A 72089-nucleotide genomic window follows, 5' to 3' on the forward strand; every position below is an offset into this window, starting at 1 on the left:
TAGCAATAAGTTCCACAATTTCATTAGGTGTCATGTGAAAAAGGTGTTTATATTTGTTCTTTTCAAATTGCTGCTAGTTCCACTGTGTGCTCCTTGTTCCTTTATTGTAATGGTGAATAAACATTGTTTATTCACTTCAGTTACGCCGTTTATGTGCTCATAGATCTCGGTACAGTTGCCTACTTAATTTTTTCCTAAAATATTTACAGATCTCCGTGCAGTAAGTTTTTGCTTCTGGCAAAGGAGGTAAACAGAATTTTCCTTCACTGTGTGTGTGGACATGGATTTGTCGCCAGGAAAAGCCACATGCTGTGAAACCCTGAGCCCCACATTCTCTCAAAAGTGGGAGAAACAACGAGGTTCAGGGCTTTTGCCGTTGTTTCCATTTGTAATATGCAGTCCAGAAGCAGCTGCTTTTGAAGATTACACACAAAGGAATCAGGCAAGTGGACCCTGGGAATGACAGAATCATCTCAATTTGCAGGGCATGGTTTATCTGTAGAACCACCCAGTTTCATGATGTACCTTAACTGCTAGTCTAAATTACTGCTAATCTAAAAAGTTAACATAAAGTAGCAATAGCACATTAGCAGCACAATAACAACACAGTCAAGTTCTATAATGCGTTATACCTTTAACCAAAACTTTTTCCAAGAGCAAAAAATGACTTCAGATATTTATTGAACTGAAACATTAAAATAAATATAGCAGAGGATTCTTAAAATCTGTGTAAAGGTTGTAACTTTCAGTCTCCATCCAATCCTGAAAGATACTATTTTTTCCCCTATTTTCTTTTACCTATCAGATAGAAATACAGTTGACTGGTTCTACGAAATCTCTCTCTCTCTCTTTTAAAATTTATTTTATTGTCCTGTTCCACTGACTTCCTCTGCGACATTGAGTACCCCACATAACAGTATGTCCTTTCATCTTGTTTTTTCCCAGATAGCTAACACTTCAAAGGAATCCAGTTTGGAAACACTTTACTACCTACATATGAAGTACAATTTAAGTCTAAAAATATACAATGTGTTTTCTTCTGAAATGTAGAAGATATGAGGTTTCTTTTGTTTTGGCCCAATAGAATAGTGTTAATTAGTTTTTGGCTAGTAGGGTAGCGTCCTAAAACACTATGGCTAGATGACAAAAGATGAAACTTGGGACTAGAATCCACCCGTCTCAAATTTAGATGTCTAGTTTGTCTAGAATTGGTCCTCTGGGCAGGCATAGCTTTGTGCTCCTTGCTGGACTTTCTGTGTATTTCACGTTCAAATCTCACTCCAGAAAAAGCAGAAACAGGACTGGTGAGAGGGACCATAAATTTAGGCCTGCTGCTATCAACCTGCTAACAGCCTGCTCCAAGCAGCAGGATGGAGCAATAGTCCCTCCTGCTCACAGCCCGCCTGGCCCGCCTGGCCCTGAGCTCCTGGCTGCTTCGTGGCTCAGCTGGAGGAGGAGCGTGGGACGTGCATTTCCCCACTCTGCATTCACTGCCATTTGGGACCATGCCTCTTGGGGCTGTTGCATTACACCAACATGGAGTCCATTCTGCTCTATAGCCATTACAGAAAACTTATCTACCATGTCAGATGAGAGAGCTGTTTTCCTATAACCACAAATATCTCTTTCAAGCCCTTTAGGCAGATTTTTCCATAAATATGGGGAGATTTGGACAGGAGGCATAAGTATAGCTGCCCAAACTCAACATTTTCAGAGCATGCACAAGAAAAAGTATTTAAAGGAGCAAGAGAATTTTCAAATATGACTGAAGCCCAATGAATTTACACAACTCAGAACTGAACAGGTCTGGAAAGCAGACAGACTGGAAAAGCCGTCTGTGACACAACTAAGTTTTGGTGCCTACCTTGCAGCTGAAGGGAGACTTAGATAGACTAAATCCCATAGGGAAGTTCATTTATATAATGTCACACTCTTCCAACAAAAATAGCCACAAAACAGAGCTGTGGAATAAGAGTTCAATATTAAATTGGTTAAGTAACACTATAACAAGACAACTGCATTTCTGTTGACTATGGCAAGCCTCTATCTAGATAACTAACAGTTACACCACCAATGCAATTAAAGATACAAATAATTTGCATTAAAATTGAGTATCAATACAAGTTTTTAACAGTTGTTTAAATAATTGCTACTCTTGGATCATTATTGGTATTAGATATACTAAAACAGTTAATGCAAGTGAAATATTAAAAGATCAGTTGTTCTACTAGAAAACATAGGTAGTGCATGGAGAATGTCCTGTCTCGGATGCTTTGCTTTACAAATAGAAGCAATGTGTCTTTGAAAGAGGTTTTAAACTTCTGCAGTAGTGGATTATCAATCATGTGTGCTTGGGCCAACACAGTAACATTCATCTTTGGGTAATGCATGAGGCTTTGGAGACTTGATAAAATGGATACAAGACAGTTTAATAATGGACACATAATAGGAGATTACTTTGTTCTTCCCTTTGGATAAAATCTGTGTCTTTGAAGTAATACAAGTAAATTTTTGAGTAATGAGTAAAGTATAAGTATATATAAGATAATATATACGTATATATAAGAGTATAAGTAAATTTTTGAGAATAAAAAATAGTGAAAGATAATATTAATAAATGTATCTCTTCACACATTAAATTCTTTAATATGTATAAAAAGTGATTATTTTTTCTGTATTTTGAATACTTCCAGTTCAAAGGCTAGTTAAATAAGGAGCTTATTATAGAAAAATCAAATTCTTTCCTGAGTCTGTTTTTCTGTGTTTAATAAACACTGGTAAAGGCACAATAAAGAAGGGTTTTATCAAAAGCTTGCAATGGGGAAGACATTCTCCTAAAATATGCTCATAAAAGCACAGTATAACCTAAAAGTAGCTGCAGTTAATCAAGTGTGTAATATGAGGCCAATATTCTGTACTCAGGCAGCAATATATATTTACAGTGTTTACTTCTTGATGATATTGTAGAATAAGTAAAAAAAGGACAGACATTCAGTGCTATATCTGAATTTTAACTGAACTCAGATTTATTTCTGCTTTAGACTTGAAGGCCTGAGACTCATTTTAATCTAAGTGATATTTGTTGTTATCACTAAACAAATCAGATTTGATTTTCTTGTTACAAATACAAACTTATCTCTCTCACAAGGTTGTCTGTAAATTAAAGAACGAAGATATGTTTAAAGCTCTTGGGCCAAACTGGAGGAATTTTAAACAGGCAAACACAAACTACCTTGTGAATCTTCCAGGTTGCTTCTTTATGCTTTCACCATTTTTAAATAAGAATTTGAACTTGTCACTGTTCATTCTGTAAATAACAGAATAATATTCCTTATAGTTTTTTAGAGACAAAACATAATTCATATGCAATCAGTTAAGAGAGATTTCACTGACTTATTCAAGATGTCATGTATAACGTTCTTAAAATGAATTGCCAACACAAACTTCTTCTATTAAAATAAACCTCTGGGAACTTAGGTTGTTGAAACTTCCTGTATTATGATCAGTAATGCCTTGTCTAGAAAGTGTACACATTTAACTTTGACTTCACTTAATTTCCAAGTGTCTCTACGAAAGAGTTTCTTCCAATTATCTAAAAGACAAAAATGGCAAATAAAGTACTGAGGGAGATGTTTGACTGAGAAGGGGTTGGCTTTGAATCATCTCTGCACTTCATTATCCTCCAATCAAGCAATCAAATTTCTTCACCTCTGGAATTCACATTCTGCTGATTATCATTTATGTACTTTAATTGGTTACACTGTAATTTCTGGCTAGACCCTTATGAACAAAAAGACTGTTACTGATGGCTCATTCATAGTTTTAGTCCCCTTTTTGTAGTTGGCTAACAGATTCCCTCCAGATTTCTCTATCATCACCTACACAGCTCTCCCACTGGCTATAAAATACTGCAGCAGCTTGTAGGTAATTGATCAGACAAGTGAACTGTAAAATATTCATTTTCTACTTCAACAGCTAGATAAATCTCTTGGGAAGTGGATGAAAATATTGCTTATGCACATCAGGGTCGGTGTAGTAATAACAAGGTTGCTGATAAGCAGGGGTCTGCTACAGAGTTAATGCTTAATTCTGTTCCATGCCAGAGATGGGAAAGCATTCAGTCTCCCTTTGCCTGCAGCTAGGAGTCTCATTATATACTGAACCCGAGGCATCAACACCAATGCACCAGTCATGGTGCTTCAGGGATGGTGCTTCCTGTTTTAATTAATCAGGTTCATCTCAGTGTAACATGCCAAAGAACAAATTAACACTTAGTTACTGTAACCAACATGCTAAATACCAAAATATTAATGAACTGGAGAGCAGGAGTGAAAAGGGACTGACAGAAGTGGGAAAGGAGAGGTAGAACCTGCTTTTTTTAAATTTTCATCAGCGATACTCTTTACAATCTCACTTTCTAAGTTTTTTTGCACCAAGTTTTCAAATACCTGTCAATACCAGGTGCTTTAATTGACAGAGTTTAAAAGCAAACTGCATACAGATTTGTAGAGCAACAGCAGAAGATAGTAAATTCTTTTCATCTTTATCTTGCTGGGTTGCCATAGTAAGAGAATCTGAAGGGAATTAGCAATAGCTTTGTTTCTGACTCATGTTAAATGTGTATTAGGCAACCTTACTCAAGCCCAAACTATACTAATCAGAAAATACATGCAATCCCTCCACCCGCTTTCTTCTCACACAAGAAGGAAAAAGCTAAGCTTTAAGTATTGGAATATTAACAGTGTTTATTTTTTTTCTGAGTGGTTTGTTTTTGAAGCAGCAAAGAACATATGTTCATTTCCCATGTCCTTGGAGTGTGGTGTCAGTCAGCTTAAGAAGAGGCATTTGAAATAAAAAATAGTTGATACTATGTATGCCACAGTAGTTGTGACCACCTGGGGAAGACAAATGGAACGCTCCAATTTTGCAGTGGAAAAGCAAGTGTATTCTAGGTGCCGCAGCATCTACTGTAGAGATGCTGACAAGTAAATCAGCCTTTCTTGGATCAGAATAGTCATTTGCTTTAAAAGCAGAAGATAGATCCACATTTCTTTCTATATCAGCTAATTTCTGATGATTTAAATTTGGTGCCAGAGAAAACGATGGTAATAAATTGGTCAATCAGAAAATCTGGACAGCTTGCTAAAACCAGATGACATTAGCCAAAGATACTTTTTTTCCCATTATACTAGTAAATAGACTTGTTCACACATAATCATGGTTTTGAGGTGAAACCCCTAGGCTGGAATCAGCTCCATTACAAATGCATGCCATGGCATTCAAGCCTCTCTCAGGTATTGTCTAGTCACTTGACAACCCAAATATTCTGAAATGTATTCTATCACCCCCACAGACAAGGCAGGCTGTGCATCTTCTGCAGACAGTGAGACTCAGATTTTTTTGTATGCTTCATATATTTTTTTGATGTAACTAAAGCAAATCACTTCTTTAATAAACATTCTGGAAACCATATTCTGGGTTTCTAGTATCCCAGGTGCAGAGTGTTGTATCTCATATTTTTTCTGAAAAAGACTGGGGAAGATGAAAGTGCCTATTTATAATGAGAAAACTATTCAAAACAAAGAAACATTAGAAAGCAATACAAAGCAAAGAAACACAGATGAAAACAAATACTGGAAATAGTACACAGTTCCCCTTTGTGATCCTCTATACAATAAATCCTGCTACTTTAGCACTTCCTAAATTCTCACTCAGTTAAAAGGATAATTAAAAACAAAAATAAAGTTCTGTTAGTAATGAGGTGATAATGAAGTGCATCATGAAAATCAAGTGTCTGTTTAATAACTGTGTGTAACCTTTGCTCTTTGAATGCCATTTGTGATGATGGTAATGTGTTTAAAGGGAAATAGATGGATCAGGAACTGTCTTTTCTATCTAGGATTTATACTATATTATTTCCTCTAATACATATTTAAAGTAAAACAAATATTTTCCCTTCCCTTCCCTTCCCTTCCCTTCCCTTCCCTTCCCTTCCCTTCCCTTCCCTTCCCTTCCCTTCCCTTCCCTTCCCTTCCCTTCCCTTCCCTTCCCTTCCCTTCCCTTCCCTTCCCTTCCCTTCCCTCAAAAGTAGCTTTTTTCTTTATTTGGATAAGAGGTGTTAGGAAAAGCCTTCACCCTTTTTTTTCCCTCTGAAAATATTTTGTTATCCATTTCTATCCTTGCTTTCCCCTCCAAGTTTCTATTCATACTTCACTGAGCTGTACAAATTTTGTTTTGGTAAGTTCCTGCATAACTCTTTATTATGAGCCACTCATCTCTGAAAATAGGAATTTCTTTGTTTTCAGAGTCTATCTTTACATGATTTTATCATTTCCTTTTTAAATCCAGCTAGCTATTGAAATCAGGAGCAGCCTAGATAAGCATGTGCTGTGTTTTACAGATTTCATTCCACATTAAAGTCATCTGCCTTCCCTGAAGTTTTGTGAAGGACCAACTCTCCTTTATGGGTCAGAGCTGCTTGGAAACATTCAAGCACTACTGAGCCTTAATCACCTTGGGTACTTTTCAATCACCTTTATGTCGAGCTCATCTCTCTTTTTCTATCTATACGACATAGAAAATGTATTTAGTCTTCAGGTTGAATTTTTTTTTTTTAATAAATACCATATTGGTGAGAAGCATGAAGAGCACACTGAGTTAAGCTCCTGTGGAGAAGTTACTAGAGTGGAGATCTTCAAATGTTTGTTGCTGTCCCTCAAGCTCAAGGCATTTTGCAGAGCACTGCTGGTGGTTTGGAAAAGAGTTGAATGTGAAGAAAAAGGCGAAGGCTGTAGAGGCTCTAACACAAACAGAAATAACAGCAGAATAAAACATAATGGAGATCAGGGCTAGAGTTAAAGAGGAGAGAAGAAAGGGGAGAAAGCCTGAAAGAAGAAGGGGAAACAAACACAGGGAAAGGCATAGGTAAGGCAACACAGTTCTCTCTCCTCTTTCTTTGCCTTTAATTGCAGGTTTTATTGATTGTTTTCTTCCACTTAACTAGGATGAGTTCTGTAAGGGTTATAGTAAAAAAAAATATTTTTTTAACACATACTCACCAGACTAAAATCACACTGTGGTTGCCTGCTTTGAAGTCACTGTACTATCCTAGCTGCTTCTACATTTTTATTAAAAACATTCTTAATGCATCTGTGAATCTGCTCCAAAACACTGTCCCAGTCCAAGCACCTTGGTACTTACAGCAACCTAAGTTAAAGAAAGTGCTAGGAAATAGGCATAGTCCTTAGCGAAGTTATTTTAACAACGTATTGGGTTTACATGGCAAGGTTTTGATAGCAGGGGGAGCTGCAGGGGTAGCTTCCATGAGGAGATACCAGAAGCTGCCCCCATGCCAGACAGAGCCAGTTCCATCTGCTCCAAGACAGATCCACTGCTGGCCAAAGCTGAGCCAATTAACAATGTTGGTAGTACCTCTGTGATAACATATTTAAGAAAGGGTGAAAAAAACTATGCAGCACCTGTGAGAGAGGAGTGAGAATATACGGGAGAAACAACTCTGCAGACACCATGGTCAGTGAAGAAGGAGGGGGAGGAGGTGCTACAGGCACCAGAGCAGATTCTGCTGCAGCCTGTAGTGAAGACCATGATGATGTAGATTGTTCCTCTACAGACCTGGAGGACCATGATGGAGCAGATATCCACCCTGCAGCCCATGGAGGACCCCGTGCTGGAGCAGGTGAATGTGCCCTGTGACCCCATGGAGACCCTGCACTGGAGCAGGCTCCTGGCAGGACCTGTGACCCCGTGGAGAGGGGTCTAGCACATCCTAGAGCAGGTCTTCTGGCAGGATCTGTGGCCTTGCGAGGAACCCACATTGGAGCAGTCCACTCCTGAAGGACTGCTCTCCGTGGAAAGGACCCACACTGGAAGACTTTATGAAGAACTGTAGCCCACGGGAAGGACTCATGTTGGAAAAGTTCGTGAAGAACTGTACCCTGTGGGTGCAACCCCACACTGGAGCAGGGGAAGAGCATGAGGAGGAAGGAGCAGCAGAGACAGTGTTATGAACTGATCACAATCCCCATTCCCCGTCTTCCTGTGCCACTCGGGGGAGGAGGTAGAGAAATTAGGAATGAAGTTGAACCTGGGAAGAAGGGAGGGGTGAGGGGAAGGTGGTTTTAGTTTTTGTTCTTATTTGTCACTATCCTACTCTATTGCAATTAATTGGCAATGAATTAAATTATTTTCCCAAGTCAAGCCTGTTTTGCCCATGATGGTAATTGGTAAGTGATCTCTCTGTCTTTATCTCAACTCATGAGCTTTTCATCATATTTAGTCCCTCTGTCCTGCTAAGAAGGGAGAGTGATGAGTGGCTCATTGGGAACCTGGCGGCCAGCTAAGGCCAACCCACCACAAACAGGCAGCCAGGGATGATGCTTGTTCCACAGTTTGAAGTGTAAGAAATTACAGATGGATTTATTTTTTTTTTTTTTAAGAAGGAAGATAAAGTGCTGATAATTCTACATAAGAGAAATTGTTAACAAAGAAAGAGACTTGTTTCCATATAACCCTTCTATTTTGGGTAATACAGATACAGATCTGTCACTTCCCAGGAAATGCCCTAGTTCATAAGCTGTATTCTGTACTGGCTGGAGTGGAAGGAAAAGCCCTGGTGGAAGGCTGTATTGCAGTGCTTAGAGCTTGCAAATGGGAGGGTTGGGTATTCTGATCCTTGTCTCAAAGAATGTGTTTTGTATCTTACATTTAATAGTGGCTGGAGAGAAGAATGTAATCTCATGAACAGACAACTTTGTGTGCAATACAGATATTGTCCCAGAGGAAGAAAAGCTGTATCTCCTGCTTAATGGGTAAGTGCTCTAAGCTGTAGACCATTATAGAAGATGATCTGCAAGTCCCAGATCCCATGTGTCAAAGGAAACACAGAAATAGAAGTTACATTCCCTTTCTCAGAGTAAATATTATGCTTTTCTGTGTGCAACTAATGGTAAGTTTAACACCATTTTCTGTAGGGTATTATATATAGTGGAGTCTAAATATTTACAGCAATATTTCAATTGGAAATAATACTAAAAACTCAGAAATAATACATACAAATCTTAAGATACCTTGTATACATCTACAACCAGAAGAAAGAGAGCTGTCTTATTGTTTGAACATCCTTCTACTGCTTTTCATTTTCTCCGAATGCTTTATCTGGCTGAACTTGGCCATTTTTAGGCTCTTTATGCTATGACTATTTTTCCTTTAATCACTGTAGTTTTTCCAAGCACTAACAATAGCTGTTATATAACTCATTTAAATGTTGATAAACCTTTTCCTTTCGTTGTACAAATTTGATGTGTCAGTTTTCCTCTCAGTGCTGAAATACAGCGCTCTATGCAAGATAGTTCTTTTGTTCCATTAATCATCTACCTGCATTTCCATAAAGGACTGTACTCCACTTTCAACATCAATATTTCAAAAGTCCTTTTCACTATTTTATTTTTTTCCAATTCTGGTTGGTTATCAGAGGTTTTACTGAATAGCTATAGTCAATGCCTTTGCAGTCAAAAAGTTCAATTACTCTAGTCACTGCCATGAATCTAGATAATTTACAAAGATCCCACTTCCCAGTTCATTCAATTCCTTTTCGGCAGAACTCCCCCAAGTACTGTGTACATACATTAGCTATGATTTGCATGAATGCCACATCTCCAGCAGGTTTTGGGAAAAAGAAGCAAGACAAAGGGCAGTATATATGGCCACGACTAAAATACTTACAGTATTTCTGATTTATTACACATTCCTTATTTGGGTCTTGTTACATCTGTGCCAACTCAGTTCAGACAAAGTTGAAATAATGATTTTTGTTTATTTTCACAATACCGTTTTTCTTACTCCAGCCTTTGCACGGTTATACAGAAAGTAAGAACTGGACTGCAGTCCCCTATTCAGAGATTTTTTCAAGCAGTTGGGACAATTCATTCTCTAATCTCCAGTGCAAACAGGGTAGTTGGAAACCAAAAGAAGACATGGCTTGACAAGAAGTAACTTGGAGTACAATGGAGAAAAAAGAAAAGCATTCCACAGAAAATGGGAAATAAGTTACTCCTTCCTGTGGACAAGAGAAAGCAATGAAAAAAAAAATCCCAAACAACTGTAATCATAAGAATGTTGGAATCATACTTTCTCCTAGAGCTATTCCTCAGTGGTACAGTTAACTTTAAGACTATGCCTGATTTTGAAAACTTGCCAGAGGGAACTGTTGTAAAGGACAGTGCTTCCTGCACTAACCATAGTAATTTTATTCAGTTAAGTATTTCAATAGAACGTTTATTTAGTCCACTCTCACTTTTAGATGTTCCTCCCCATCTTCTAACCCTTTATTTCCTTTTAAAAACATTTATAGACTTTGCTCTTGAGGTTGGCAGAAACATTTACCAATAAATCAGAATTAATTTACTGGTTTGCATGCAGATACTTAGGAATCGTATGGCCAACTGTTCATGTTTGGAATGTGTCACACACCACCCAATGTCTAATTGCACAACTGAATGCCTTGAATCCATGCCCAAAGCTGTGTTTTCACATTCATAAAATAACAACTGTGATATAGCATCACTCAGCTGGTGTTTTGGAAAAGTATATCTACACTAACAACTATCAGGAATCCAGATTCAATATAAGGTTGGTAAACAGTAATTCAAAAGTGATTTAGAAGTAGCTTAAGGGGCATTTGAAATCCAATGTACCTGAGATTGAAGCATAATCTGCAGAAACCTATAGAAAGCACAACAAACATTTTACATGTGTACATAAATTAACATCTTCATTGTTGTTCTACACTGTACTTTTGTAACATATATTTTGAAATAGAAATGCCATATTTGAAGACCTGGAATAATGAGACTAGAACATGAAATCAATGCTTTTATTACTGATAAAAGTTAAAACCCCAAGAATGGCAAAAGAGATGAAGATAAAATGCATAACTCTAGCCTGCAATGGCAGGCTGAAGAAGCAAGAATCTAATTTTCAGTGGCCATTTCATAATAGTCCAAAGAGTAAACAGATATTTCAAATGAATGTTTTTCTATTTGCCCATCATATATTTATCCTTTTAGAATTATTATTGCAGTTATTGTATTACTATTTAAATATTTTTATCTGTTCCTGTATGCTTGTGTTACAGTAAAAACTAAGGATGTTCATATATAAAAGGACAGAGACTGTCTAGATATATACTTCCCAGTAAACATCTTGCAAAGCCATCTATTTTAAGTGCAAGGCTTACCAGATCTTTTGCTATTCAGTCAGAATTAATTGATCTTTTCAGGGCACAATTAACTGTCTTTCCAGATCTGTTGTTCCCTTTTGTACCAACTGTTCTGCAGAAGCCAGCTTATGCACAATATAAGGATAAGGATAAGAGCATATGGAAAGCAAACAGCAACTTACAATACAATGAGGCATTGAGAAAAAGCTTGTTGTTGTTGCTCAGTGAAGAAGGAGAATAGAGTCATGTGAAGTAAAAGATTTCAGAGAGCCTAGAAAAAATAGTAAGAATGATCTTACATGTATTTTAAAGAGTTCCTCTTTAACATAAGCCAATATGAATCATTCCCCTTTTCTTGTTTCCATTGCAGGAAGAGGGTGGAAAATCTTCACTTTGGGTGAATCTTGAAAAATGTTCATATCTGGGGCTCAATAACAGAAAAATTGCTAAGAATGAGCATATACCTTCCTTCCAAATGAGATTAACATCTTTCTTTAGAAATTTTTTTATGGGACAGATGCTGACAAAATTTTATAGCAGTCCTGGTACACTTACAAGGTGTTATGGATTTATATCATTAGAAACAGAGGATTTTAGGTCTTGTTGCCCTGAGAGGGGAGAAATGTAAATGAAAGCACAGACCTTACACCCATTAAAAAAGAATTGACCTCGTATGTAAGCATTGCACAAATCTACCTGGAATGCCTGTTCTAGTAATAATTTGATTTACTCAGCCCTGAGAATAAATGTTAATGATGAATGATGAATGTTTCTTAATTTAACAAGTCCATCTGTGTAGTTAAATTTCTCTTTTACTTCAGAGTAGGAATGAAGTGTGACAAAATACCCACAGTAGGTAAACTGGAAACGGTGACTGATAGGAGTTAAAAGCCCCCAAAAACTCTGGTGAGAAAATATCTTCTTGTCCATAGAGAAAAGGGAAAAGAGCATGTTTGTAGAGGAATTACCAGACTATCCAGAACAGTCTTTATTATTAAATAATAACAGTCTTATGTCAGTTTTGTTTTTAGAAGTAAATGCACTCTTCCTAGCACATGCTACTGGCAGCACAAGCATCCATTTGAATTGGCTGTCGATACTTTGAAGAAAACATGTTTGCCAGCATCCCTCATCTTGGTGTTCTGCAGGCTTGCTGGGACACATAGGGAAATTATGGTTTGAGGGAGAGTAGGATGATCCAAACCCTTCAAAGATTCCACTCATGGGATCACGCATGGAAAGGGAAGGTTGTGCCTCAGGGAAAATACTAGAAGATAATACCTGGAATGGCCTCTTGGCCTCATCTTAGCAGTTATAAATCTAGTTCTGGCCTTGTAAATTCAGGGCAATCCATTTCCTGAAGGATAGTTTTTGTTGTTGTTTTGGCTTTTTTGGTGGGCGGTGGGGTGGTTGGTTTTTGGATGGGGTGATTTTTTTGGTTGGTTTTGTTGCTTTCCTTTAATAGGCATGGTCACTGTACTATCCACTAATACATTCAGAAAGTAGACAGATCATAGCTAAGACAATAAGGAAATATAGGTAGGCAACATAATAATTCACCAAGACTTCCTACAGTTGATTCCTCCTTGTACCCCCTTATGGAGGGAACAGAATGCTCTGATGCTGAGCCTCTTAATGCCAGCGTTTCCATAGAGTACCATTAATAGTGGCCTTTTAATCTTTTTCATTTTGTCTGCTTCTAGGTTTTTTTTGGTGCAGAGGTTCCTCTGTTTCTGTCCGTGTTTTCCTTAGTTTCTGAGAAACAGTCTCTGGATGCTCATGACCTCGCCTCAGTAAAAATGTTCCTCCTCCCTGTTCAGGATGCCAGTGCTTGCCTCAGCTCTTGATTCCTGCACCTTCATGCAGGTACTTTGAAATTGCAGCCCTATCAGCATGTGCTGTTTATTTGTTGAAGTGCCAAGAGACCTTAAATAAATGAGGACCCCAGTGTGCTGGACACAGCCCATAGTGAATGACAGCTCCAGCCTCAAAGATGCTGCGCCTCTGAGACGCAGGAGAAAAAGCAAGCGATAAACCAAATGAGCTAGAATGAGAGGGAAGATCAGATAACACACAGGCAATGAAGACTCATATTCCTTCTGTCCTGCTGCACTAACTGTTCTTGATAATAGGAATTGCATTTTATTCTTTACAATTGAACTAAACGGAATCTTTGGTGTAATGGAGGGAAATGAAGACTCCTGACTAAGATGATCTAATTAAAATCATCATGTGGGAGACATTAAAAAATATCTCTGGAAGACTTGTGGCTTCTGGGATGGACACGATAGTGCCATTAGTCCAGTACGTCCTAGAATGATAATATTTTCTGGCAAGAACCAAAAATAAGACTTGAAGAAAATTAACATACCACTTCTCTTTAAATAGATGTTCTGAAAATATTATATTACTCTGCAATCAATACAGCAGAAGTTGCTGTTGTTATAATGAATATTTAAACTATTCAGTAAGTTATTATTAAATTAGACAAAATACGTGAAATCAGATTCAGGCTTTAGGTATCCAAGTAGAAATCTCAGACATCCAAATAGAAATCTTAGGCTGCAATCGTGGAAAACATTGCGTTGTCTCTGAACCTCATACAACATCACTAGTGCAAGGGAAGTCAGTGGTCTTATTAAATGTTTTTGAAGTTACACACATGCATAATAATGCATAAAATTAAGCATTTGCAAACCTTTTTGAATGATAATAATTTAACCTTTTTGAATGATAATCATTTTATCCGCAGCCTGAAAATTTCTTAGTTTAGTAACTTTATGGAAAGTAAATATATTTTTCTATGTTCCCACTAACTCTTTCAAAGGAAAACTACTATTAGCTGTTAATTTGCAATTAGTATCTAATAAATTATGAGTTTTCTTCCCTGACAATATTCGTTTTTTCAGTGAAATACATATCCTTTGGGATTGAAACATTTTTCTGGTAATGAGCAGCTTTCTCCCTGCAACATTTCAACCTTCTCATTGTAAAATCTGACTCCTATTAGAACCAGCTTTTTTAGCTCTGCAGATTCTTCTTCTCCAATTAAAGCTTCCTGTCGAGTAGACCAGATTCCTTCAGGAGGGAAATGTTAAAAGTCAGTGAATTATGGAACATCATAAAGCACACAAAAGCCTAAAAATTGTTCCTAAAGGCTAATAAATTAAAATACTTTCTTGTATAATAATTGGTTGTGATTTTAGTTGAATACTCTGTAAAGCAATACCACAATATAGTCCTCCTGATCATTGTGAAAGGTTGTGAGCAGCAATGGAGGAAGAGAAAAGCCAACAAGGATTTAGAGTAGGGAAAAAAAGGAAAATAAAATTTAGCTTGGACAAATTCAGTATAATACATCCATGGGAAGATAATCCAAACATATAGATAGTCAACAGAGGAGAGATTTCCAGTAGGCAGGTGTGCTGGAAGAGATTTAGAGATCAGCTGGATCACAGATTAGATATGAGATTGTAATGTAGTATGAAAAATAAAAAAATACATTAATCAATTTTTGTCTGCAAAGGCATTGGGCTGTGGAGCAGCAAAATAATCTGCTTCTTGGCTTGACCTTGTCACATGTCACTCTTGCTGCTGATTTCTATGAGAGGAGAATCAACATCTCTAAGGGCCTAATCCACATAAAATTCTCTGAAATCCATGAGTCCATTCAATGACTTCTGAGATCTGTGAATGACTTTTTACACTGTTATGGGCCACTTGTTAGCAGAAAGATATGATATGCTTCACATAAGTTGAGGAAAAACTCCCATGTAGAATTACAGTGGCACTAAGAATGGATGTATATAGTATGATTACATATATATAGCAGTTTAAAAACAAAAAAGACAATCAAGAGTAAAAAAAATCTGATTATAAAAAGGAAAAAATAGGATGAAATTCTGACTGCAAAGTACATTCAGTGCTGGAATAATCTCCTTACAAGGAGAGTTTGAGGCCCATGCACAATGAAACTTTGACTTAAGAAAACAGAAAACTCGTTAGGGGAAATGAGTGTAAACTGGCAGGAAGGTGGTCTTGTCACAGTTACACCATCAGTATATAAGATGTTCTGAAGTTCCTTCCTCCTTGTGCCATCAATGCTTTTAAGTATTGTCCCGATGGCAAGCAGGGATTCGTGTGTGGCTATCAAGTGCAAATACATTCTTATGTGACTACTAAAACAGCACCTGTTACTGAAGCTGCAAAATTGCAGCTCTTGGTGCGAATTTGCAATGGCCATGAGTGCAGCCACAGCAGAAAATCATTAGTGAGCTGTTGCTTCTAAACAACAGAGTGAAATGCCTGAACAAAAAGCTTTTAGCATTGTTTATTTTTCCCCTTTAAAGTGAATTGTGTGCTAACTGGAGATGCCTCCATGACAGCCTTAGGTAAGAAGGGCCCTACACAGAGCGAGAAGGTAGACAGTGAAAAAACACAGCTTCACTAAGCCAACCATATTTTGTCAATATGTACCTCCTCAAAACAGCTGTGAAGACCTGAACTCCTTTTGCTTTTTGCTGACACATCTAAAAGAGTTACTATTAACTATGATAATACTTTTAATTGATCACTGCAAAGTAAGCTCAGTTTAGTATATTTTGGAAATGGCAGCTCGTCCAATTTTCTTTTCGTTTACTCCACTGACTAACAAAAGTCACACTTGAATAGAACTGACCCATGCAGAGTCAGATTTAGTAACATCAGAGTATTAGTAGCTTGGACTAGGTTCAAACTTCTGATCTGAAGGAACAAACAGGTGTAGACTTACTAGTAGAAGTTTTGTGGGTTTTTAGGATAGTACGCCAGACTCTGCATCAGGAGACATGGAGCTATTTCTATCTGAGCAACTGATTTGCTGTGTGAATTTGGAAGTTGCAGAGTAATGGTGAGAAATGCACACACTTAACAACAAGATTGCTCCTTTCTGCAGTTCAAATGATAAACACCTTTTAGCAAAAGAAGAAACCCCAGTCTTTAGACCACCTTTCTTACCCTCTTAAAACATATATCTATTTGAAATGTCTTAACCTATAATTTAAATTCAAACTCTAAACATATCTATTCAAACTTAACATTTTTAAAGTATTTTGACTTTGATGTGAAGGTTTTAGTATGATTTCAAAACCAAAGTTGGTCTTCTGATCATTGTTTTGCAACTAAGTGGTCTGCGTGACCTGTGCATAGTTGGGCTGACAACCTACCCTCCCACCTTCTTGTGAAGGCATCTACCCCAGCCCAATGGTGCTCAGATCAGATCAGCCTGTTGTGTGTAGGAAGGCAAATTAGGTCTCTTGGGAGGCCAAGGCAGCAGTGAGGTGGGCAGCATCATTTGACAAGTGCAAGTCCTCCTCGCTGGATAATGCCAGTTGATTTGGTCTTCTCTGCTCTTCCATTAAGCAGAGTTTTACCAGAAAACCTTTTACAGCAGAGTCAGTCCAACCTTTGAAATAGAAACAGAAGACTTGTTTCCTAGTGAACAGTGAGGAACAACTTGTTTGGTTGGTTGGTTTTTTAAACCAACTGTGCAATTTCTCTCACCAATTGGTAGTCTTATTATGAAGTTAAACTACAGGTTTAGTCAGGCTATATAAACATTTCAGGAAAGCACAGGAATACCAAATCTTTTAAAGACAGTTGTACAGCCTCCTTTCCAGAAATTTTTTTCTTTTTACATTCAAGATAATAAAAGTGCTAGCAATTTCTCACTTATACACAAAATTAAATGCTTAATAAGCTGAACAAGTTTCAGCTAAATTTCTCTAATTGCCAACTTCAGTTTATTTTTTATTTGCCTTCCTCCCTGTGGAAAATAGTACACAGCATTTCTAAAATCGCAATAAAACACTGGAAAATCTGCTTCCCTGTACTGTTTTCCATGTACTTACAAGTAACGGCTTCTCATTTTGTAGTGACTATGAAATATATATTCCAGAAAAATAACAACAAAAATATAGAGCTTATTTGTCAGGTACATGATCCCCAATATGCTGGCACTCTTCATATAGAATTTAACATCATCATCATCAAGCACCTTTTGAATGGCAATTTTTCTTAAGTAAGTCCCAAGTGCTCAGCCTAAGAAATCAATAAGCTTGCCCTCATTTTGCAGCTAGGGGAGCAGACGACATGAATTAAGATCTTTCAGAAAGCCAATATCAGATCTAGGAACCATGGTCAGAATCATGGACTATTTGGATCCTATTCATTAACACACACACACTTTTGCAGAGTTTCTATACTGAAGTTTCTTATTCAGTGGCATCCTGTGCCAGAAAGATAATAATAAAAACAAAGAAGCAAGCAAACAAACAAACAAACAAGCCAAATTAATAAAAGCATGTCCTGGGAAAGTAAGGGCTTTGATGTGCAGTACAATATTTGCAAAAGCATCGTGAAATTTACAGCACAAAACATGGGAATACTGGGTGTGGCTCATATCCTCCAGGACAAATGGAAAGATATTCCAGACTGCCAGGAAAGTGTGCAGTATCTACAGGACTAGGCCCATCAAACAGGGATTTTTATAAATGTCAAGAAGTTAACTTGGGCAGGGTCTGCATCAGATAGATCAGGATCTTATGTTTTCTGGTAAAACGTTTTTATTCTAATCTCAAAGGAAATGCAACGTGCTGTAGAAACAAATGCAGGGAGGAAGTTAAAACCATTCTTTCCAAAATAGCTATTTTGGAAGAAAAAATCAAGGAATAACTCAAGGGAGCCAGAATAGACTGTCTTTCAATGTCCATTTCGGGTATACATTGAATAGACAAAACCTCTCTACTATTATCTTTACACACAGTTGTAACTGAGAAAATATTCCACTCAATGACTGACTGATCTAGCTACTAATAAGAATGTGATGATTCTTGGTAGCTTTGATTCCAGTTATGGCAATAAAATGGGTTAACCAAAATCTAAAATAAGACAGTACTGCATAAATTATTTTAAAGAAATAACATGACAGATATACAATAGAAAATCATGACTGAGAAATACTGAATGAAGACTTTAAAATCTAGAAAGTAAGAGAAAAATTCATGATACTAATTAAAGTTCTCATTAGATTCCCATTATAAGAAATAAGAGAAAAAGCCTCTTCATTTCTCCAGAGACAACTTTAGCAACATGAAATGAAGAAAAAAGGCTTAATACCAAATCATTTGCAACTCCCTTACAAGCATATACACAATGAATTGGATTGCATTTTATATTGTAAAAGGACATTAGCTAAATCACTGCAAATACTTAACTATTCGTAGTTCCCTCTTAACAACAAAACAGAGGGCTGATGGGTGTAAGCACATGCATTTCTGTGCTAGTGGAGAAGATTCTGTAATCTTCTGTACACTAAATAGAATGTTTATATTGAAAACTTGAAAGTGAGGATTACAGATAGACCTTCAGATTATACTTTTAATGGCTTCTGAGTTGAGTTCTTTAGGTAAGAGGCCATAGTTCCGCTTCACACCACTATATGTGATTTGCAGACCCTGATTAAAAAAAAAAACATTTTTTGCCCTCCATGCTTGAGGAATTCCTTAAGTGATGAGGGCAGCATATTTGCCTCAATATTTAGAAAATGTGTTGTGCAGGCAGAGCAATGGTGCTTTTTGACCCAAAATAAAATGTCTGAAATAAGCTCTTGACCAGACTTGTATTTCCTATTTTATCACACATTTTTTGTTTGTGCACCTACAGTGTACAAACTGTAGGTGTACAAACTGTAAGTAGTTCCTCTATGTATCTCAGTAAGACTGATATGATTTATTATCAAAACTTAGATTAATAACTAGTGAAACAGAAAAAAAAACCAAAACATTTAAATGAATTCAGCTTAGCATTTTTTAAGAAAAAAACACTACATAGTTATAGTTAAGCCTTACAACTCTCAGATCTGACGAGAGTTTTTTTGGGTGTGTGGACTTTTTAACGATCCATGCAGATGTGAGTAAACTGATCTTAAAGAACATGTGAGGCTCTTAATTAGAGTGCAAAACTAATCCCAAAACTAGTGCAGTTCAGAATCTAGGAGTGCCTAATTTTCAAAAAGGCTTGGATGTCAGACTGGCTTTTTAGATATTAACTAAACAAAAAGTCTTAGGATGTGGAAGCATGAATTTGTACTTTCAAAGGTCTTATCTGGAAAGAAAAGTTCCCATTGGTGGATATCGTCGCATGCAAAGATCCATCTTTGGATGAAAAGACTGTTTTCCTTATACAATGGGAGGATGGCAGTGAAGATGATATTAAGTAAATTTGGATTAGGACTTAATACCTGAATGTTTATTTTGAATATGTGTGGGTTTAAATGCTATGAAAAATAGCATTAGCATATACAAAAATGTGTTGTAAAAAGTGTGCCACAATTAAGTATCAACTAAATAAAATGATTTTTTCCTTACGAACATGATAAGCTTCAACTCTGTGCTCATACGTAATTTGTCACATTTCCAATCCTCTGTTCTTCATGACAAAAGACCCTAACTTTCATGGTGCTCTGTAAAAGAGGTACTAGCTTTCCTTCAGTAAAATGAAAGATACTACTGTTCAATATAAATATATTTCTGCTGTATTTTCTATCTCTTCTTTCTGATTTTCCTGTCTATAAGTTTTTATTTATATGCTACAATGAAACACCAGAATGTAGGAATGACCATGAAAGGTCATATACATCTCCGAATGTGGCTGGCTCAAGATACTTGAGAGAAATTTAAAATAACTCTGAGGCAGACTAATCTGAAGAAGCCTTCTATTCTCATTGATCTCTAAGAATTACAGGCTGAGTTAAAACATGAAAGAAATAATAAATATACCTTTAAAAATTGCTAACAACATTAAGTAGTCTTGATTAGCACATATTTCCTATATTTTTAATTTCTTTTTGTTGAGTTATTGATTTTTGTTGGCAAAGCATTTTATGGTTTTGCTCATAGTATATGAAGAAGTGCTTACTTTTTCAAATTCAGATTCTTTCCCTTAGAAACTGAGTGCCTCTTTATTCTTGGATTATATCAGAAAAACCACAGGTTTTCAATTTAACATTACTATTTATGATATACGCATTGAAACTTATTTGTTATTTTATGTTGCTATTTTCTGCTATTCATTTTCTTTTGAATGCAACTCTTCTAATCTTTCCAATCTTTAGAACTGATTTTTTATTTTGCTTTCATCATGCTTGTCACAATTCTCTTTTAAAGTGTACTTTTGTTATGGGTAGTATCCTGGGAAACGCTATTGATTTAAATAAAGGTGTTATACTGTCCATTCCGCCATCATTCAATTTGTTGTAACATATTGCAATGCAACATATTACTTCTTATGACTGCAGCAGCACATTAACGATGACCTGTGCTAAGAAACCTGTAGGATGGTTAGTGTTCCATTGGTTAATTTAGATATGTTTAATTTAGAAAGCTGCATTGTGCACTGCATTTTTCAGGTAGTTCCCTCCAGCATGATCAGCACTGATAAATTTTGCTGTCGTGCTACTCATTCATCTAGTTCATTTTCTCCCTCTGAAATTCTTCATGGTCCTCCTTCTAGCTGAGTAACAGAATTTTTTTCTTTCACTTTTCAGATTTCAGTTTTGTCCTCCCTTCCAGTTCACTAATAAGTGAAGTCATAATGAGGATGTTCAGTCAATCATTTTGTATGTTTTTCCATAATGAAAGTTGCCTGTATTATCCTAAACTTTTTATTTTTGTTAGGTGCTTTTTGATCCTGCGTTGTCCAATGCCTATGAGAAACTAGTTTCCTTTCCTGAGGAATCAGAACTTCTAAAAGTCTAAAAAAATTATATTGTTTTACTGTTTTTATTTTATTAACCATTTCAGCATATGCAAAGAATCCTGACTTATGAAGCTTTTTTTTTCCTTTTGATTTATAACAATCTGGGAACTTTTATATTGTGAAATTTTCACTTCTTGTTATATTTTTAATTATCCACTACAGATAAGCTTCTAAAAATAGAGAAAAAACTTAATAGTCTCCAGTTCCATTTCTTTAAATACGAGGCACTGTTTTTTTCTCCTCTGTTTCTGTGGAACAGTGAATACTTATAGGGAAAAATTTGGGGATTTGCAGTTTTGCGGTTTCATACATCTTGTTTGTTATGCATGATGTTATAGGAAACTTTTTGTATCATGTAGGGTTTTAGTAGCATCACATTGTTATATATCAGAAAACAGCAGCTTTCATAGTAATCTTCCCAAAACTCTTGAGTGAAAATTAATGCAAAAAAGTCATTTAACTTCTCAGTAGTATTCTTATCTTCCCTCATTGCTTTGTGGGGATTTAGAAGATCTATTGGTTCTATTGCAGTTGTCTTCTTCCAAATGTATTTTCATGGCTTCTGGGTATTGGTTTTAAAACTCTCAGTTTTTTTCTTCAAAATCCATTTTTACCCTTCTAATTTCCCTCTCACTTCATTGCAGTTATGTCCTTGATTATTGGCTTTGCTAAGGTCAGTCTTCTTAAATTCAGAGGATTTGCATGGTTGAACCAACCCCTTTCTAACTAGTTTCTTTCTCCAGACTTCAGTGTAACCCATTTTGGTTTGCCACCTAGCCCTGGGGTGTTAGCTGACAAAATTCTCAGAAGACCGCACACACTAAGAGTCAATCAAAGAACTGAAAATTTTAAAGTACTTATGTCAGTATGGATGATCTTTCTCTCAACAAACTCAGCTTAATTTCATACTATGCTGCATAATGTTCCACTATTCTTATGCCCATCAGATTCAATGTGACTTTTACCATCCACAGCAACTCAATGTTGTAAGCAAAGTTCAGCCAACTAAATGATTAATTCCTTCGAATAGCTAATATGTTTGAAAATATTTAGCCAGTGTTTGAAAGTATTTACCCAGATGTTAACTCTAAAAGATTGGTAGCATTTCAGGAAAATTTGTCTACAATAGAATAGAATATTTCAGTCGGAAGGGACCTACAACGATTATCTAGTCCAACTGCCTGACCAATTCAGGGCTGACCAAGTTAAAGCATGTTATTAAGGGCATTGTCCAAAAGCCTCTTAAACACTGATGGGCTTGGGGCATCAACGACCTCTCTAGGAAGCCTGTTCCAGTGTTTGGCCACCCTCTCGGTAAAGAAATGCTTGCTAGTGTCCAGTCTAAACCTCCCCTGGCGCAGCTTTGAGCCTTTCCCACATGTCCTGTCACTGGATACCAGGGAGAAGAGATCAACACCTCCCTCTCCACTTCCCCTCCTCAGGAAGCTGTAGAGAGCAATGAGGTCACCCCTCAGACTCCTTGTCTCCAAACTAGGAGAAACTTGTCTCCAGACAAGCCCAAGGTCCTTAGCCGCTCCTCATAGGACATTCCTTCCAGCCCTTTCACCAGCTTTGTTGCCTTCCTCTGGGAACATTCAAGGACCTGAACATCGCTCTTAAATTGTGGGGCCCAGAACTGCACACAGTACTCAAGGTGAGGCTGCACCAACGCTGAATACAACGGGATAATCACCTCTTTTGACCAGCTGGTTATACTGTGTTTGATGTACCTCAGGATGTGGTTTGCCCTTTTGGCTGCGAGGGCACACTGCTGACTCATATTGAGCCTGCTTTCGACCAGTACCCCCAGACTCCTCTCCAGCCACCCCTCTCCCAATTTGTACTTGTGCTTGGCATTACTCTGTCCTAGGTGCAGAATCCGGCATTTTGACGTGTTAAATTTCATCCCATTAATCATTGCCCAATGCTTCAATCTATCTAGATCCGTCTGCAAGGCATCTTGTCCCTCAAGAGAGTTAACAGCACCTCCCAGTTTGGTATCATCAGCAAACTTGCTAATGGTGCATTCAACTCCTGCACCCAGATCGTTCATAAATATACTGAACAGAACAGGCCCTAGACTTGAACCCTGAGGAACACCACTGGTGACCAGTTGCCAGCCACATGTAGCCCCATTCACTACAACCCTTTGAGCTCTGCCTTTTAGCCAGTTCTTCACCCAGCACACCGTGAACCCACTCATCCCACAGTTGGACAACTTGTCCAGAAGGGTGCTGTGAGGAACAATATCAAAAGCCTTACTAAAATCCAGAAAAACTACATCCACCATCTTCCCTTCATCCACTAGGCGGGTGACCTTACCATCGAAGGATATCAAATTAGTTAAACAGGACCTTCCCTTTGTGAACCCATGCTGTCTGTGCCCCATGATTGCATTATTCTTTAAATGCCTTTCAACAGTACCCAGTATAATCTTCTCCATAATTTTTCCAGGAACTGAGGTTAGACTAACAGGTCTGTAGTTTCCTCGATCTTCCCTCACACCCTTCTTGTAAATTGGAATAACATCGGCTAGGTTCCAGTCAGCAGGGACCTCCTCAGACTCCCAAGACCTTTGGTAGATGATTGAGAGGAGTCCTGCTATAATATCCACTAGCTCCTTCAGTACTCTGCGATGAATACCATCAGGGTCCATGGACTTGTGAACATTCAGTTGATACGGCTGGTGCCTTACAATTTCAGTGTCCACAAACGGAAAGTCTCTGTTCCCACACTCATGGTCCTCCAACTCAGGGGATCGGGCATCCCAAGGTCTGTCAGTATTATTAAAGACTGAGGCAAAAAAAGCATTGAATGCCTCTGCTTTTTCTTCATCCCTATTAGTCAGGTGACCATCTTCAACAAGTATCAGTCCAATGTTTTCTTTAGACCTCCTCTTGCTACAGAATTGCTTCTTTTAGGTTAACCAACATTTAATTTCATATGAGATATTTCCCTATACAACATGATTATCTATTGTGATTAATAATCTTAAATGTCAGCCCTTTAATTGGCAGAAGAGAAACTTCATTTTTTAAGGTTGTATGACATTCAACGCTGTCTATCACTGTTCAGTTCACAAGTAATAAATATGAGCAGAACAAATTAGCATGAAAGGTTTATGTGGTTTCTCAGCTAGAGACAACTGAGAAAATTAGTAGCCTAACTGAAATAGGTAGAAATGAGCTTCAGGAAGAATGATCTCCATGATGTAGAGCTCTTCTTTTCCTAATATCCCCAAAATATGATAATGAAAGAAAAATCTTCCATACACATCATTTTCTGAAAAATCACCTACAGAGGAATAAGAATTTCTTTTTCGTAAGTCAAAGCTCACACTTCCGTTTTCAATTAATACAGCTATTTGGTTTCATTCTCTATATCTCTCTAATATTCACATATATAAGATATTATTTGTAAAATCTCTGCTTTTAAAAGAGCAGAGATTTAAAAAGACTATCCCCTTAAGGGATAGTCTGAGACCAGGTAGTTACTGAGATTTTTACACTGAAAAGCGGCCATTTTATTAACTTGTTTTCTCTCAAAATATCAGAACATTTTTTTGTGCCCAAGTTGACATGTACTGTGAACTTACCATAGAAGACCTCGAAAGAAATGTCTAGATACTGCAAGAATGAGTCAAGCTTATTCCTTGAGAATAATCACAGATTATCATACTTCTCATTTTCATGAAGTTTTGAAGCCACACTTAATTTGAATTTTTTGTGGTATCCAATATCAAAGTAATAGGAACTAAGTAGATCAGATAAAGTTGTATCAAGGATTGAGCCATAACCATATCATCCCAAACTAGTAAACTGTATATGCCTTTTGAAACTGTTCAAGTTAGAAGCCATACTACAATGCCCTTGGTTTAACAAGACAGCTAAATTTAAAAGTTCTGCAGCACTTTTGGTAACCGTTTTGGATCTTAAGTTTTTGCACTGTTTGCAACATTGGTCTTAGTTTCAGGTTTTTTCTCCATCTTCTTCTCTGCTATTGCATTCTGTGTAAAACCTCAATTTAATTCTTGATGCCCTCATTTCAGCACCTAGAAAAGTAGCCGTTTGATATGAAGCAGTACTTAACTATATAAGTTTCTTTGATGCTAGCTATAACCTGTTAATTTGCATCCAGTGAAGGGCTGCCTATTTACAGATACCTCAAACAGCATGTCTTGCGTAGTAGGGAAAGAATTAAAGATACCTAACTTTAAAGGGTGCAGCTATGAACTACGACAATCCTGGACAAGCCATTTTATAATGGCTTCCCTAATGAGCACTTTCCTTTTGTTGAGTTCTTAACTTTTTTGTTTGTTTATGTCTTGGTTTTTAAGTGTTAGCAATCATTACTGTAAAAGCTTGTTCATCAGACTGACATCTCTAGAAATTCCTATATAAATATCAGCCTTATTTCTCCTTTCTGGCATTAAGAGGGCTGGAAACTGCAAAGAAGTAGTCTTTATCTTAGTATTTTGCTTGGTGTTATGCAAAACCAGCAGGTGCAGGAATAAATTATAGGGAAAATATATTTTAAAATCATTTAAGCAGTGATGACTCTGAAAAAACAGATTCAGTTTAAGTTTAAAATTAACATCAGATTTCTTTATCCAAATCAGTTTCTATGTGCTCAGGTATTCTAGATCTGTCTGAGCACTCTTAAAAGAGATTATTTACAACCTGATAAAATAATAAACAAAACCTCCTAAGAAATAATAAGTATCAACTCTTGGAATTCCAGCCTGGGCAGAGCCAGTCCCTCTCTAATCAATAACTGCCTGCTCTTTACAAGGTTCCTGTGATAAGTTCCCATACATGCTTTTACTTAACCAGAACTTTTTTTAATGTCCAATGTACCCTTCCTCTGAAGGAAAACTGTACGGTTACCACTTTTCCCATGACTTCACCTGCCAGCTGCCTGCTACTTTAAGAAAAACTTGCATCTTCTAGTGCAAGTGTGTGCACTCGGTGTGAGTGTCATTGTAATTAACTTGTCAAATTATCAGAATACTTTAATTTTGGGAAGAAAAGAATACTGCTTTCATTGAGATGATAGAACTTTTTTTTTTCCTATCAACTGTTTTCATCCAGGATGGTATTTGGTCATTTTCTTCAGCATGCCTGTTCAAGCAGCTACCTTTCATTCTGTAATTTTAATAAAAAGTATACAAATATAGTTAGAACAGGATTATATGTCATTAACTGATAAGCTGTAAGATATGGTTCAATGTGACAGACACTGTTCACCATGTTCAAGGACTCTTTGTTCAGACCTACCCAATGGCAAAAGCATATCTTCTCATATATTAACGTAAGCTGAAATTCATATTGTATATTGATATTATTTAGTAGAGGTGACAAAGTGAGAAAGTGGGAAAGAGGTAATGGAAAGAGAGGGATCGAGAAAAATCATGACAGTCACTGCTGACCAGAGAGACAACATTAAAAAGACAATTTTTGAAGTATTTTTTTTCTCTTCATTTGCTTTTCTGAATTTGTCATCTAATAGCTAACTGTGACCCTCCTCCTACAATGTTTCTGAAGGCAAATTTGATGCTCTGACTGAAGTCTGAGCCAAAATTTTAGAGTTTCAGCTTAGCATCATGTAGAAAATGTATGTCATACTTCATAGCAATTTTATGTCTTTGTCAGGTGTCTGTCACTGAAATTTCCCAAAAGTGTTTTGCAAATGTAGTGAGTTACATTTTAGTGACTAGCTCCTGTGATCAGTTATGGAGCTGAAACAGAGATGTAGAAAGCTGAGTGCATAGCCACAGAACAATTCAATGTCAGAATCAGGAAGAGAACCAGAAACCCTGGGCTTAAAATGCAGATTTAATATGAATCCTGGCTGCCTCATTTTAGAAAACCACAGCCAGACTGTTTTAACAGCAGGCATGTCTGGCTTTATTTTCTTTTATGTTCCTGTCACATATACAACTATCCAGGTTGCCAATTCAGCATCAAGAAGTGGCCATTACCTAGGAAAAAAAAAAAAATCTCTTTTTCACCTTGTACTCATAAATATAAATACTTCTATAAGAGGGCTAAATTATTAAGCTGTGACTGTCTTTGGTGCTGAAAACATTGAGCAGCAAGCTATGATGGTGAGTCTGAGGGGTACTTGAACTGGATGTCTGCTGCACTTTGCAAGGGAAGGTTTTATCAATCAGTTTTAAATCGCTTCGTTGTTACTATGTGGGAGTAATAACTGATAGCCATAACTGAGTCCTTCTAATCTTCCAAGTGGCTACAATGTTAATTAATCTGTGTAATATTCATATGAGGTAGACCCTGTCCTTCTTTTACACAAAGAAACTATTGCAGGAGCTCAGAAAGGTTAATAGCTGAATGTCCACTGACTTCAGAAACGTTGCTCACAGTGAGCATTTGTAAATGCCTGATTCCTGATTTTCTGTGGCACTAATGGCCTGTAACTCAGATCAAAGTCAGTGGGAAGTCAGTTACAATGTGTGAAAATGAGGTCAGAGAAATATAAAGCTGAGCACCAAAAGGCTCCCACATGGCAAGAAACTGGGCAATCAGATCCCAAAATGACATAACCAAAATCAAAAGGGAGATTCAGAGACATACAAGATTCAAGAATTGAGGATCTCCTGTTCGTAGCCTTTAGCTATTAGTGTACACTGCTCTATTACTAATTCTAAAACTAGACAACATTATACAATGAATCTTTGGCAGTTCTGTATGCTGTCTTCTGGTTGTGGGGCCTTTTCATTATCCAGATATTGGGCTTGCAGAAAAGTGAAATCAATGGAAGCGTGAAAATGCTCAGCGTCATTTGCCACAGGTATCTGCACGCTTATATGACACAACTGTCTAAATCAAGTTCCCTGCCCCTGGTTTGCAAAACATAATGGCAAATTCTGATGGAGGAAGATGCAAATGCATATAAAGACCAGGTGAATCTGGCAATGTCCATCGTGTCATTTAATTTATATTTTAGTAATACAAGAGCAATTTTCACAAATATGTATGTTAAATGGCAAAGGAAGCCCAAACTGCTCCTCTAAAATAATCTGTGCATTATACTTCCAGTTAAGGAAGTTATTCCTGTCTGAAATGCATACAGGAAGAAATGCAGTTGTTAATATAATGGGCATGCTAAATACAGCGGACAGCTAGCGTTCACAGGAACTATACCATACCTGCTGGGGAATTCACTTGGTTTAATTTATAGTGAAAAAAACATCCTCTGTTTCAAGCAGAGAAACACCAAACAAACTGCCTAAAATTAAGAACGGCAGTCAACGTGGTTGCTCGCTGATTTGGGGAAAGGACTGCCTGCTGCATAGAAAATTTTAATCCATAAGGCATTCATTGGTAGTAGGACTAGAAGAGAGAATTAGAAATCCGTAACAGACTCGCAGAGAATAAAAAATGAAACTAGGACACGTTTTTGATCCTAAATATCTGAATTTGGTACTGAAATCTTTCACTGAAGTACAGGACCCAAACTAAGTGAAAATTTAGGTTGTTGCTGTTATAGGAAGTCCTGGCTCCTGAGGCCACAGAACAACAGGACGTGCACTATGGAACTGCTAAAAGCTTAATCATGAGCTCAGGACAAATTCAGATGACAGAAACAGAGGTATTTGTTTCTAGTTCTTATGCTTGGAAATTACTAGTATTTCCTACAGGATTATCTCCTATTAGTTTTCCCTCACTGTCTGGAATGAAGAACAATGGAATCCCATTACATCCCATTGACTGATTTACCTTTAGTTATCATTATATTTGAATACTCTCAAAATCAGGATACAAAACTAATGGATTTGCAAAATCAGAGCCAACATATAAGCAAAGGATCTGATTTCCTTTCCTGCCTTACATCGTATTTATGAGGGTGTAACTTGGCTGGCTTCAGTGTAGTATCTCTTGATTTATAAGAGTGTCACTGGGATCAGGATTGTGCACCCAGTCTCCATGTTGTAAAGAAAGAATAAAGTCTGCTAAGTGTTTTAGTGGCAAGACAGGTCACTGAGGTTGTAATTATCTCTAATTGACACTTACACAAGCTGTAACATTCTTTATGTGCTGCTGAGTGGCAGCTCAGAAGGGTGTGAATGTCTTTTCTATCAAGCAGCAAAAAAACCCAAAGAACATATTTTAATTCTTGTCCTTTGAACTGATCATTCACACTGCTCAGTACGAATGGGAACAAGTGTACCAACACCTATGGGAAATGACTCTGGGAAAGTAATTTTTTATCCGTATAAGTGATCACTCTATTATATTTCAGTCTAACATAAAAAACTCTCTAGCTACCAGCATACCCCAACAGACTCTCTTTTAACAAATAAATTCATATTCCACCTTCTTTCTGCAATGAACTATCAAGTGACAAATGATGCAGCATCTCCCCGCCAGTACAAGAATGGCTATGCCAACATTTACATAAAAGAGGTGTTTCTCTATAAATGTGTAATCCTTTTCAGCTGCTTCTTCCAAAGCTGTTAAAAGGATATGTTAAAAGGATTATACTGTCCCATTGGCACCTGAAGAGTTCTGGCTCTTCATATCATGTTCTAGTGCCTCTTCTGAGAAATCAGAAAATTTTATTTTCATTTCATCAATCATAGCTTTGAGGTATCTCTAGCTACGAAATATTTGCTTTTGTGTTTATTCTAAATATGCTGTCCAGTGGAAAAAAGCATTCTGTAAGTAGTTTCTAGTGAAGAAAAATCTCAGTTATATGTAGAAGATGAATTGTTGACTCAATATGACTATTAAAGGCTCTCTTCTCAAAAGTTTATGATAAACATTAAGAATACTACGGCTCAGTTCTTCAAAAGCAGGTACTTGCCTCCCATTTCATGGAAGGAGATCTCCATTTCAGGAGAGCACCATATATCACGGCTCAGATGGCAAACCCTATCAGCCATTATTTTGTAAACAGGCATTTTACTGTTTAAATAATGTCACTGCAAGAATGTCCAGCTTGTAATTTTAAAAATAAGTCATCTTTCTAATTTTCTGAAAAACACGGAGTTTAAATAAAGTATTTGCTGTCTTTATATAGACAGCAAAGAATAAATTTATACAAATAAAACATATAGAAGATGTCATGGAACACCTTCCAGTGCACTTGAGCTCTGATTTTGGGAAGAAAAATGTTCAATGTGTATATAACTATACTTACCTTTTTCAACAATAGTTTGATAGAGACTCAGTGAAATAGATGGGATACCTATTGTACTGGTAAACTGTCTTTTTTTCTAGATTCCAGGTTTTGGTGTTTATTTTTACTAACAGTATATATCTCTTACTAATTCGGACTAGGTTTTTCCAAAGCATCGTAATGATTTTAACTCTCACTGACTTTTATCTTCTGACTGGCCAATTCTCAAGTGATTTTAACTGTTGGTTAGGTACCTTTGAAATATTTAGTCTCAAGTTTTTAATTTCTTGGGAAAAATACACTTTTGTATGCAATTATTTTAGTTTTGACTGTGGTGCTTAAAGCAGAAGGTAATAGCATTAGCTTACAATGAAAATCAGCTTTCCTAGATGATGTAATGATGAAGCACTTCTTCAGTAAATTTGCAGGACAAATGGACAGAAATACGTACTGTTCAGAAGCTTTCATTAACATTTCTTATGGTTCTTGCCAGTACTGGCAAGGAAGTGAGGCCATAAACAAGAGGATGTCAAGCAGGAAGAAGACTGTGTGCCAGTGTGTGGAGCCTTACACATTTGTGGCTTATTTCATATGTTGTCTTGAATGAATTGGAAGTATAACCCTATAATACCACTTCTCAGGTATAATTTTCAAGAACTTTATGTGTTCATAATGTTAGCATTCTACATATTTTCTCACATTTGTTATTGAAAATTGTTTCATAATTTGGGCTATTTTTTTTTAACCTTGACATATCAACATTTAAAACGTGTTAACACTGAGATTTACTTCATGAATATATTCATTAAAACATTCAGTTAAAACAGTAAGAAAATGGTGACATCTTCTGAATCACAAAGGGAGAATTTATGAGAATTTTCTCGCTTTTAAAAATATTATTAAAATTATTTTCTTCATGAAAATATTTTATTATTTTTTTGTGGAACTTAATTGTTTACATCACACAAAATAATAATAAAAACAAGATTATATTAAAGACCTGAAATTAAGTTCTTAAAGGTTGGATTTTCTGTATATTTCATTGTTCTTTCAATTTGTATTTTTGTCAGATAGCACAATATATGTGATTCTTGGCAGTTTAAGACTGGGGTGCTGTACAACATGTATAAACTCATTCTCATTCAGTATAATATAATGGCAGAATTCTCAGTCTGCCTAGACTTCGTTGTAAATGTCAGGCCACACAGCAAGTGGTCCCTGCCTTGTCTTTGACAACCTGAATGCATGTTGGATGCAAGTGTATCGGAAGAAGAACAGCACATTACTACGGATGGTTTTGATTATGCTTCAGCCAGAAAATCAGCATGAAGAAAACAGAGATTGCATTTCACCTTTCCCCCGTGGAAAACATGTTGAGTTCGTATGCATTAATGATGATACATTTAAATCCATAGGCAAATTCTACTTCCACAGCAGCCTGCTGTCTCACAACAATGCAGCTGGAAATGAAGTCACACAAACAATAAGGAAAGTTACTTCAGGTTTAGAAAGACTGAAATAGTGTGCCTGAAAAGAAAAAGGCAGTAGTCCTGAAGGCTCAGCTATACCAGTTTAGGTATTTGATATACATATAGGGCCACAGATTGCCTCAAAACAGTTTTATCTCTAGTTAACATATAGTTACTGGGAAATGTTAGAAAAACAAGCTGAAGGTAAATCTCCTCTTATGTACCATTGATTCTACAGTTAGACGTTACAGGCGAGACTGTCTGCAGTGGCAAGAAACTCTAGTGACGCCTTCAAAGTGATGGATAAGACTGAACCAACAAAACACAAAATAAAAGAGGGCCGGAGGACAGTAAGAATAATGAAATTAGAAATTTATATCTCAGATTTCCACATTAAAAAAAACCTGATCAACTGATCAGTGCAATGCCAACGAATAGCAGAGGCAATAACAGGCCAAAAGAAGAAGGAAGATCTCTGGAAAGAGTAGAAACCAAGTTCTGATGTGTTGCTGCTACATGACTTGAGAAACTGGACTAAAATGGGGCACATAAAAAAAAAAAATTGGACTAACGTCTCACTAAGAAGGTTCTTTTGCATAGGCTGTATCAATGGAACATGATGATAGAGAAAATGCTTCTCAATTAAAAAAAATGTATGTGTCTGTCTCATATCTATCCATATACATGAAATATACATACACACGGAGAGTATAAAAACTATATATATTTGTTCCTTACACAGTCCATTAAGTAAGAATTAACTTACTTAACTCTTTGATTCCAAAGACCTATTCCAAAAATTCAGAGCACTGCATGAAAGAAACAATATTTTGAAAAAGACATAGTGCCAACTGGTACCCCGGAACGAGTTTAAACAGATCTTTAGAAAGCAAGACATAATTGTTTCAGAGAAGATAATTGTCTACCAAGTTATTTTAAATTTCTCTAAATATTTATAAAAATGAAAATAATCATAAATATGCAGCAGATCGTAACTGTTCCAAAGGTTATGTCATGCTCTGGTGGATCATTTTCCATATACTTCTGTGAGTGATACATTCTCAGTATTGTAAAATCGCTGTATAAGCCTAACAGCTCATGAACTTGCTATTATTTTAAATGACATTCAAAGTGTGGCAGAAATCAACAATACTTGGGGAAATGGAAATTCAAAGTCCTGCCTTTCAGCATATCTTTAAAGACGTAGATACGTCACTCAGCCCAGTGGCACCAGTGTTCATCACTTACCATCCATTACACTCAAATTTAATTATCCAGGATAATGGAGGGATGGAACAAAACACAGTAATACAAAACAACTTTGTTGAAGAGGACAGTTGATTATAGGGGTCTGTTAGTCTGAGCTAGTGATGGACTAGGTACCCCATAAATGCAGGTGTACTGCATCCAAAGGCAGGCTGGCTTGCATAGGGATGGCTTGGGATTGCGCGGGGGTGTGTGTGGGGGGTGTGTTCTCAGCTAATTTGATTATTAAACCATATGCCCTTCCCATGAAAAATCAAGAACTGACTAGATAAAGTGAGTGCAAGAGAAGGAACTGCATAAGCCACAAGAAGGAGAAAAAATGTCCCGCAGATGTCTTGGAGATCTCTCAGAGACAGACAAAGCTGTTACCTTTCACTTTACAAGCTAATATGGAGATGTCATGTTGCTGAAGTCTGACCAAGTAAGGGCAAGGGAGACCTGATTTCCAGTCTCTGCTTCAAAACATTAATTATATAAAATACTTCAATACTCTTTGAAGCAAGATTTGAAACCTAGGTTTTCTTACGTAGAATCATAGAATCATAGAATCATAGAATCATAGAATGTTTTGGGTTGGAAGGGGCTTAAAGATCATCTGGTTCCAACCCCCCTGCCATGGGTAGAGACACCTTCCACTAGACCAGGTTGCTCAAAGCCCCATCCAACCTGGCCTTGAACACTTCCAGGGGTAGGGCATCCACAACTTCTCTGGGCAACCTGTTCCCATGCCTCAACACCCTCACAGTGAAGAATTTCATCCTTATATCTAATCTAAATCTGCCCTCTTTCAGTTTAAAGCCATTACCCGTTGTCCTGTCACTGTGTGCCCTGGTAAAAAGTCCATCTCCAGCTTTCTCGTAGGCCCCCTTCAAGGTACTGGAAGGCTGCTATAAGGTCTCCCCGGAGCCTTCTCTTCTCCAGGCTGAACCATCCCAACTCTCTCAGCCTGTCCTCATAGGAGAGGTGCTCTGTCCGTCTGATCATCTTCGTGGCCCTCCTCTGGACTCACTCCAACAGTTCCATGTCCTTCTTATGTTGGGGGCCCGAGACGTGAACGCAGTACTCCAGGTGGGGGTCTCGCGAGAGTGGAGTAGAGGGGGAGAATCACCTCCCTTGACCTGCTGGTCATGCAAGGGCCAGCCAGCAAAATGTATAAGCTCACACATTGCTGGCTTGAGGGGCAGAGAATAGGTTGCAGAGTATATGGGTATTCTACAGGACCCAAACTTAACTTTCTGCTGCCTACTGTCTCCTGGATACGGGCATATGGGAGGCTGAGAAACATCTGTGGGTCAGATCACAGAGAATATTGCTGGGGTGTGAAGTCTGTATCTGATTATAGGATTAGTGCACAACTGGCCAGATGAGAGAGCCTACACTTTTATCAGCCTGAGCCCTGCACTTCAATACTCCTCTACCCTGCATATAACTGTGAACCGGAAAAGGTGTATGGCCATGTAGCAGGTAAGAAACTGAGATCCAATGCATTAGGCATTCCAACAGCAGCTGTTGTTATGAACTCTTTAAAAAGTATCAATAAGGAAGAGCATGAGGGAAAGGAAAGAAAAAGGTTTCTATTTTTTAGGTTAAAAACACATCTGAAATACTTGATCCTAAATGCCTGAAAAGTAGCTGTGGATAATTTTACGCTAAGAATTAGAAGTTTTTGAACCATGAAAGGTGTTTTGTTTTTGAAAATTTATCAGTAGATTTAGGGGGGACCAGAAGACTTCCTAAGGCTCTTTCCATTCGTGTATTCCTGTAAATACCTTAGCAGTGTATTGAAATGAATACAAAAGGAGCAGTTTGCTTTTAAAATATTTAGCTAGGCCTTTATATATTGAAATGATCACAGACACACACACACACACACAAAAATGTACAATTCTATATGATCTAGCCCTTACAGGATCTAGTAAAAAAAAAAAAAAACCAAGAAGAATAAATCACCCTCCTTAATCCTGATAGTCCATTACGTTGTCAGATGTTACAGCCTCACTGCTACTGCTATGTAGGGATTATGTATGGTTCTGTGAATATATTTGGGGTTTAGTTATTGCCTAAAAATGTTGAGTTTGACATGAATATTTTTAATGAGCAATACAGACAAACTTGCACTTTCTATACCTAATTACAAATAGGTTCTATGTTCTGGAAGCTAAAACAGTTTGCAGAAATACGGAGCTCCTATAAACTCTCACTGAACTTAAAAACAGCTAAGTAAGTTAGTTCTGGCAGATTGAAGGGGATAATACTGAATTATTCAGACTGTATCCTGGAGAAGTTCTGGGAACTTACTTTAAATTCGTAGAGTGCTCGAGAGAATGGGACCATCATCTCAGTGAAAACTCTAGAGTGAAAACAGCACCTACATTGTAGAAAACTTATAAAGTCAACTGGATAGGGTTTCTTTCTTTGTACCCTCTAGTACTGAGGTCATCACTGGGGAAAAAATATACGTACATATATTTGTTCTAGTAATAATAAAGAGCAAACTAAATAGTTTTCAAATGAAGTGAAAAGCTAGTGAAAAACAGTACCTATTAGAAAGCTGAGACTTCTGATTTTGTAAAGCGGGGGAGAACTTAAGAAAATATGATCAGAATACACACTGTAAGCAGCATTGTATTGTATACGAATACAGCCGTACGTTACAGGATTGCTGATGATTAGGTATTCAGTGCCGGTAATCACTCAAATGCATATTTTGTACTAGGTAATTCTGAAATTAAGCTGGAAGTCTGAGTCCTTTCCCTGGTTGGCAATCACAGGAGTTTTCTTCTCTTTTGCTGGAGCACATGAGACTGCAGTTTTATCTCTAGTTAATATCCTTTCTTAATCTTCTTTCAGAGGGACTATCTGCTTCAAATTGAGGCCAGAGTGATTCAGAGTTAAAAGAATGTGTATAATAGAGATGTGACATGTTTAAATCCACTTCTTAGGAACATAAAACTCTATTAGGAGTATAGTCTGGCAGACAGTGTAGAAAAGGGCTGCAAGGGAATTCACTTCAAGTAAATTACCCAGAACTTCATCAAAATGCAAAGTGTAATTTAACTGTAAATATGATGTAAAAAACTTGTGAAGAGGAAAGTTTATTTGGGGTAGAAGTTTTTTGCCTGGACATGGGAAGCTGACAGAAGAGATAAAACTAAAGTGGAAAAAAGATTTAAAATATGACTTGGTGAAAAATATCAGCTATGTTACATGGCTTTTTCTCCCCCCAAATTTTCAAGTATTGAGAAAAAAACAAAAAAAAAAAAGCAAATTGGATTTGAGACAAATATTTTTGGAAGCCACAGCCTATTTATTTTTAAATAAAACTAATTTTTTTATTGAACAACTTTTAATGTTAAAATATTCAATTACAAACCAGAAGATATCTATAAAGATTAAAAAAATAGATTTCAGTGAAGAATGTGTTGTCAAAAGACGTGTAGGTCTGGCTCATCAAAAGTATTACAGCACTTTGTTCCACTTCTTTATTCTTTTGTGAGGTAAACCTCAAATCTTCCCTAGCCTTTAGAAGCTAACAACAGCTTTAAAGTATTACTGTACTTGTCAAGAGTCAGAAAGACATTGTGATGCTGAGAGCATAGTTTCCTTCCACCACTCCTTCCCCTGGCTGTCCGGTCCTGCTTAGGCTGACTTCACCACTCCTAACTTCAGGACTGGCAGTCTGTCTCTATTCTTTCTATATCTTCCCCTATAGTGAACTGATTCTCCCATGGTTGGCTTCAATACCTCTCAGTAATGATATGGTAGCACACCATGGGTCCAGTGGAGGTTCACAGCATTATCGCTAAGAGCTGAATGGGGCAGCTGGAGCACGGTCCTGCTCTCTGTGTGTGCCTAAGAGCAGAGAAGGGAGAAGGAAGGCGGGAGGTAGGATGGGGGCTTGAACAGTAGCTGAATGAAGTGTGGCTGCACGGATACCTTTTTCACTGTCTATAACTCTTATTTACAATCTCCAGCATTCTCATGAATATATTTTCCGTGATTATTTAGACAAACCAGATTAATTAGTTATTGGTATTTCTTCCAATGAGTTAAATCTTATGCAAAAAAAAGATTCTGAAGTAGTGGTGATTTCAAAAAGCTTTTTCTCAATTATAAGAAAATAAGAACTCTACCATGATTCCCTGAAGAAGGCTGCAAAAGTAAGTTTGGTAGGCTGAGGGAAAATTCAAAGAGAGGAGCTTTTTCTACATTTGACAATAGAAATTAAACTGCTGCCACACTGAAGACCTTTCTTGGTGAGCCTATTTTTTTTCTGCTCCTATTTTTAGTTCATTTGCACTTTACCACGAAAAGAATTTGCCCTGATAACGTATGAATACACAAAATGGCAAATAGTCTAAAACTCATATGTACAAAGCTATATGACACAACTAACATTTTAGACAGCTGAGATGAACCCTATTTTTGATAAAATAACAATTGCACCAAAATACATTTATTTAGGCTGGGGCAAACTGTTGGTTAGCTGTATCAAAGCCCAGTTAAATGCACCAAAATCCTCAGTATGCCACTGGAAACAGGGCAATCCCTGCTATTCCAATATATGAGGCTGGGGATCAGGGTGCATGAGATACCCTGTGATAACTGTTTTAATTTAGGACAGTTTAAAGTTGTCTTAAAGTAAAAAGTGAAAACAGAGGTACAGATTAATATCTTCACAGAAATGCAAAGGCTACTTTTCTTAAGGCACATTGGATATGATTTAGAGTAGATTCTGTGTACTGCCTGTCTTCGTAACTTCTGCATCTTGAACTTCACAACTGAATGAAGCATTTATAACTATAACAAAACTGTAACCCTTATCTCAATCACATGTTTTGGCAGTTGATACAGTACTAATTGAATTAAATTTTGTGGTTTGTAGGCAAGCAGAAAAGCACATTATTTGAGCAGTTTATTCTTCTCTTAAATCTGCAGTTCCATTATATAGCCAGTGGTTGAAAAGCATCCTAGTGGATCAAAACAAGACATATACATATATATGTATAGATATTTGTTTAATTACTGATATCTATTAGTTGCCTAGGGATCAAATGAAGGCACACAGAGAAGGAGGAAGGATTCCTTTTGTCAGAGATAGAAGTCCATATGGTAGAGAGGTCCACACTTGCCTTTCTGTAGGCACACAATCATAAACTTTCAGTGTGCCTCTGAAGCTTTAAATCTAGAAACAGGGCTTGGTTATGTAAATCTTTTGGCACATGATTTCTGACCATTAGGAATTTTTTAAACTATAAATTCGCTCTGATAGCATTGCTCTCTGTTCCTAATTATCCTTGATTTTGGGGAGACTTTTGAAATCCCATTAGACATCAGTCTTCATTTTTAAACATTAAAATACTCCTTAAGAGCTTAAGGACTTACTAGAGTTGCAGTACTGAATGAAGTAATACATATTTGCATTAAAAAAAATGAACTTGCGGTTCTTAATTTCATGTTTCTAAAATGGAATATTCTCTTATTCAGTGAAGTGTTGAAAACAAAAATTCTTGTTTATGAGACACAGAGATATATTATTATCACTAGTTTTGCATATGGAATTAAACATGAAACAACAGGTTGACTTTCTGAGAAAATAACCTGAAGTGAGAACTTCAAAGTCCCCAGACTATTTGATTATGCTAGTGTGTATGCAAAGAAACAAGCATTGCTAGCATAAACATGACAGGACTCTAGAAAAGAACTGCAAAATTTCCATCCAGTGTACTAGTTTAAGTACTCAGAAGAATGACTGTTCTTTAATGAAATAGAAATTAGAATACAATTGTTGCACTTTTTTTTTTTGTTCAAAACACCTATACCTGCTATGATTTAGAGAAGATTTTTCTTGTATGAATAAACTGCTTTTTCCTTCTGTTAGGACTCTTATCAGAGCATCCCCAGAAGAGGATCCACCCCACTGCTCCCAAGCAGGGTAGGACGCATGAAAGGAACTGTGAACCTGTGCCTGTGGTACCACTACTCAGCTGTTTGGCATTGCAGGAGCATTGACAAAAAGGAGCAAGGCAATTTCAGACCAGGTAGCAGACATAACTGATGCAGCTTTTTCTCTCTCCACCTTGCATGTAGGTGTTCAGGATATGTGCAGTGCTAGGAGGCAACAGTTTATTAAAAGTGAACAGGAAAATGAAATGGTCTTAGCATTGTAATATTGGAAATCAAAATAATGCATTCTCTGAAAGATTAGACAATGATAGTGTGAAGCAAATGCGTTCTGTGACAGAGGAAAATAAATATCTTAATTTTTTTAATAATAATACATTTTTTTCCCTATCTTTGCCTTCTTTTCAACCAATCCAGAGCCTTGTAGTTATAACTGATCACATCTGCCTGCATCACTGGCTTAGCCACTCTGATTGCTTTTCAAGAACACCCATACAATTTCCAGTACAGGCTCTGCAAATGTATGCAGTTGATGGCTATTGGCTTATATGGGTATGTTTTGGCTGGTCTGTTGGTCTGCACATTGAGGACATTTGCTCTCTAATAATCTGAATTTAGAACCTGTGTTGCCAAGTTTGGTTTTCCATCCACAGCAGGGAATAATACAGTGGAGAAAATGCATGCTGGATCTCATGCTGCCGTGGAGTCTGACTACCGTTCATACACTGCAAGCATTTAAATCCTTCCCACATGTCAGTTAGAAACAGCCACAGGGACCAGTTCCCCTGGGTTATATGAACCTTTGAAGAGACATTTATATACCATAAATTGTACATGTGATTTGAAGAGCAGTGACTTGCAGCTTCCTCCCATGTAGGCTTAGTCCATGTTATTAACTTCTTATACAATAAGCATGCATCACAATGTAATGGGCTTAAGGCTGACACAAGGCTTTCAATAACCTCAGCAAAACAGAGAGTATTGCAAGCTATACATACACATTCCTCAGCAAGAACTCAATACTGCAGTTTCCAACGAAGTAACTCTTGTGGTTAATAGTGGCAATAGATATTTTAGAGCACTCTCTGCCCTGCAATGTGTGAAACAACTCTTTGCTGATATCACTGCTGCTTGAACATTTTGTTAATTTACTGATATTTGGCTCCCGACATTTGTAGTCTGAGCCACCCAGTCTAGTCCTTTCCAGAATCAAGCCCAGCCACCACATCTCCTGTCCCAGTCCAGCCATTCTTCTAGTGCTCAGACAACAGACTACGACAATATCTTCTCTAGCTTACTCCTCTTGAGGGCACTATACTAACCTAAAGTCATCCAATGTCAACTCATCTTCGTTTCTTGGTTTTGAAGTGTTGACAGCCCTCTGCACTGAAACATCATCAAAAGTCCTGCAACCCTTTGTCTTGGAAATAACAGGTCTCTTCCCAGTGAAAAAACGCAGTCCACATAATCTTCTCGTTGTTTTTTTCCCCAGAAGTGTGAAATGAAGGAGGGACAGGGAAGGTCCGAATGGAGGCTTCAAAGAGTGAGTCCAGGGAGCGCATATGGTGGTGTTGAGAAAGTGGTTGAGCTGATGAGAGCTTTTCTGTTGAAACAAACAAGGAGGTGGGCAGAAAAAGAAAGGGTTCTGTACTATCTTAGAGTGTTTTGGTATTTATTTTAAGCATAAATAATAATTCAGTTTTTCTATGGGATCCTTTCTCAATCAACTGATTGCTAGTATTCAAATTAATGGATTAGTAGTGGTGGGCTGGAACTGCCATATTTTCTCAAACAGTTCAAGTTACGACTGAGATTTATTTCTTCCAAAAAGTAAAATGCTTCCAAATGTTACTTTCCCTTTGTTACAAAACAAATCTTTAAAGCAAGCGGCATTTATTAATGGTTTTCTTGAAAGTGAAAATAGGTGTCAACCTTCTTTTTGTGGATATGTTTGGAAAATAAAAAAGAACCACAGGCTAAGGGGCTATCAATCGCAAAGTTTGAAGTTTTGTAAAAATAAAGGGAAATAAATAGTGTTGATTCTTGCTTCTCATGGAAGCATTCCAAACATTTAATTCTGCTAGCTCTCAGGTCACATTTTGTGGTGTCAGATGAGAGCTAATGAAATTTATGTTTTTTGAGGGAAAAAAGGTTGAAGAAAAAAGCACATTTCTTTTTTCATTGATAAAGCTTTATTTTAATTTTCAGTTTACAAAGCTTTTCTCTCTTCCATAGAAAGTTATATTTCCTAGTGTGTTTCCCATTTTGTGCACCATTGGAGAGAGAATGTTTGCATTTAATAGAGATTGTCTATTGAAAATATAAACTTTTCAGAGAAATAAAAAAGAAACTCATGGAGTTTTCCACAAAACCCAAAGCATTTTCACTGAGGTCCTACATGGTTTACATTGAATTTCCTCCAAAATAGACATTTTTTTGTACCAAGGTTGAATTAGTCAAAGTTAAAATTTTGTCCTGAAAAGCTTTTTAACCAGGTATTTTTATTTCATCTGTACTATTATTTGCCTTCTCCACCTAGATGGTCTATCTAATTGTCTCAAAACTAGATGATACTCATATTTTTTAGTTAAATTTGTATTCTCAAATCATAGGTGATTTGGATTCCACGCAGACATTCTTATACCTAATTCAAAGCCATACATCCAAGACACATTAAAAGTATCTTTGACAGGAAGCCCAATAAAATGTGTTTTAAATTGTAAAGGTAGCAGTAGTTAGTACCTTTTTTTCAGCGGGAGCATCTGCTAGAAGCCAAATTTATAGCTTATTCCCATAGTGCACATCAACGAAGTACAATGGTCAAGCAGCAAGTTGTTAAGACTTTGAGTTTTCCAAAGGCTGTTGACAGTCAGTATCTTGTGTTACACCCTCAGATATCATGTTGCTGGATACCTATAGATACCATGACAGAATCAGGGCAAGTTTTGCTTATATTTTCAACAAGAAAATGGATAAGAACCACAACAGAATTGTCAGAAGAGCAGAACTACAGGTTTTGTTATAGGAAGACAGAAAGATTAACATAGTAAACACAGAGATTCATTTGAATAGAAGCAAAGGAATTACCAGGTCAACTCATTTCTTCTGTCGCCCCTAAATAAAATTACATGTAAGAGCATGTGAAGTGTTTTTGTCTTCTCCTAGGAACATGGTGTGAGCACAAACTTTTAATATTTGTGTGTTTTTCCTTATAAAAATCCATGAACAAAGGACTTCACCACTCTAAAGGTTACATAGAATTTCAACAATAGGTTTAGTTGATTTGAATAGCCTTTTGGCACGTTGATTTATGCTATAAGAGTGGCCAAGGTTTTTAACAGTTTAAACAGGATAATGGGGTAGAGAAAGCATGCTGAGCAAAACACATTCCAAGATTTAAGGACTTAAAATGTCTGAATTAAACTAAACTGACATGTATTCATTCTTAGCAAATTTACTGTAATTATATCTGGAAATTCTGAAACAAGGCTGAGATCACCTGCTAGTTGATCTGAGGGGATACTGGTTCCCATTGTAGGAACTATATTTCAAGCTGTTGGCCACATACCTAGACATGAAGTAAATGGTGCAATACCTCAGTTAGTATAAAAGTATTTCAGAACTAAGGCCATTTCAGCTTTGACCAATCTTTGCTGAAGATACAGATGGAGATATATAAAAAATAATAATAAAAAACGCAAACAAACCCACCCTAAATAACACAAAAATATGTTACTTAATTAATCTATAATCAGCACAGTAAGATGGTGCCATCATGCACTAATCGGGCTTGTTGGTATATGTGTCTATAATGAAGTCAATCACTTAAATATCTGAGGTCTCAGAATTCTGAGAGAAGAATGATTTGTTTAATGGATAAATAGAAACAGCTATAAAATCAATTCTTTTGTATTTTAACAAGCATTTTATTGCCCTCTGACTTCAACAGTCTGTGAAGTTCAGTAAAGCTCAATTAAATCTGGGTCATCCAGAGAGCTATTTCTCTTCATAGTCTCATCCCAGGTCCTCTGTTAATATTTTTCATCATCTCTGTTGTTTTTCTTTTCAGAGAAATTTGGTGATCTCCAGAATTCTTTTTCCTGCAGCATCTTCCAGCAAACACCCCATAAGAATTTCAGATCTGGTGTAACAAGATGTTTCACTACTCTGTTCTGGTGCACTGGGACCCACTAACATTAATAATCCGGGGGCTAACCCAAGATTCTGTGAGCGAAATCTCTTCAGGAAATGGGCTGGAATTTCTGAGGTTTCTCAATATGACCCATGTTTACGTTCTTTTCTTGTATATGACTTACAGGTGAGTCAAAGCTGTATGAGCTATATTATAATCTGTGACATGCTACCTATGCATGGGTGGTTTCTCTTGTCTCTACTCCTCTTCCTATGATCCCATGCTGCTTCAGTGGAAGTAGAGATCCCTTGGCATTTAACAGACTTCATTTATTCTTCTGTAATGCTTACAGTTCTACAGCTAAATTGCTCCAGTTTTTGAGGATGGGAACTGTAAATTGCTGAGAGTTTGCATACGATGCAGGATTTAGCAGCAAGGACACGAAAAAAGATTCTTATGTTTGACAGTTCCAATATTAGACACCTAAATCCTCAGTTAGACTCTGAAGTATATGACCTGTTTGTTGAGCAGCTGCTGTTCTAGCTGACATCAATTGACACTATGCGTGAAAAAGAGCCTGAGATATTGAAATCTCTAAAAATAGAGGGACAAAAATGCAAGAGTAAATGAAAGTGCATTTTTAGCTAGTATAAAACATTGTGGTTAGGACTAATAAAAAGAAAAGTCAACTTTTTTTTTTTTTTTTAATAAGAAGTTGGATTTTCAATTTAACAGAGATTTTTATGAGGATGCATTTCTTCATTCACTAGGCAAGCCTGGCTGACATGCCACATATATTCGGCTGACCTGCTATATGAAGGAAGACTTTGGTACTGTTCCTCCAATAGGTGAGATAAAGTTTTATTACTGAGTAGTGAGATATGAACAAATTCCAAATCCCAGCCACTTTGTGCATGAGTCTTGACAAGACTGGAAACAGATGAACCCTCAAATTTTAAAATATCAGTACTAAAATATCACTATGGAACCTCCTAGCAATTTCATTTTTCTGTTTTCACAGCTCTTTTTTTTCTTTTTCTTTTTTTGGTGTGTGTGCATCTAGGAATGACATCCCTCACAGTGTCCTCAGCCTTGCATTTAATACAATAAATGGCTTCATCTTAACCAGCAAGGAAACCATGACAGTTCCACTTGGAGCCTGCTGTGGGACCTGAGTGCTGCCCTGTTGGGGATCCCAGCTCTCCCTTCCAGGAGAGTCCCATTTCCCAGAAGGTATTCCAACTAGTACTCATCATGAGTCAGTATCCTACAGACTTGGAAGGCTTTGTTCTATGGATGAAGTATTTTATTTTATTTATTTATGCATGCAAACTGACATTTTGGTTCAAGATGAACCTGAGTCACATAGATCTACTTGCTGGTAAAGCATCAGACTTGTTCCAACCAACTTTCCTAGGCACCTACTATCGGCCAGTTTCAGGGACTAGGTGGGCACATGGGAATAGTTGGGATCAGTGTGGCTGCCCTTATGCTCTTGGCTGGCGAAGTGACTGAGGAGGAAGACTTATCCAAATCCATTAGGGCATGCATGAGAACCTCTGCAGGAAAGAACAAACCTGATGAGACTTTCCTGCAATCTCTGTTACAAGCTCATTTACATAGAGAAGAAGCTGCAGTTTGTATCATTGCCTCTTTGAAAGACATTAAGGCATCTAACCTGATGGATTCAAGTTGGATTGTAACAGCTCCCTTTAGAGATTTCAGACTACTGCAAGTACTGCACCAAAGAAATCCAGCAGAGCTGAACAGCCAATATATTGCTTCTAGCTCCATTGTTAACATATCTTCTAATACCCTTAAAGTTCAGTATATCTGTATGTGTATCTGCATACCTAGTATTTTTTTCCTTTTGCCATGACTGCACGTCATATTTAGAGAAATATTTTTTCTTGTTTTGTGCTTTACCAATTGTCACAAATACATACCATTTTTCTACTTTATGTTTCTGAATAGCAAGCAGAGCTGGAAAGGACTTCACACTGTGATGCACTTTCAAAACAATTTAGCTACTTTGAATGTAAATTTGATAAGTGCAAGCAGCACTGACATAGCTGCTGTACAGCTAGCAAAGCCTCAAGCAGGTGCAAATGAATTCGCTTTGTCTTGAGAACTTACACCTGGTAGAGAGCTCTTCTTACAGCCAGCCTGCATGAGATGGAGCCTCTTCCTTCCAAACTGAGACAAATGCTTGTGCTGAATTATTAAGACAAAGTTCTACTGCAGGACTCACTTAACTCTGATGAGCAAATGCAGAATTACTAACTGATGGTTTTGGGGAATCTAAGTCTTCTAAAGACGAGTCCTGTAACTCTTAAAAAATTTGTTTTCAGATCTCTTTTTCTTGATTATAGAAGCTAAATGTATGTGTAGATCAGGGAAAAAAGTTAGTAATGTGAGAAAATCCTGAAATTGGAAGTTATTTATGTTGAACTTTTTAAAATTAAAAGCCAGCTGTATGTCCCTGATATAAGCATTAGAAATATGTATATTTTATTGTGGTGTTGCTTGATTTGCTAATACTAAGAAATGCGAAAAAATGCTGAGTACTTCATTCCAAATGGGGAAAATAAATAGCCTGAATTTTAAAAGTCCTTACTTCTAGATACATTTGCCAAGTAACTCTAACTTAGTTTTAACCTTTTTTTGTAAAAAATGTCTTATTTCTTTTCTACTGATGGGTTCCAAACTCTCTATTTCTCCTCCTGTTTTCCATTTTCTTCATTCCTCTGCTCTTTGCCAGTCACCATTTACTGTTTGTTTCCCTCTTATATCTCCTTTGTTATTCTTTTTGGTGCTCTCATTTTCCCTCTCCTCTAGATGTGGGTTTCTTTATGCTTTCAAAGGAAAGCTGATGAATAGCTGCCCCTCCCTTAACACACACACATGCACACGCTCAAATCCACCGGGTGCTAAGCCTGCTGCAGCTCCTCCACCGCTGCTCTTCTTTGTCTAATAGAATATTGGCTTTTTTTTCCCCCTACTCATCTCCCTGTACAGAAATCAATGTTCTGCTACACTGAGTGGAGTGACAGTAATGCAGCAGATGCCAGCCCAACCACCTGATGCACAATGAACTGTTCTCCAGAAATTCCTCTCTGCTAAAAACCAAGGATGAGGAGGTCACAGTTTGTTTCCTCCATGGCCAGAGCAGCAATCCCTTTTTTTTCCTGCCTCCTCTGCCTCCTCCTCCTCCCACCCTCCCACCCACCCCAAATCCAGAAGTGAACAGCTCAGGCTTACAGGATACTAGTTCAAAGAAAGGGCTTAAAAACTGTTCCTTCTTTACTGTATCGTAATCTGATACAAGAGCCCAAACATAAATGCTGTTGCTCTCTTAAAGGCAAAGAGAGGTTATTACTGGGGCCAGCGAAATCTTTTGGGGGATTAGTGGTTTTTTTCTGAGATTAGGAGACATTAAAAAAAATTCTTGAATCCTTGACAGTATTTCCCTGAGTTAATCTCCTCTGGTGGCTGTTGGGATTTGCAATGTCTACCAATGTCAGTCATTGCTGGTTATGCCATGCAACAGGATATGTTGTGAAACAACCCACACACTGATCATTCAGGAGAGTAAAATTATGCTCCAGTGCTAGAAAAGGTGAGTGACAATGGATTTCATTTTCAGCTGATCAGAGCTGAGAGATGACACACAGAGGTTCAATCTGCTTCCAGTGAATTCAACATGTTTCTTTTGACAAATTATCCATCAGCAGCTCCTGATTTTTTTCTGGGCTTTTTTGGTCTTTATTCAACCTCTGATTTTTTCTTGCCCCCCCCCCCCCCCCCGAAATAAATAAAAGTAAAATCACTGATTTCTAGTCCATTTGTATTTGCTTTGTTGATACTGAAAATCTGATGTTGTTTTCATTCATTTTTCATGCTGAAATATCGTTGGTTTTGTTTCCTGATGGGTGAACGTAACCAGTGGGCTCAGACTCGCTGCTGGGGTGAGTAGTTGAAATTCCATTGAGGAGACCAGTCAGGAGCCTGTTTAAACAATCACAGGATTTGACCTGCAGAATCAGGTTAATAAGAGCCTACTGGATTTCCAAACGGGTTTTGTTAGAAAATTGGATGAATATTATATGGGATGGGTAAAGGGAGATTTTGATTTGCTTACTGAAGTGGTTCAGCTAACCCTATGCAAGACTAGTGCTTCACACTTGGCTCTTTTCTCCCAACTTTTCTACAAATATATTTGATTTGAGAAAGTGAAAGACAGAGGAAAAAGTAGACACTGTTAGAGGCTTACTGGCAACTCATTTAAGACACAGGAAGGCTAGACAGCTACCTGTGCTGCATCTTTATGATGTGACCCACTGAACTATTTAAAAGCGATCTGTTCCATGGAAATTTGATCTGAAAATATTCACCAGTGTTTCACTTTTTTTCTTGGCGTTATACTTGTTGTAGTAGTACTTCACCATGGACAAGTATAGAACTTCACTTGTACCAGGAAAAGTATAGAAATTAATTATGATTTTAGTTACCTTCAGCATTATTCTATATTGCTTCTAAATAAAAATGTGAGCTTGAATATTTTGGGGATTTTTTTTCTTTCCCCAATCTTATTTTTCTTGTGTTTGAAAAACACTTGCTGTAACAACACTGAGCAATAGAAGTGCTTTTCATTTTCAAAGCATTAAACAAGGAATGACTAATTACATTAGCTGTTTGGCACAGGCACGATACAGCCTTGATCCTTCATTCAATTAGAGCTTGCTTTGAATTTGGTCAGGTCAGATTGCATCCCAGTTAGGTGTTATGACTCAGATCATGTCCTACCCATATTTTTACAATTACTGAAGTAACACTAAGAACTTTTGACAAACAAGGTACATTTCATTAGGTCTGTTTAGCAGACAAGAAAAGCAAGTCATGACAAAATGAAGTAACTTAAAAGCAATTGGAAAAATCTTATTTGTTAGTACCTGTGAAGCTTGAATTTGTAAGCCTTTTGGTATGGGAGGACCAAAAATAGAAAGAAAGGATTTCAGCTCCCTTGTTCAAGTATGTTCCTAGTCTTGCCTGAAGGGAGGAGGTACCACGAATTGACGTACATGGCATAGGCGTAAGTGACATAAGCATGAACCTGGACATTCCCATGGGAGCCCTTTCTATTCTCTGCTCACAGATGCACACACAGGTGCACATACTTTCCATATCTGTGGAAAAGCTCCAGTGGGTAACACAAGGAACACACATCCACGTCTTAGCAGAGGACTAGCAAATTTAGTAATGCCAGCTAAAACTACAACTGCCTCCTTGTGAAGACCACTTTTTGTAGTCTGCTTATACTGACAGTCCCACTTCAACACCTTACCCAATTCTCCCAGTCAGCCCAGCCACTTATCCCAGTTCCTGTATCTCACATACTAAACCTACACAAGTCTGCGTGTATATATAGAAACTGCCAGAGTCTGGCATAAGGACTTTCAGGTTCTGGTCAGAAACGAGCCTACCTAAAATCAAGATTCAAAACTTCTTCTTTTGCTCAAATTCAGAACCCATCTCTGAACGTTCAGTTAGTAATGGGCCTGGATGCAGGTAGCCCCGTGCCTAGTATTTCTGTCAGTTGCCCCAGAGGGTAGAGTAGCATGGAGTATTTGGAAATTCACACGGATAAAATGTACTGAGCAACAATATCAGACTGTAACAACCTTGTATGCTAAGGGTTAGGTTATTAATCTGTAAACGGGATCTAGACCGACCGTCTGCCGGGTTTTTATGCCTAAGAGTCCGTACCATCTGTGGCTGGCCGTCTATAAGTAACGGGAGGGAGCGAGAGATGGGTGCAGAAGCCGCTGCAGGACGCGGCCAGCGAGACGCCGCGGTGCCGGCCGCGGCGCTCAGCCCCGCTGCCGCTGACCCCGCCGGCGCCGGGCGGGCGGAGGGGGCGGCCGCTGCCCGCTTTCCCCTTCTCCCCTTCGTTGTCTCCCCCTTCCCCCGCGCGATGGCAGCATTTCTGAGCAATCCCGCCGCCGCCGGGCGGGGGAAGGAGGGCGGCGGGCCGGGGCCGCGGCCGGGGCCGGGGCCGGGGGCAGCGGGGCGCTGCGGGCCGGGGACCCCCGGGGCGGCATCGGAGCCCCGCGTGCTGCCCCGCTGCCCCGGCGGCGCCGTGCCGCGGGCCGGGGGTCTGGGGGGAAGAGGGAAGGTGAAAAGCAGCGGTAACGCCGGGCCTCACTCAAGGATAAGAGGCTTGACTCTTCTCAGCTCCATAGCCTGAGCCCTCGCAGCCCGCCCGAGAGGCTGGTTACCTTCTGGGGTGTTTCGGGCATGGGAAACGTAAACTGAATGTACCCCGGGATCTCCCAAGAGCCATCACCGTGCACAGTTTGCTGCGGTCCCTGTCGGAAGCATCTGCTGCCTGCGGAAAGGGCAGAGGGACGGGTTCAGCTTTTCTGAAATTGGCCTGTTCCCACATGGAATTTGTCAATCTCTTTGGGAGATGGCAACTGGGGAGGGAAAGTGGGAGCACAGCATATGGCAGGGTGGTGCCCTTCCCAGAACTGCTGTAGGACCTGCAAATGCAAGTTAGACTTGAGAGACAGACGTGTTTTTTCTGACCTATTCATCATCTCTAGGCTTATTCTTATCTGAGGACACTTTCAGAGCTCCAGTTATGAAGTGGGGAGCCTGAAACACATCTGTCAATGATCACTTCCCAATTAGTCTGCAGATTCTTTTGAAATCAGAAAGGCACAGATAAAAGTGATCTATCATTTTCCAACTATTGTCTCCCCAAGTTTGCAAGACCAAATGTATTTTTATTGGGTTGATGTACAGGGCTTTCATGATACTGAAGTAATTTATGAAGATGGAACTGGACTGAAGTCTTTTATACCGGTCTTGAAGAGTGGGTTAACTGTCTTTTGCTGGAATACAGTTTTATGGTTTGCTATAAAATACTCTAGAACCTATTTGATAGAGTGGTAAAATAAATTTTCTTCAGCATCACCTTTATGTTGCTGCAATGTACTTTTTCGTATATTATCTGACTCCTTATGCTTCACATTTCAGCGAGGGACTACTCCTTTTGCATAGGTCTACTATACTCATACACCGATACTTCCAATATGGTTGAGGCAACAGGCTGCAAATAGTAAACTGTTGTTGTTAATTATAAAGACTAAGCTAAGAAATAATCAGGGAAGGCAGATATCCTACACAAAGTTGTATGTTTGTCTAAATGTAGTCTCCATGAAGAAAACTGGATATCTGAAAGAAAATGTTGTTTTAGGGATGTGCAAATAAGCTTTTGCGTAGAGTTTTGATTTGGAGACTCAGATTTTTAAAATAAAGTTCAAAGCAGTAGAAACAAAGACTTGAACCAGGCAGCAGCTATGCAATGGATTCAGATAACCCAAACCTCGTTTTTCACTGAGGCCCTGAAGTTCTGGTATTTGACTCATTCTTTAATGAGACTGAATGCTGTGGAATCATGGTAGGGGGAACTAGTGAGTTGTTCTGCCTTTTGTCTCAGGCCACGTCTGGTTTTTATGTACATATTCACCAATGCAAAGACTGGAACTAGGGCATAAGTACCAGAACCACCAATCTGTTGTCATTCTTTTCTTTTTATCGTAATAAGCCTGATGAATAGTGGAGAGGCTTCTTCTAAATGAATAGCTCTAAGAAATGAAGAAACCTTCTTTCTACAGCCTCTTAATTTGGGTATTCCATGCAGAAATATGCAATCCACATTCAAATCCACTTGGGAGGAGATTTGAATTTAGTTTCCTGACATCCCAAGAGAGACTCTAAGACATCAGACTATTGTTTAGAAGGAGGTCAGGACCCTTAACTCTTCCCTGACTTTTGGCCAAAACACAAAATTTTGCTTTTTCAGCTATTTCACAGATTCAAAATTATTTTACAAAATTTCAAGGCAATCACAAGGGAGACACAATATTCAATATTCTATAAAAAATCATGGGCAGATTCAAGTCTTTGGGCTACACAGGACTTGCATGGCTAGTAGATAAAATCTGGAAGCTTGAGATTTACTCCCAGCTGTGCCACTGGCCTTAAATATTTCTTTTATCTTCTCCGTGCCTCAATTTTTCCCTTGGAAAAGTGCATCTAGTGCTTCTGATGCCCTTTTTCATTACTTTGTCTTCTAAGAAATGAAAAGAGTATTTATTATTATAAATCATAGCTGATGGATTATTTTAGCCGTTTCCAAGGTAGGGATAGCTTCCACGAGAACGAAGGCAAATTTCTACTCTTCCACTCAATGAACAGAAATATTCAGTATGACAGTGGCAGGAGATACAGAAATTAGACTTTCCTTTTTTGCCCTACTATTATAAATCCAAAGACATTAATGACGTTAGCCCAGCATGTCTTGTTGAGAATTAGTGACTAGATGAAAACACTTTCCCAAAAGGGACAGTGATTAATCCTCAGTAAAATTCACTAGGCATCAATCAATCTAGCAAAATCATTCAATAGTGTTGTGGAAGAATTTGAAAAGACATCGTTTATGAATCTGAAAGGTTTTTTTAAAATTAACAGACTTGTAAAAAGAATCTGTTGAGTAACATATATTATTTAATTAGAAACTATGTAAATATGTACCTCAAGGGACATTATGATTGTCAGCTTTCCTGTGTGTAATGAGGAAGTAATATAGTATTATCGCATCCAAGCTGTATGGAACATGGGACAAGTGCATCTGTGACTGCATAGTAAACAATGGAGGAAAGCAGTGAACTTTATGGTATTGCCTGGAGTGTAATCATTGAAAGACAGAAATTATGTTTTACCTTTCTATGAATAAGAAGACAATGCTTTCCTAAGCAGTTTTCCATTTCTGTTCGAAATTGGCCTGACCTGAATATCCTGAAGTCGGCCTTCTGCTTAAATGACAATGAAATGTTCTCTATGGAGAAAACTTCATGCCACTAATAATCTTTGCAATCTGCTTGGGCTTCTGAAGGTTCAAAATTCACTGAAGAGTATATGGGTAGAACTAACCAATATGCTGGTGAGGTCTATGTTTGTGCTGATTACAGTTTAATATGTTATATATGAACAGATCTGCATGCATATATTACATGCGAGTTGTTCAGTTAGTGACATAGCACTCCCCTTGAAATAAAGTCAGCCTTGATTATACTGGAAGAATAACACTAAATTTCAGCTATTACGCCCTGTGGAAGGTTGTTGCATAAAACTAGCAACATGACCAATATGATGTCAAAAGGTCTTAGTAACAGATATGTTTGAATTCACCAATATTCGATCTTTGCAGCCTTGGAGTATTTTGGACCATCATAGCAAATACTACATTTTTGAGTCCTTTATCTCTCCAGAAGACAGACAATTAAAAAGAGAAGGTGAAGCATTTGAGTGTGTGGGTGGAGCATTGGATTCTTTTATAAAACAAGCTATAAAAATGTTGTCCCTCTAGTCTAAACACCTATTTGTCTTAAGGTTGGTCATAATCCCAGCCTTCATGTATCACCTACAAAGGTCTGTGTTACAGGAAAATCTTTCCATTCTCTACTCTTCAAAGCAATCTATTAAAGCCTATCTTTTTAGCCTGCAAAGGGATATATGGATGCATGAATTGTACTTCATAGCAGCAGGACTGAGCTTTTAAAGGCAATGGGGTTTGACAAGCTGCAAAGGTGGCCTTAACAGTAACTGTGCAAAGAGCTACCATGTGCCAGATTATTTGGAATTTATTATTTTGAATGTGTCCCAAGTATATGTGTCCTGCTTCAGAGCGGAGCTGCAAGCTGTGGCTCAGTTCAGTGACATTAGCTATTGCTCATGAGCTAAGGAGGATTCTGAGCTAGGACATGCCAATCTTAAGGTGTAGTGTGCTGTCAAGGCCATCCAAAGTTTGAACTTGTTTGGTGTCATTTTGGTGTGCTGTGGAGTTGAAAGGCAGAACAGCATTTGCTGTTACGTGAAGGAGCTTTAGTTTGCCAGTAAATCTTAAACGAATACCAATTTTAGTCCTTTGAGCAGCAGAATTTTTTTGAACTCCTGTTGGGTACAGGGATCGCAGGGATCAATCAGACTACTGCAGGCAGGATGTGTTCATTCAGTAGCAGCAGCTTTGGCACCAAAAGACGATTGTTAGAGCCTATTTTCCTTTTAGCAGCAGGAGTAAGTACTGTGAAGAAACAGGACTCAGTGAGATTGCATGATGCATAAACAGTGTGTAATCCTCTGAATGTGCAGGGAATTATGTACGAATGAGGAACAAGAACAAAAATCCAGTTGTTGCTGTTGCAAATGCCTGGTGCTGAACATCCAAGTTTGAACTGTCGGTCAGGGATGCCTTTGTCTTCAGAGGGGAACTCTGAAACCATATAGCACTTTCTAGTTCCTCCTTTGGGATTTAATCAGAGAAGTCCAGAAGGTAAATGGATCTGTATTCAGTGGTTTCAGCTCCACAGGTTTCTATTTTGTAAATTAGATAAAATGCATTCCTTTTTACATTAACAGAATAGTCTGAGGGAAAAAGTATTTATTGGATAGGTTTCTATAAACAATCATGGAATAAAACCTAGGGCTTTAGTAACTAGAAGCCAGAAGGGAAAGAGAATGAAAAAAAAAAAATCTGATATGCATTTTCCTGGAAGTTACACTGCAGAATACCGAATGGCATACAATCAGAAAATGGTAAGAAACAAGATTATTGCAAAAACCAGGTTATAACAATATTAGCTTTTTTCCCCTCCTTTCTTAGGAATGCTTATATATAAACAAAGGAAACAGAAACATGTTTAAAACAATAACAAGGATCACATGCATTTATTTTTTCTAGATTTTTTTTCTTATTTTCATGGAGACACTTCTCGCAAAATAGTCAAAGGCTATAATAAAGGGATTAAAAGATGTCTGCACACAGACATGCATGCATGCACGCACATACATCCATACTATATCTTGGGTTGCAAATTTCTGTTAATTATTTGAGGAAATAAATTAAACATAGAAACAGAAACTGAAAGATCAGTAGCAGAAGGGTTTTGACAAACATAATACCTGCAGCTGCATTTCTGTTTCTATGAGAGATTTGATTTGACATCCGCTCATGTTAGCATTTGGAAGAGAATAAGGCTTGGCATATGCTACTATGTATTTTCCTCCTACAGAGGACAGAAGTGGCAGGCACCCTGCTATACCTTTTAAATTGTTCCCTTATTGCACAAATTGAAAGAGAAATATTTAAACATACTTCAGAGGTTAATTTATAACAATTAGTTTCTCTCTTTAAAGGCACATTTGTTTCCTATTGTTTGAAATCTATAAAAATACAAACCACAAGAGACCAGTAAACCTTTCTAATTTCCTAAAAAAAGACAAGCTTTCTTAAGGAACTGACTGTACCCAGTGCCTGAAAATGTACATCCTATCTCTATGCCTTTTCCTTCTCAGGAAAACAGAGATGGAACCACCTCAGCTACATATTAAGAGATGAACCCCAGCATGCAGGAATTGTTAAAAATAGAAGTTTTATTCCAATTATTACCCCCAAATGTATAAAATGCTGATGGCCTTGACTGCAGAGGTTGTTGAGGTTATACATGTTATTTATTAAGCTGGTGTCAATGACATTGTCTAGCAGCAAGCAACAGAGCAAGACTCAGCAACTGAAGACTCAAACAGAAAGTAGGGTGTGCTTTTTTAACAGCGAGGGGCAGTTATTTGTCAGCTATGCAGAGGTATGCAGAGGTCCCCGTCACTGAGCTCCAAACCAATCCTGCTTATCTCTTGAAATAATGCTTTCTAGATCAGCAAGAGATTTTAGGGCTTAGTACAGGATTGATGTAGGGATTCCCGTGGTCTTTGTTACAGGTCAGATGAGCTTATATAACCGTCTCGTCTGGTCCTCGGCCCTGTGAATCTTTTCACCAGCTGAACACAGGGGTTAGTATATATATCTGACAAAGAGCTCTCTCATTCTCCTTTCACTGCTCTCCGAGTCTCAGCTCTGAAGTGCTGCAATGCAAAGTTGTACTCCAGAGTACCGGTATGTGGTTATGTGAAACAGGCACATCTCTCACTCAGCTTTTAAGCACCATAATGCTGCATGTGAGAAGACAGCACGCTTTCCATTTTTTAGTTTAACTTAGTTGTGAAAAATTGTGTCAAACCTGTGCACCTCAGGCTATATAAAGCAAGCTACTGTAATATGGTGGCTAATTAGTCTGAACCGCTGTATCGAAGCAACCAAAGTTCATCAGTACTCACCTGGATAGGTGACTCCAGACTTGCTGCAGACCTATTCTGCCTAGAGAATACTTAGACAAAAAGTCACACTCTGAGTGCAGGCACCAACTCATGTGTTTCAGGGAAAGAAGAGGAATCATAATGTTTTGTAAAACACTCTGAAATCTTACCTACAAAAGAGTATACTGAGTTTGAATTATGTAACACTGTTATTTTTATTATTTAAAAAATGTGCTTTCTCCAGTGCAACAATGACACTATACAGAACAATGAGATTAATCTAAATAAAATTCAGGAACCTGATTTAAAGCTTGTTGAAAATTCCCATGCTGACTTCAAGGAACTTTGGCTCTGCATCATTTGATTTGTCAGCATTTAGTGTCATTTGTCCTTTAGAAGAATTTCTGTACAGAACATGCGAAGAAAGAGTGTAAGAAATTTCAGAGTTGGTCACTCAAATCTCCTTAGATAATGACTAGGGGGATATAAGACACAAAGCAAGAAATAGCCAAATGCTCATGGAAATGTGCAGAATATGTTGCAAAGGGCTGTGTGCCTCCACAGAGGAGGAGGAGAAAGAGGCAACAGTGGTTGACTATATTTTAGGCATTTAAACATGTGGAATCATGCATGATAAAGGTTTTCCGTTACGAGCTCAGCTATCACTACAGTGATGGAAAGCTCTCTGTAGACAGAGAGAGGAAAAATTTTAAGAGGTGTAAAAGTCCTGTTACCAGACTAAGTATTCAAGCTTACTCACACTCAGGCTAGAAGACTCAGTTATCAGAATTAATTTTTCTACACAGATTTATTCTGTTTTCACTGAGGCCAAGCATTTATTGTTATTTGACCTAGGAGATTATCTGCACTCTCAATTTTCTGCCTCTGGTTGGACATTAGTTTTGCCACTTTTATTTCATGCAGAATCACCAGTGACTTGTGTTTTCCAGCTCTTAATGTGACAGATAACAAGGACAATGGAAAGTGCTCTGTGACAGATGCAACCTTCTTGGCATCTGCAGGTGCAAACATATTTTCAGTTTAGCATGCTAAAGGGCATCAGTTCAGAGCCTTAGGTGGTTTGGAGCATATGCTACTGATGAAAATAATAGGAAATAAGAGTATTTTGAAGACAGTTGTGCAGGCAAGTGTGTGTGGAGCATTTAACTCTCTGAACACTGAGAAGAAATGTCTAGACTGTGTCAAACTAATGAAATGCCCGTGATGATAAAAATAAGCCTGCTAGAAGTCCTCTTGTGAGCAAAATGCATTAGTGCTCTTGTACACTACTACAGCACTTAATGTTTTCTGTTGCAGCTTCCTGAGAAGACAATTGCCCTTGATATCACAGTGATATTTCAACACTTCTTTATGGCCTCTACCCAAACCCCTATTATTAAGCATTTTTTCTTCATTAATAATTGATGCCTGTGTTTAAGGCTTCCATTTGAAAATATCTCTCAAATCTACTTTATTAGATTTTGAGTAAATGTTCCCCAAATCTCCTCAGCATTTTGTTAAAAATGAATGTCATATATCTTTTGATAAAACCTACAGAGTTAAGTGCCTAATAAAATACTACATGACTAAAATGACTATTAATATTTTAGCATTATGCTGAAGTATGAATGTTCTCCCGGCAAAGGTATGAATCACTGGTTTTTCATTTCTTTAATTCTTTATTAATTGGTACTTGAGGCAATAAACCATAACATATAACTTTGGCTTCAGATAAGGTTTAATGAGTGCCTGACCTTTGCTTGTCAGTGAACCAATTCAGGATAACCCTTTGAAGCTTGAATTCCTGTATTGAATGCTACTTGCTTTTCACTGTCCTTGACTTATATGGACAGTACTGAAACTTGGCTTTTTATCTAAAACAGGCTTCCATAAGAAAGCTTTCTTTTAAATGACTAATTTAGTGGAAATTTAATTTTTTTATGTCTCTCTGTTTCATTAATTATTCTGCAGTAGAACAGAAGTCTGATTATAGCTGGAACTGAGTACCACCTATCCTAACATAACTGAGTTATATAGCCTACTAAGCTGTCATAATCTGCATGATGGCCCTTCCACCTAAATGTACATCATGCATATGGATATGCAGTAAAAAATCCAGCAGAGTAATTCCTAATTCTTTTAGAGTCCCACAGAGTATAGCTAGAGAAATCAGAAAGTTATTACCTAAATGAAATTGCGTATTAGATAGGGGACCTGAATAGGTTTGATATCTTTCAGGTAATTCTAAAAAAAATGCAGATACCCAGCTGGTACAGGCTCAAAACTTGACTTAAATCTCCTGAGAACAGACTTCCCCAAGAGGATCTCCAGAATTTTCTAGTTCTGGCTGGATTTGAAGTACTGTAAGAGCAACCACTCATGCTTTAAAGAGGGATTTATCTTTTATCTTCCTCTCCAAATCCCGAAGTGCAGCTAGGCATGAGGAAATGTGAAAATGACCCAACTTATTCCGATTCAAAATATTGCATGATTTTGGACACTACTGAAAGATTAGGCGATGTATTGTGTACCTTAAAATATCTTATTACTGGGGGAGTTTCTGACTGCCATGCCTAGTGGCAGTATTGCCTCTAACATTTATTTCTGGAAAAAAGTAGAACCTAATTAAAAAAAAAAAGATAAAAAGCAGCCAAATCTTTTAGCAGAAGTAGTCCTGTTATTTGACACTGAGCATATACAAGGAAGACTAAATTAAATACTTTCTCTGATCTTTGGCAAGTATACAAGTTAAGGCCAGACATGTCATATAAGAGTGCCCTACACACTGGCTAGCGTGACCAGTGTGTACATTATATTCTCTATTGAAAAACTGTTTCTGTGTATATAAAATAAATAATATTCACTGGAGCAGGGTTTGCAACTTGAGTGTTATGCTTTTGAGACATTTCAACCCTCAACAACAAACATTTAATGATTGAATGCAAAATATAACAGCTTCATTTCAAAGTGCCTTATATTAACAGTGTTTTAAATATATTCAGGGGTTTCATTCCAATTTTCAATCAGAAAACCTGAAAATAACTGTCAAGGGTATACAGACAAGGACGAGTTTATCCCTGTCCTTTTGTGAAGGCAGATCATTAACATGTATTAAAACAATGTAAACCTATCTGTATGGTATCAGATTATATCAGTAAATCTACCTTGAATATTATAGTATTTCTATTTGTCAGATTCAAAACAACTTTTGAGTTTTGTTTTGGTTTTCGTTTCTTTTTTTATTATTCTATACTTAGCTAATACTATTTGTTGCAAATAATTCACATCTTTGTGCATTCACAAGTAATTTAATGAATTACAATTGCATTTTTCAGTAAAACACTCTGAAAAGAAAATAGCTAGCCCTAATTACATACTTAAATAAACATGTGCTTCAGTGCTTTGCTAAAACTTGTGCCCCAGGCCCTGGTCTTAAATTTGCATATGTTTATTCAAAAGATTTGAGAATTTTTACCTGCAAAATCTGCCAGTTTTCTTGTGAAGTCACACTCAGTTCTGTATCAAGATTTGGGCTCATTCTTCATACTGAACATGCCATTTGCAAAGACAAGATATTAGGGCTAACAGGAGCATCCTAGAAAGGAAAAATAGATCTAGCTGCTTACAGCTAACAGCATAAACCTATGGAAACAAGCTGCCTCACCATGGTTAAGAGACTCCACTCCAGTGAACAGAATTAATTAAGTTCATTTCCACGCAGGACTGCCCTTGGTCCACAGAGAGTCAAAGGGCAGTTGAAGAGTATAATTACTTGTGTTAAAGAGAAAATGGCGATGGGAGTTAGCCCAGCCTCACAATGTGATTTAAAAGAACAGCATGCCTTTATTGTATTTTTAGTTTGATGTGGGTGAATTACAAAGCGGGGGGAAAAAAGCTCTATGTGAAACAGTACTTACCAGATATAAATGGAAACACTCATTCAAATTCTTCATTCAAAGTAGTGAAGACTGAGAAGAAGAAAAAAAAAAAAAGCTAGCCGTTCTGATAATATGTCCAGGAGTAGGAAAAAATGCCATCAATTACGGTTTGCTTGAGATTGTCATGAGAATAAAAAACAACTCCCAAGTAAAGACTACTAATTTTTGACCTTATTAGAAAATATTAGATGTTGTGTCCAGTCGTTCCCTTTGATCCAGTATGCACTAAGATTTTTTCCATTTTTACCTGCTCTGTACTGCATCATTCACTGAGGTGTTACAGGTATTTTAACAGCCTAACTTTGGCTACAGACTCTGTATCCCTCCAGGCCTTTTTCAAAGCTTCTGTAGCAACATATATTTTTTGTTGCCATCTTCCAGATGATTGCCAAGTTTCTGTGCCACCTATTTTTATTTTTTTGTCCCTATTCACAGTGGTATTTGGAGTAATTTAGTACAATTTGGGATTATATTTTTACATTAACCAAATGATATAAATGTAGTGAGAGCCAGTTATTCTCCTTTTCTTTTATTGGTACCAGTCAATTAAACCAGGCACGTGGGAAGGAAGGAGCTGTAGCTGTGGTATCCACCCCATTTCAACAACTTGTCACTCCCTCTTTTTCCCCTGCCCCATATTGAGAGGATTCAAATAGATGGCAGTTTATCAGAGACAGGCATAATGCCACTGTTCACTTTATTGATATATCCATTATGCCATTATAGCCTAATAGTATTTCACTGCCACAAGCAGCTCTAAGAAGCATTATCTCTTCATGTAAACTTTTATTCTGGCTTGAGCAGATCTTGCTGTGTTGGAGAGTGCCAGAAACTGATGCTGGATGAAAAGGAAGTGTAGGGGAGGCTGCACCTCTGTATTACAGGACTAGTAAAGCTGCCGTATCCTACCAAGCTTAGAGAAAAGAACATGGTGAACTTCATTTCATATTGACAAAGGAATAAAAGGATTTTTTTTAGGTGCTGCAATAACTTTCTCTAACTCAAATTTCTAAGATATATTTGAGAATAATCATAAAAGATTATGCAGAATATACAGAAGACAGCTCTGAAAATTTTCTAATATGTGGACAATAAATAAGAGACATATTCTCTTCTCCTGGACACCCAGGTTTCTCTGTTACTTTCACCCTTTTTCTATGGTATATCTGAATATTTTTTAATCTAATAACACCCATCTGCAATTTGCATCTTGTCAAAGGATATTGGCCAGCTTGAAAATACAATCAAAGATGCTGAAGGAATCAGATATTGTTGTAGTCATGGTAGTTTCCCTGTCTCTGCCTCTGCTAACATCAGCAAGTCCTCCCTGAGAAACAGGCATTTTAAGAGAAATTTTAAATGCCTGTCCAAAATGTTTGTCTGGATTTCTGTTAGCTTGTTATTGTTGTTTCTTTTGTTTAGCACTTCCAAAGAGGTATTCTTTCCATAAAACAAAAATTAAAAAAACCCTGAAATATAAGCTGTATCAACGTATGGCCTCTTGTGGTCCTGCTGTTGTGGTAGAAGAACAGCTACCATGCGTAAGGATTATGGTTATGTCCTGTTGCTGTGGTGAAAGGACTGAAATTCACCTGTTTGGTTCAAGGTCAGGCAGTTACAGGCTGAAGTAGTGCTGTCTCCAGCCTTTTGTGCTACCGCTCTCATGGAGACATTTGAGGGTGGAGCTGTGTCCTAACTCAAAATTCAAATTCAGGACCTTTTCTTTCAGAATAAGTCTTACCTAAATTAGCTCCTCTATTAATTTTATAAAAGACTGTGTAATTATATCAAGAACTCCCTAAAGTGCATTCCTTCTTTCCCTACTTTTTCATGAAATGATATATTTCTGTTAGATGTTGCTCAGTGAAAACGTGTTGGCAAAGCTGATTGCTAGTATAAAATGAGAAATGGGATAAAAGAGCAAGGCTGCATCAGGATTATATGCAAAACTGAATTCCAGTTTGTTGAGCTACAGATGTTAAAAGAAAAAAATAGCACATTGACCCACAAAAAAAGAAAAGTGTGTCAAGATGTAATTTCAGGACTAAAAAGAAAAATAGTATTACTTTGAGTAGACGTTGCTGTGCTAGCTGACTTGGCCTGAACTTCTTGTGCTATTTCAGTTGTAAATGGTTCAACACGAAAGCTAAAACAGTGTGGAAGCAACGTTAATTGCTGAATCAGCTGTGTAGTAAAAAATCAGAGAGCTCAGAGCAGCCTTCAAAAAACTCACAGTGATTTTAAAAATGTTGAAAGGAGCAGATAGAAAAATAAATGAAACATGAAACTTGCACTTCAAAATGCACAGATGCATAAGAAAAAGGGTAGCAACAATGTAATGATATGTAATTATGTGACAATATTCATAGACTAGAGCAGTATAAAAAATTGATGAGACAATTCACAAACATAAAACACAGCTATTCTGTTTATTTGGATCGGGTCCTCTTTGTAGAGAGGAAGGAAGGAAGGAATTTGAAAGGATTTTCATGATTGGAAAGACAGGGCTGTTTGTCCAGTTGCTTATATACTACTATATAAAGGCTAAAGTGCTTGTGTGATTTAGCGTATTTGGATAGCAGATGCTAAGAAACACGATTAGGAGAACACAGAGCTGCCATGTGTAGGAAAGACTTACAGACTTCAGTGACAGCATTGCAGTTTAATAGGCTTGGGTGTTCAATCTCATTTCATCTGGAGTGACAATGGGCAGTTCAACAATATGGCAAATAAGCAGAGGAAAACTTCCTGTACTTCAGCCCAATTTCTAGTTGTCTGCTGTGAACCTGGGTATGTTTACTATGATAGCAGTGAAGAGGAAACTACGATATACTCCTGGATGTGTCATACCTACCAGATTTGTCACTTAGGAACACAGTTAACATTGGTGCCTGATAACATCAACAGAGAAAGCTCTGGAGGAATCTCCAGACAACTAAGATATATTTTATGGGCCAGATGATCTTCTGCAGCGGCCTGTCTCTTTTCATCGTCTATCCAGGGAAGCCACGGGCAGCTGGAGTTCTGACTTTGATGGCTCAAGACAGATGACGTTAGTCTCACTCATACTGGCTAAATGTAGTATAACATAGAGCTTTCTACAGAGAAGGAAAGCTACAAATTAGTGAAAAAACCCTCTCCATTTAGAAATGTTATGTAACCCATAACAGGTATTTTCCTTGTGTGATGTTCTGTATACAGTTCAACCATTGTATTTCAGCTCCTCAGTTTAGGACATGTTCTGGCAGCTTCTGTCCTGTTGCTCTGACTTGCAGCTAGGAGCATCTGTTATCCAAGTCCTGGTTGGGAGAAATAGGGCTGATCCCTAGCCAACATCAAGACTGAATATTCCTGTCTGTTAGCAGGAATTGGCTTTCAGCGTGGTTATGTGAACTATGTTCTCACACATCTTCACCACCCCCTCACTACCAGTGAGAGCAATGACTTCCCAGCACCAGGATGACCTTCTGAAGAGGGTTCACATTACCCACCTGACATGCTTAGGGAGCTACTTTCCCTGGGCTCTGTGTATATATAATGGAAAAAGCCTTTGGAAAGTTATTCAGAGCGGGATGCAGCTTCAAGGCTCGAGTTTCCTCCTAGAGGCTATAGAGAAGCCATGGAGAGAGTAACTCTTTAGTTTAGGCCCAAAAATTTGCCTATTCAGGAAGCAGAGACAATGTAGTCATATTCTAATCTGGTAACTAAACTATGTGAATGCTCCCATAGGACCATCTTTATTTATTTGATATTTTGAGGTCTGTAGAAAGGTCAGCAGGTAGTTTATGATTAAACATTAACAATGTAACTAACCTGAATTTAGTAAATTACAAAGCCAAATAAAGAACTGAAATTAATTTCCAGTAATTAGCAACATCATGCATTTCAGTCCACTCAGGTGAGTCCACTGTTCCCACCTCAGTACAATATATTACTGGATAAATATTGAGAGCATAGCTCTAGGAGTGAGGAATACCAACATAAAGAGATGGATGCCAAAAGTGGCTGAACTGTATCTTGCAGTTTAGTTTTATCTGGAAGGAATCTAGTTCCCAAGGAATCATTCCGAAGCATGTATTAGGTTCAGATACCAAAGATGTATGGTAACTATGTTAAAAAGCATCTCCTGCCTTTCAGGTCTCCAGACAACCTGTCTATATTAGCACCAGTTTTCTGCCCCAACAACCTACCTGTATCTGACATGACATTCATTCTGTCCCACAGAAGCAGGGTGTTATTACAAATTGTTGTTCTCCACAACATGCAGCACATTTAATCCATGTGACAGCTGCTTTGTAGAATGAGCAGATGTATTTATTAATCACTTGCTATAGTTTATAAGTTTTGTGCTGTTACATCCACTATGGCGTCAATGTTCTTCACTGTTCCTCATTGTGGCTCCTGCATGTTCTCAAAGATGTCTTTCAGTCACTGCCATTATCTATGAAATTTTCTGCCCGTCTTCTCACCCTGATGTCTGCTACTCCTGGTTATCAACTGCTGTTTGGAAATGGATATATGTTTTTTCAAATTTTCATAATTTTCATAAAATATAAAGATGACTGAGCAGTACATTTAAACTGTCAAAACTTCTTTTTGTTTTCTGCTGGAATCAGGCTCTAGGAAAAAAAAAGAAAAAAGATATAAACATTAGGTAATATAATAGTAACTCTTAAGACTAGAAAAGAAATACTAATGTAATGTCTGAGATTTCTTATCATAGAATGATAGAATGGTTTGGGTTGGAAGGGGCTTAAAGATCATCTGGTTCCAACCCCCCTGCCATGGGTAGAGACACCTTCCACTAGACCAGGTTGCTCAAAGCCCCATCCAACCTGGCCTTGAACACTTCCAGGGGTAGGGCATCCACAACTTCTCTGGGCAACCTGTTCCCATGCCTCAACACCCTCACAGTGAAGAATTTCATCCTTATATCTAATCTAAATCTGCCCTCTTTCAGTTTAAAGCCATTACCCGTTGTCCTATCACTATGTGCCCTTGTAAAAAGTCCATCTCCAGCTTTCTCGTAGGCCCCCTTCAAGGTACTGGAAGGCTGCTATAAGGTCTCCCCGGAGCCTTCTCTTCTCCAGGCTGAACAACCCCAGCTCTCTCAGCCTGTCCTCATAGGAGAGGTGCTCCATCCATCTGATCATCTTCGTGGCCCTCCTCTGGACTCACTCCAACAGTTCCATGTCCTTCTTATGTTGGGGGCCTGAGATGTGAATGCAGTACTCCAGGTGGGGGTCTCATGAGAGTGGAGTAGAGTGGGAGAATCACCTCCCTCAGCTGCTGGTCACGCTTCTTTTGATGTAGCCCAGGATATGGTTGGCTCTCTGGGTTGCAAGCGCACATTGCCAGGTCATGTTGAGTTTCTCATCAACCAATACCCCCAAGTCCTTCTCCTCAGGGCTGCTCTCAAGTATTATGAAAGATTTAATATTTTAGGTTTGGAAACCTGGAGATAAATTGATACCCAAAGAAAGGGTTTATGTTCATCTTTTCAGTTTGTTTATCTAGCTATATCAAGATGAGCTTTACTATAGATTTCTAGTTTCTCCTTTGACAGTAGCAGTATCACCTATTTCCATCTGAGAGTTTCTTCAGGATCAAATCTGTAGTGGGAAATAACACAATATTTCTGTATTATCACTATCTGAACAAGCTGTCTTTTTAACCTAGTTCCTAATCTTAAATATACCAGGAACCTCAGATCCATTTTACATCTCAAAATCCCTAAACTCTTACATCAAGTATATGAAGTTCAGAATTGAAACTTTACAGTTAGCAATAAGAGACATTTTGCCTAGCAGGTATGTCAGCTCAGTGGAAGTTTTCACATACCTGATTTGTCTTTGTCTCAGAAAATGTTTCAGATTCATCCTCCTGGAGGCTGATGAACTATTCACTGTTATTTCCATCAGGATTTCAGACTATATCCTGAAATGTTTCTAAAAAGAAAAAAATCCCTAGTGATTACAACTCATTTTTTGAAATTGGGTCATTCTGTCTTCCCATGCCTTGGGATAACCAATTAAAGAGAGGAAAGCTAAAGAACCAGAAGAAATCCCCAAAACTCTGAGATCACCAGCCTGTCATCAGTCTTCAACAGCATCAATTTAATTTCTCATGATGAAAACTTAATATCTTGGGACCCTTCATAATAGTCTTGACACAGTTTTAAAATCAACAGCTCTAGCTGTTCACTGTATATTTAACAATATGGTGATTGTCACCAGAAGACCATAGGACAGCTGTAAAAAGAGACATTACAATGGAAAAAGATGCAGCTTTTTATAAAAAAAAAAAAATGGCAGCATGTAACTGAATTTCATAATTTAGTCCTGGATTTCTTAAAGAATTATAATTGTGATGGAAATATGTCTGAATCCAATGAAACTGTTTTCTAGGAAGGATGTTCTTTTGTTGAAGTTCATTCATACATAGATTGGAAATTGCTTTTCAAAACTTCATTTTGGTAAAAAATAATAAATATTACTTTGTACACAATGTAACAGTGTGCTACTTTGACCATTTCCTCCCCAACATAATACTTTAGTACTTCAAAATGATGGCATCCTATTTTGGATTTAATAATATGTTATTTTTGTTATTACAATATAGTAGTGTAAAAGGGGAGATGTGAACTGTAATGTTTTGCTTTGATGAAATGGAAAGTTTGCATCAATAACTACAGTATTCACCCAAGAGTGGTAAAAAGTTAGTTTGAAAGACGTTGTATATTAATTATCTTGAAAATTGTGTATATTAATATCCAGCAGATATTGGAACAGCAAAAGAACTCCAGAAGGCTGAGAGAAGTTTGAGAGTGTGCCAGTGTACAAAGGAATGAACAGGATCATTTGGATAACCTCAGAGCAGTTGATCTGATGTGAGTAGTGGGCAAAATAATGGATGAAGTGACATGACATTCATTTTTTAAAGGGCTAAAAGATAGATATATAATTAAGGTTAGTCAATGTAATCTCTAGTACTCATATTTGGAAACTATAATGGGGATGGATGCATGTGTTGTAGGGAGGTATTAGGAAGAAGTGTGAATGTTGGAAGTGATATACATGCAAATATTACGTGTACCTGGGTTGTCAAACTGGCCTTTACTGGGCAAGCAATTTGCAAGTGCAATTAACTTCAGGCTCAATTTAGCTAATTTAAACATCTAAGTAGCAATTGTGTATTTGTGTCACGTCCCATGACATCTAAACGACTTAAATTGGGGTTCAAATAATTGTAGAAGAAAAAAAAGTTGTGCCTGTGATTTACAAAAATTGAAGCTGTAAGAAAATCAATACCCTCAAACAAACCATAATATATATGCCTCTTATCTTTAGATAATGATAGCAAAACTCTCCTCACAAATGTTTATCTGTATCCCTATATCTTTTCCTGTTTCTTGCACTGCTGATCTGAAAGTAATTCTCCTGCTCCCCCTGAAAGGTGAGCTAGCTTTCAAATATGCACCATCAACAAAATACAAGCACCTTCACCTGTATCACTTTTTAAACATTTGAGACTATTTAACTGGAATGCATATATCATTGGCTAGACATAGAAAATGCCAACCACTACCAGTGGCTTAATTCCTTATTCTAAATTGTTTTTAACTAATTGCAAGATGAAATGCAGAACAAAAGAAAACAGAGACAAAAGCCAACCCTCTCTGAGTTTTTGCCACTAGCCCATAACCTCATATTTTGTTTGCATAATATTCTTAGGATTGTGTTTGTTGGTTATTTGATAAAAGGCCCATAAGACAGAAGAATGCAGTGCAGAAAAATAATCCCCTTTGTTTATTGATATTTAAAAATACTTATGATGAGCTGTGTTTGCCGTACAGGACACTATTTAATCCTTTTTTTTTTCCTCTTACTCAACTCCTTGAGAATTCTCGCAGCAAATATTGACTGAAGAATACCTTGGCTCAGTCAGCTGAGTAATTCACAAAAAAATCAGAATAATGATTAATACAGTCTTTGGATGAGTTTCTTTACAGTACTATGTCAGAAAAGTATAATTGTATTTATTGTATTCATATTTAGGTAGGCTGGGAATAACATATTTGTCAAGCTTTATGTAAGTGACTTTTCATGGATGCAAAGTATTTCTCCCCACACACACTCCCCAAAATTAAGAGGAAATTATACAGTTGTTATAGGAAACTGTTAGATGAATTAAGAAATACCTAACAAAAAGAAACATCTATACTCATGCCTATATAATGGAACTCTTCCCCCCCACAGTTTCTATGCTTTGTTCCTTTCACCAATACTTTCTATGACTTTTTTTGCTTGTCCATCTTACTCATTTCAAACTTCTTATCTGGCTGCAATTTTGAGCAACAAGGACTTTTTTCAGTAGTTTTTCTCTAATTGTTTTTGGTGGTTTTGGGGATTTGGGTTGTTTGGGGTTTTTTTAATGGCATTTAACAGGCATTTGGCAATCAGTGACCAGATGATGCAAAAAAAAATCCTCTCTGTAGTTGCTCTGTGCAAATCCTCTCCTCTGTTTCTTCTGTGCAAATCACTAACAAAATTATTTCTTCTGGAACTTTTTGCAGGCTAAATTCACATCGATTAAACCAAATCAGGATAAAAGTGATTTGATTTGTTAGCAACATGTAATTAATCAGCAATTAGTGATCTATGCATTCAGGATCAATACCAGCAACTCAACAGATAAATCACAATACTAGACACTTACTAAATGTTAGTACACATCTGCACATTTCTCAACAGCTTTCTATGGCTGATCCTAGAAAATTGCATCCATATCACCCCCTGTGTTAAATGCACCCCCACCCCAGAGGAAATGTGGGTCACAAGCACCATTCCTCCAATCTGCACACCCCTCCTGTGGGAAGTTTTAAGCGCATCTATGCTGCTCCCCACAGCTGCTAACCCACATGCTGCTAGGCACACACCTGCACATCCGTGGCAGGTCCTTGTGCTTTGCACCCATGCTGTCTTCCACCCCACAGGCTGCTCACGGCATCTGAGAGGGAGGCTGCTCTGTCTGGCCTTGGCAGTGGTTGCGATACCTTGGGGCAATTTCTGGCAATGGCAAGCCTGGCATTGACTGCTGCTGTTTCCACTGCAATGTTTCTCTGTACTGCTACGAATATTTGCGCTTCTTTTAAATTCCTCTGTTAAAAAAACTCTTTACGATTCCCTGGTTCAATCTGGCTGGTGGCCATCTTCCTCTTCAACATGATCAATTCTGGGCAAAACACCCTCTTGGAGAATTTTGCATGTACCGCTGAGATGTACAGTGCACACTGAGGTTCCTGCCTTAGCGGCTGTGGCTGTCCAGGCCCTTTTGCCAAGGATGCTGTGAGCACCCCACAGATCCCCAAGGGACACTGGCTACCAGAGCGGGGACAGGCACAGACCCAGGACCTTGAAAGAAGAAAGGATGAAAAGAGATTGACATAAAGTATATGACAAATGCTTCCAACAAGTGCTAAGCTGCTATTGCAGGACTTACTGCTTTATACTGCCACTGACTGCTTTTCAGAGCCGTTTCTCCAACATAGACCTTGAACTCTCATTGCCAACCATTACTTTGAATCATTTTTTTGAATTGGTGATTCTATGACTGAGTTGTCCTGGTGTGGCAAATCAGTTGATCAGTGTTGAATAAACAATAATCTCACTGGCTCTGTTCATTCCTAATGCTAACTCTAATCCTCTATGTAAGGATCTCTCTCTCAGAAATCTTTATTTTTTTTTTTTAAATTCAATGTTCTTAGACTTAATGTACATTAGAGTTAATAACCAAGAAAATAAGCAATAAACCTGCCCATTATTCTATGATTCTATGATTCTATGGTTTGGTTTCCTAATTTGCTGAACCTCCAGCAAACCAAGACACCTCTTGGCTTAATTGGTGTCACTGCAAACACCAGCTATCCTAGTAAATTTTAACTCAAAAAGATCATCCCTGTTATTATTCCCGGCTTTGAAGGAGCGTGTGGAAAGATGTGTTATTATTATCATGATTTGGTTATCATAGTAAGTAGTTGGGTTAGGAACCTAAAGGAAAATGAATCAGGAATTAAATAAAAGGAAGATGTTATAGGCCTTAATTAAAAGTTTAAGAATTCACTGTGTACCTGAACCCTGACTGAATTCTAACTCTGTGCACATTCCCTTAGAATAGACAGAGATACCGATCTTTTTTCTCACTTTGTTGGAGGTGGAACTAAAGCTTTGAGGAAACAAGACTAGGTTGTGGATGGCTAGGCTCAATGATTAAAGCAAGGCTAGAGTCAAGTGTGGGGAACAGAGATAGTTACTATGGTCAGGGAAAGCCAAAAGCAAGAATTAGAGTTACACCTGGTGCAGAATGAAGGATTAAAAAAATGTCAGGGCTGAAGGATGAACAAAACTGATGGGCCAAAGAGAAACATGGTTAGATGTTGTCCAAAACTTTTAATGAAACTAAGGAGTCTGTGTTGGAAAGTATGATTCAAAAGAAAGAAGAGGTTTTGATCAATCCTAAATAAAAACATTTTGGTTTGTGATACTTAAATTGAAAATCAAATTCAAAGAAACACAAATTTAAAAGCAAACAGTATCCCACAGGAATAAAATATTTTGGGGGCACTTGATCAATAAGCAAAACAAAGGTAGGGGTAAATATACACAAATTTGGTGGAGGTAATATTCTTTTATCTAGGAAAGGCCCAAAGTTTAGTATATCCACCTGAAAGTAAGGCATCTATATTCAGAATTTGGTTTGGGTTTTTTTTTTTTTTTTCCCCCTATTTGAAAGCATTTGAACCTACATAGCCATAGCTGCAGTACTGTATGGTACTATATATTCTGAGGGAACAGAAATGGCTTCTTGCTGATGGAGGTATTACCATTTTGTCTAAATAAACATGAAAACACTGGAAGATAGGCAAACTCAGAAAATGACTCTGGTTTACCCCTTTGATAAAAAAGCTTTGCTCACCTCAAACATTTTACCAGTTTCTCGAAATATTTATGCATTGAGTCAGAAGGAAAGTGAAAGCAAGCCACACACCAGGGAACAATTTTCTAGCCAGGTATACAGAACATGCATGTGGAACAAGCTTTCCAGTGAATATTTAATTATTTATTCAAAGTGGCATGGCATTGGTAGGACAGACTGAGAGCACCACAACTGAGATTATCCTAGGATGTAGTAATTAGTGTTGTGCTGTGTGGAAAGGGTTCACCCTCCCTCAAGTGAAGGCTTGACCCTGGCTGCTGCCTCCTGCGAGGCATGGTAACCACATTGTTGCTAGACAAAAGGCAATGACTCTTCCTCCTGCAGTCTGAAGGGAGCGCCTAACCTTGAAAAACTGCTTGAGATTGTTTGGTGTATTCAGCCAAAATTCACAAATCATTTTGCAATTATTAAAATCATGTCTTTAGTAAATAAAATATTTGTGAAAAATTTTTCTTGCTTGAATTACAATATTTGTTTTGGAGCAGTCAATGCTATGCATAAGACTGCATATTTTCCTGGAAAGTGCATCTAGAAGGAGGATTCTGTCTGTAACTTTAACAACATCAATGTGTAAATTTTCTTAGTTAAGAAGATATTGCTTTATATATTATCAATTAAATACATCAACTGTTCCTTGTTAAAACATAAGGTATATTACAAAGCAGTTCTACAGAAAAGTTTCAGGACTTTGCTAATTAGAACAATGACAGCTCTAGGACCATAAAAAGTTATGTCTTTGGAAATGCCAGGCAAAGAACAATTTTTTTTTTTTTTTAAATTAACACTTAAAACAATGAAACATGTTAAGTACCACCATATCTTAAAAATCTTATCAAATGCTGACAATGCACAATGTATGTTCAGTCAACAATCTTGTAGGCTATTAAAGTAGGAACATGAAAGTGTTAGTAAATAAATAGATTGAGTCTATCGGATTTATTACATTGTTCTCACAAATGGAAAGAACATAATGTTTTTAGTTTAAAAAACAGATGCTTGAAAAACTCTCTCTACATGAAATCAACCTTGCGCTTCAGTTTCTCCTCTGTAGTTGGCCAAAACCAGTGCAGTTTGTGCATATATCAGGTATATGATTTTAATCTGTCAAAGGGCATAGTTTAAAGAAAAGGGGTATAGAGCTGTCTAACAAGGATGAGACACAGAAGGAAACTGTGTTGAGAAGTTGATTGTTTGTCTGATTGTGAGTGGTGACTGACAAGTTTAGCACATGGGTCATGCCAGTATCTGACCTACAAAAAGGCTGCAAGCCAGAAAGATTGTTCTTTGGTGCTTGCTTGTTGCTAAATTGGCCATTAACAGGGGTGACAGGAATGGCAAATAGTGAACTTCATTTAGAACAACTATTTATTTAGTTCTTTAGAAACAAACCCATTCCTTTTTTAAAATGTAAGCTGATTTTAAATGAAAAATGTCCTTTGAAATGGAAAAGCTGGGATTTCTGGAGTGGAACATGTCATATAAAAATAGTGGACTCATTTTTTTTCAGATGATTTTCAGTGATGATCCTGTCTAGATATTTCTTTGGTTTTTTGGTTTTTTTTTTTCTTTTCTCAAAAATCCACATGAAGTTTTCCCTACAGTGGCTGCAGTAACAAATGGAAGGATTGGACTTCCTGCAACTGTTCCTGAAGAAGGATGGATGTAGAGACAAGGAATGCTTGCTTCAGGAAAATAAATGTGTGGGAATGAGTGGGAAGTGGAAGGGTGGAGGTAAGTTCTTGAACACATGGAAGAAGAGGTACATGCCACATTTAAAGAAAATGTTCTGGGTAGATAGACCAAGGAAGTCAGAAAAGTGATGAGATATTCAACAGACAGAGATGAAATCTGTATCAAATTCTTTCCTCTCCATTAATGATATCTGGGCTAGCTGTTCACAGGACACCTTTTTTATATTTGCATTTAACATGCATCAACCTGGGGCTTGCTTTGTCCAGAGACCCACCGACAAAGGAGCAATTCCATTAATTGACTTC

Source organism: Platalea leucorodia (genome assembly GCF_965183815.1).
Source record: "Platalea leucorodia genome assembly, chromosome: 1".
Taxonomy (NCBI): domain Eukaryota; kingdom Metazoa; phylum Chordata; class Aves; order Pelecaniformes; family Threskiornithidae; genus Platalea; species Platalea leucorodia.